The sequence below is a fragment of the Nannospalax galili genome, unplaced genomic scaffold (genome assembly GCF_000622305.1).
Source record: "Nannospalax galili isolate Female #2095 unplaced genomic scaffold, S.galili_v1.0 scaffold649, whole genome shotgun sequence".
NCBI lineage: Eukaryota > Metazoa > Chordata > Mammalia > Rodentia > Spalacidae > Nannospalax > Nannospalax galili.
Genome location: NW_008359093.1, coordinates 769,232 through 828,833, shown reverse-complemented (window position 1 = coordinate 828,833; position 59,602 = coordinate 769,232). Strand labels below are relative to the sequence as shown.

At 40.5% G+C, this 59,602-nt stretch overlaps 2 protein-coding genes, 1 non-coding gene and 1 pseudogene across 3 annotated transcripts in view; all 4 read right to left on the bottom strand.

Annotated features, from left to right (window-relative positions):
• Positions 1–13,778: 13,778 nt before the first annotated feature.
• LOC115068373 lies at positions 13,779–20,957 on the bottom strand (annotated as a pseudogene).
• Positions 20,958–21,879: 922 nt separating this feature from the next.
• LOC103725509 (vomeronasal type-1 receptor 4-like) lies at positions 21,880–22,830 on the bottom strand. Its single transcript, XM_008822812.1, has one exon. The coding sequence runs from the start codon at positions 22,828–22,830 to the stop codon at positions 21,880–21,882; it is 951 nt and encodes a 316-aa protein (XP_008821034.1).
• Positions 22,831–51,158: 28,328 nt separating this feature from the next.
• LOC103725458 (zinc finger protein 551-like) overlaps positions 51,159–59,602 on the bottom strand; it is a 10,389-nt gene continuing 1,945 nt past the window's right edge. The window contains exons 2-3 of the mRNA XM_008822762.3: positions 57,097–57,220; positions 51,159–55,742 (exon numbers count right to left, since the gene is read on the bottom strand). Coding sequence (XP_008820984.1) covers positions 53,959–55,742; positions 57,097–57,220 — 1,908 coding nt within the window. The 3' untranslated portion in view covers positions 51,159–53,958. The remainder of the gene's footprint in view (positions 55,743–57,096; positions 57,221–59,602) is intronic.
• On the bottom strand, positions 58,047–58,235 carry LOC115068377. The gene has a single exon (XR_003847730.1). It is a non-coding gene; the product is annotated as a U2 spliceosomal RNA (small nuclear RNA).

Genomic DNA, 59,602 nt, shown 5'->3' with positions numbered 1-59,602 from the left:
CAGGTTCTTGCTGACATTAATAGAGCTCAAAATAGTCCCATTACTTTTGAGATGGGATATTATATTGGTGAAGGCCAATATAGAGACACAGAACAACAGATAAACTTTAATATCACTGCATATGCTCAAACTCATGCTGCAGCAAGAAAGGCTTGGAATAAACTGCCAATGTCTGGATGGCAGACTGAGGACCTGACTAAAATTAGACAAGGTCCCAATGAGCTGTACCAGGATTTTGTGTCTCGGCTTTTAACGGCTGCAGGAAGGCTTCTTGGTGACTCTGATACAAGTTTACAGTTTGTGAGACATTTAGCTTATGAAAATGCTAATTCCGCCTGTCAAGCTGCTCTTAGACCTTATAGAAAGAAATGTAATCTGTCTGATTATATCAGACTTTGTTCTGACATTGGGCCTTCCTACATACAGGGAGTAGCTTTAGCTGCTGTCTTGCAGAACAAGTCTATGAAAGATACTGTATTTCACCAACGAAAAGGAACTAAAAGATGTTATGGTTGTGGACAAATGGGACATGTGAAAAGACACTGCCCTCGCGGCAACCCTGTCTTCAGTCAGAAGAGGGGTCCTGGAATCTGCCCTAGGTTTGAAAAAGGCAGACACTGGGCTAATGAATGTAGGTCAAAAAGAGATCTACACGCCAATCTTCTCTTGGAAAACGAGAGGAGAAGCCAGCCTTGGGCTTTGAGACAATATTCTCCAGCCCTGAGGCAATGTTACGGAGAATTTCAGGGAGACGGCAACTCATCTCAGGGCTTTTCTGAATGACCTCAGGCAGCGTCCGAACTAGTTACCATTCCTCACTTCAACATACAAATGAAAGCTTTGCCAGCGAAGATTCTTGGTCCTCTGACGATTTCTAAAGGTAAAAGTGTGGCAGATTTTCCTGTAAATATTGTAAATATCTTTTTATATACTGTGTATATAATTTATTTTTATAGGATGCTTTCTAAAAGCCTCGAAATTTAATAATTGAAATTGTGACATGCTGTTTGAGTACGCTGAGCACTAACTCTGGGGGGAAATTGTGGCATGCTGTTTGAGTACGCTGAGCACTAACTCTGGGGGGAAATTGTGATACGCTGTTTGAGTACGCTGAGCACTAACTCTGGGGGGAAATCGTGATACGCTGTTTGAGTACGCTGAGCACTAACTCTGGAGGGAAATTGTGCACTTCTCACTTTACACTTAAGCTTGTTGTTTCAAAGATTGTTCTCAAAGGCTTTCCTGGTTCAGGCTGGCCCCCTGACCTTGTGAAAAGAGAGCGAAAAACAAAAAACAGCTTAACAACATGAGGCATTATAAATTTATTGGGTTAGTTGTTAAGATATGAATTTTAATTTCACATGTTAAGTTTGTTTGAATTTCCATGGATACCTGTTCTTTCACATTTGTTGATGTTACCCGGGTAACCTTATTTCTAGAATAGGGGAGTGTTCTAAATCTAATTTCAATATCGTTATGTTACTAGGGTTACTCTAATGGCTCCTTTAAAAAACTCTTGTGAATTCACTTTTAAATTGAAACATTTTACTTAAGTCTACTTTCCATTTTCAATTCAGTGTGTACACTCACTATGTGTTGACATGTTTTGGATTAAAATTACCTCAACTACCTGTGTAGTACTGCTTAAAATATACGTTTTGTTTGTTTTATATGCCTTGTATGTCTTACTGTTTGGATCCATTTAATATTGTGCTCACTTCTCAATTTAAATCCTTTAATTAGATGTACTGGTACCAGTTGCTGTAATTCAAAACACGTTATAATTAATGCCATTTCTCTTTAAATGGGCTAAGCAAAGCTCTTTTCAAGTTGTTTACGTGATTTTCTCTTTTCAGTTTGTTTTAAGTGTCTATAGTTACCTGTTACCTGCTCTAAGTTTGTTATTTCCAGCTTTGTTTTATGTTACCTTAAGCTCCCCACACTTGTTTGTGTCACCCTTGACTACTTGTTTCTAGATGTTTCTAGAATAAGGTAGTGGTTTTGTATTAGTTTGTTGCTTGTTGCCTTGGAAACTTACTTAGTACATAGGTAACTTTTTAAATTACAGGTCATTAATGCTTTTCCCTGCCTTTTTCAAGGCTTCAAGGAGATAAAATTAGATGCCAGATTCTACAACCTTCACGGCTTTTCTTAACAATATTTTAACTTTCATTTAGAGTTTCTAAAGATCTTGGATTTTTGTTTCTTATGCATGCCTTTATTAGTAATCTTTGTTAAGTTTTGTCTCTTATTTCCTTTTACTTGTAGGTTTGCTGAACCCTACTTTGAGATTCTTTTAAAATCTAAAACTACTTCAGATCTTCTGATAAATATTAGGTTTTGGCAATTAACATACATCAATTAATATTGAGTTTAAATTCGATCTATTTCCTTTAAATACTTATTTTAAGTTCTTCTTTTCATGTTTGTGTTCCGTTACCTTAGATATCTATATTGTGTTGTTCAGGTCACTCTTTTGTTTGCAGGAACCTCTGTATTAATGATTGACATCTCCATGACTACATTATTTCCACGTTTATGTTTGTTTTATGTTGCCTAGGTTGCTTACTTTGTGTTAAATAGGGTTGCTCTTTTACTCGCAGATGTCATTTGTTGGCTTCCACTTCTATTAACAACATCTTGGAGTACCATTTGACTTTCTTTCTTCTTTTAACATTTAAAACTTTAATGTGGAGATTGCTTATCTTAAAATTGTGTTTTATTATTCTTGCGTTTTATTAATTTAGCCTGGCTATCTTAGTCGGTACAGCATCAGATTTTAACTTTTATTCTAACTTTGACTTTTTTAGGACTTCTATGAGATCTTAAAATTACTTTATAACAGTTTGTTAATCTTGTTTTTACTGACTTTTAGAACTTTATAGATCTTGTTAACTTTTCAATTTGCTCTTAGGTTGATTTACAGAGATTTTCACTTTTGCCTGTGACATTCCAGATCGGATAGTATTGTTTCAATCTATGACAATGACTTTATCAACATGGAAAAATCAGTTTTTATTCATGTGTATTCTGCTCATTTGTGTTTCTACTGCTAAAACTGAGGTTATTTATTGGGCTCTTGTACCTAATCCTCCTCTTCCTCGTCCTTATGCTTGGAAGGAACCTACTATTGTGGTTCCTACTTTTCCTATGAATGTTTTGTCACCTCCTTATGGAACAGGTCAGCCAGATTTTCCTGATGAAGAAGGAACTATTTTTAATTATACTCAATTTGTAAATTCTGATATTATTATGTGCTTTGGAGTTCCTCCTTGTTATCCTATAAGACAACAAGATTGGGTTGCTCCAGGAGGTTTATGGAGTCCTGCTTATCCACACATGATGCATTTTTCTGCCCAGTCCATAGGTTCTAATTGGTCAGAGTATGAGACTACAGCTGCTCCAGCTCTCTCAGAGTGTGGGAGTTTTTCCTATGATCAGATTTTTAAAAGACAAACTTTGATATGGCAGGATTGTAAAGGCTTGGTAGGAAAAGTTTATAGGTCCTGGAATCATACTTGGGTTGATTGGGGTCCTTTGGGAAATTGGTTAACAGATTGTAAAGATTCTAAGGAGTTTGTCTCTGAGTGTGATCTACACAATGTTGTTCCTATGAAAGATATGTTTGATACTACTAATGGTATAATTTGGGTGGATGGAGGAATAGCTAACCGTCGACCTCAGTTAAGAATAGGACATACCTTATACCCTCCTCAAATACATGTTTGGAAATTGCTAGCTGCTCTTAAGCCTGTAAACATCTTTGATGGAACTTTTGGCATCACTTCTGAGAAGGTATTTTATCCTTTTGCTAAGGTTAAGAATTACAATGTTACAGCTTGTGCGCACTTTCCTCTAGTAATCTTAATTGGACATGTGGTCATTCAGGACATGAACTTAACTTGCCAAAATTGTTGTTTGTATACTTGTCTTAACAACTCTATAGCTTTTAATCCATCTTTTGACTCAGTTATGATTTTAATGCAAAGAAATTCCTTATGGATTCCTGTGAAAATGCATCGTTCCTGGGAAAGCAGTCCTGTTCAAGGACTGATTCTGAGATTTTTCAAAAGACTGCTACAGCGTGGTAAACGCATGATTGGTCTGATTATTGCTGCTATTTTGGGACTTATTGCTTTGGCTGCTACTGCTACTACTGCTGGTGTGGCGCTTTGGAAATCTGCTCAAACGCAAACTTTTGTTGAGCATTGGCATGATGACTCTCATAAACTTTGGACACATTAAGCTCAAATTAATGCCCAATTACAAGATGAAATTGTGGCTTTACAAAGCGGATTTCATTGGTTGGGTAATAAGGTATTGGAATTGCAAAAAAACAGTACAATATGTGTGTGATTGGAATTCTACTCAGATTTGCATTACTCCTTATAAGTTTAATGCTTCTCTTTATGAGTGGCAAAATTTGGAATTGTATATTCAAGGTAAAATGGATAATGCAACATTTAATGAACTGCAATTGCAGGAAGTAATCTATGCAGCATTTTCGGAAGAACTGCCTTTTGCTACTTCTATTGATCAGATAGCTACTTCTTTAGCAAACACTCTCTCTGGTCTTGATCCTCGTGGATGGTTTAGAGTATTTTACATAGCTCTGGATTTTCTTTGCTTACCTTGATGATTGTTCTTTGCATACTGTTTGTAGGGGGTCGATGTGCTTTTCGTTGCCTAAATCAGCAGGCTCACAAACGTGCTGCTGAGACAATTCTATCTTCCCTTCATTTTCAAAATGAAAAATTGGCCTCGATTACAAATAAAAATGAAAGGGTGAAACTAGGGACATTAGGACATAACCTAATCAAGTTTTCTTTCCTCCTAATCAATTTTTAATTGATTTTTGTTTCCTCAATTTTTCACACTTTCATTATGTTCAGACTTTCATTAGGATCTGTGGTAAGGAAAGGGTTTGTGTTAAGGGTCTTGTGTATGCTCTATTCCCCATATGGAATAGGCTTGATCCCGTGCTCCTTTGGGGCGAGGATAGGTTTGTGTTTTCTTACAGAATTCTGAAAGTGCTCCTTGGCTGCTGGAACGGCTAGCTGAATCTCAGGATTCTACATTCCATGCTGACCCACACCATACTGATTGATGACATCGTCCTGTGTCTCCTCTTCCTGTTCTTCTTCGAATCGATGTCTTCCGACGCCGGCGCCCACCGTTATACTTACTTGGCCTTGTACTACAGTACATCACTGATCTCATTCAGCAATTGATTGCTCCTTTGGCTGCTATTACTCTGTATGCTGATCTTCGAGACTTCTACAAGATCTTGTTCACCATTGCTCTGCCAGCTTTCATGTACTTTTGTTCATCTTTAGTTTGTTATATGTACTTTTAAGATCTTTTATGTTCAGTCTCCAATTGTATGATCAGAATGTAATCATTTGATTCTAGGTTTCTTTCCTTTACCTCAACTCTGATTTGGTGCCCTTAAACCTGATGTCTGATCAACTCATACAGTGGCAAGAAGATTTTTAAAAGATTTTCCCATTTCTTCCCCAAGGCCATGGGCAATTGACAGGAGCTTCTTGGAGGCCGGTTAGCCAGTGATGGGTAAGATCTTTTCAGAGCAAAGCTGATTGCCGGCCGGTCATCCAAAGGTTTTCGCTCTGGTAGAGGACAACCTAAGACAGGCACGGTCATTCCATCCCAGTCTTGGCATTTTCAACATCTTTAAATATAAAAAGAAAGGGGGAAATGTTGGGAGCCATGCTTGACTTTAGCATTAAAGAAAAGAAGACTACCACTTTAAGAGCTTCTAAGCTCTCTGCTTCAGCGGTTTGAGCTGACAGGCTATGCCTCCATGAGTAATTAGGTACTTTGGAAACTTAGTTTTGTTTCTGTCTTTGGGCACCAGAGTTGGTGGCATGATGGACTACATGCCGCATCCTTAGTTACTTTCTGTTAGTAAAGTATCCTTGGTGATTCCTTGGTTATCCCAAATCTGATTCCTATATAAGATCTGTGTTCCTCACAACAACTCTGTGATTGCTTACCTGACTGTTAAGAATTAAACTTTTTATAATAAAATCAAGACCTTAGTCTTGACTCTTTTCTTGTTGAAGCTCCAAGCCTGGTGGGCTTGGGGGACGTTTGACAAACCTTGTCTTTTTCCTGTCTCTTTAATGTCTGGTTTTATCAAGTGGTACCAGAACTGAGCCTTTTTTTCAATCACAAGACTACAATTGTTATCAAAATTGCATTATTTTAAAGCAGAGTCTGATATATCCCAGGATGACCGTGGACTCCTAATCTTCTCACCTTCACTGTTCTGTGCAGATGTGCACCACCAGGCCCGCTTTATGGAATGCAGGTGAACAAACCAGAGATTATGCATAGTAGGTAAGCACTTTACCAACCTAGCTACATCCCCAACCCAACAAACTACATGTGTTAATGTTATCACAATGATAGGAAATTGAAAATAAGATAAAACATTGTCCATACAAATTTATCTTTTTAAAGTCAGGTTTTATAATTCTATTAATCTCAATTATAATTATAATTCTATTAAACTCAATTAATTTATTTTATTTGTTTGACTATTTTGTCTGCATGTATGTTAAAGTGGACCCATGGGTGCAATGCCTTCAGAGGCTAGATGAGAGCATCGGATCCCCTGGAACAGGAATGATGGACACCTGTTAGCTGTCATGTAGGTGTCGGGAACTGAACCAGGGTCCTCTGCAAGAGCAGTCAGTGCTCTTAACCACTGAGTCATCTCTCCAGTCCCAAATTTAATTAATCGAATTATAATTATAATTAATGTAAAATTTTAATCACTTCTAGACGTTTGAATAATAGCTGTAAAAATATTGCTTTCAATATTCCAGCTTTGACTTAGCTGTGTATTTCAGTAGGCACAAATAAGCAGACTGTGAAACTAGAAAAGTTACTTATAAAATAAAAATATAAATAAAGGAATGAATATAAACATGTGAATTCTTGTTATTGGTAATAAATCATAGTTTTCCTAGTTATTCTCTGTACAGATAAAATTTAATTTTCAAAGAAGATTTAAAAATTGTGATCATGAAATATACACAAGAAGTCAAAATTTAATTGGGGAGAATTTTGTGAATTATATATCTATCTATTGAGGATTCAGAATGTGTTAATTCAAACCTAATAACTGTATTAGAACATGCAGATGACATGAATACATTCCTCTACAAAAGACAAATAGCTGGTCAACAAATACATTTGGAGATATTCAAAATCAGTAGTAATTGGGGAAATGCCGGTCAAAATGGCCATGAATTATCATTGTATATTCACTAGAAGGGATACCATCCAAATCAAACATAGAACTAAAAACAGAAGGGCTGGACAGGTGGCTCGGTGGATGACGCACTTGCCACAAAAGAGTGACCTGGGCTCGGATCCCCCAAACCCATGTGAACAGAGGGTCTCAATGATGAGCCTGTGTGTCTATCTACAGGATAAAACTGAGAAAGGAAACAGTCTAAAGCGTGCTATGGAAAGTTGTTGGGTTTCAGATTCATTTAGTGGCAGCAGAGCTTACTGTGGAACTGTTAGAACTATTGAAACCCTGAACCCAGGACAATGACAGTAGACGTGGAGATAGCTCAACATATTCACAGGTATTTTTTAAAAATCTTGGGGTCAAAAGTATTCTACAGCACTGTTGGTACTTCTGTATCATGCACAAGACAAGTAATATGTTATCTATGCCAATCTCAGGGTTTGGGGTTTTGGTAGGAAAAAACACAATAGGATGAAGTCAAATATTTGTCTCATCTCAGATGAGTTCAACAATAAAGACAGAATACTATGGTTCCGCATGCTGCAGGCAACATTTTGTTGAGGTATTCAGAAGCCATGTATGTCTGGACTCAAAGTCATCAAATTTCCTTCCAATGTTTAAGTTTCTAAATTGATAACCACTGTACACTACTGATATTTGCAAAACCATTTTGCTTAGCAATGATAACAGTTAATTCAAGCTCTTCCTCTAATCTAGCCACTCAAATATAAAAATAGAATGTAAAAATTTCCCCCAAAGGCATATAAGTTTGTAGACTGGAAGGTGGAAACAGTAAGTGTATGTTTAAAAGACATAATAGGATAAATTAAAACTGCATTATGTAGGAAAATCTTGATAGGCAATATAAAATTTTTGAAGCTGATAAAAGCATATTTAATATTGATATCTAAAATAGTTATTTAAATGCTTTTTCCTTGATTTAAGAAGGGACACATTCATTTTGTTTAGCCTGAAGATATATAATGCCAAGTTTCTAGTCATGTTCTGTTCACCCAGCTAGAGAAACATCAACCCTATTCCAAAAACTATCATGAAAGTTATAGTGTCTACCTGAGTTGAGAGTTTCCCACGTATCGAGTTACTTGCATTATCTATTGCAGTGCATTATGACATCTGGGAACTGCAATGTGAACAAGAACTGAAGCATTAAGACTCTGAGACAAGGAAATGTAAGAGCCAGTCTTTATAATGACACAATAAAGATTCAGAATTAAAATTGTATTAAAGCTTCCAAATCTCCATTCTTGAGAACCCAGTGGTGGGGAGGGGTTGAATAGAGCAGGGAGAGGACATGGATAACATGATATGCCAATGTTTTACTGAACCATGGTAAGTCCATGTGAAGATGATTCTGAGATTAGGAAGTCAAGCCGTGTTCAGTGCTCCTCACTCAGTACCAGACTGTGTAGAGCTCTGCCTGGGACATTTCATTACTGGACAGTGGAAGGGCAGGTCCTTGATGTTTGGGTGAGCATCACTAGAATTCTCCCTCTGCTTTCTTGTACAATCCTGGTCTTGTGTCTTAATGCAATCCCGAGACTAAGAATTGGCCAATAACCCACTTTTTCCATTTGGATTTCAACCAGTAGCCATTCTGGGAGTTATGAGGTGCTCAGAATAGATGGTAATTGCTTTTAGCTCAATATTCCCTCAACCTAAAGTTGAGAGAATATTTATGGTCCCTAAACACTTTCCAGTAACTGACTGAAGATTATTTAAAAACTCCATTTGCACATCAACTCTTAGGTGGAATCCGAGGAAAGATGAGACCTTCACACTAATTTTGCATGGTCCGTGTTCCTAACTGCTTACTTTTCCTTTGAAACTGATCCATCCTTGAAAAATCACTTGATATATCACTTAGGCATCCTTGATATATCCTTCATATATGTTAGGCAGTTGAATGCTATAACAGCTAGGCATATAAATATTCATTTTTTGGAAAATAAGCATTTCGTTTGATGATTATTTTAAGACTAATAACATTTATTGAATAGAAGGAATGAAAATGAAATAAAAAGAAAAAGAAGAGAATTCATCTATTGCCATTTGTGAAGTTAGGGGAAACAGTTTGAAGAATGAATCCAATGAGCAGAGTGGGGTTGAGGGAGGTGTGGTGGTTTGAATAAGAATGTTCCCCATAGGCTGTGAATATTTGGACATTTTGTCCCCAGTTGCAAATACTGTTTTGGGAGGTTTTAGGAGATGTGGCCTAGCTGGAGGAAGCATGTCGTTGGGGCTGGGATTTGAGCGTTCTTAAGCCTTGCCAGATTTCCAGTTGCTCTCTGTTTGCTGTGCCTGCTTGAAGATGTGAATGCTCTGCTTTCAACTTTGGCCGCCTCCTGCCACCACGGCTCCCTGCCATGAGGGACTCTGATCCCTCTGGAACTGTAAGAAAAATAAACTCTTCCTTCTATAAGTTGCTTTGGTCAGTGTTTTTATCACAGCAACAGAAAAGCCGCTAATACAATATGGAAGACACAGTCTGTTCTGCACCTGAAGGAAGTAGGTCTGATTTCATTCTCACTCCCAGAGCCAACAACAGCGTCTTTTCCCAGTTCCATCTACTTCTCAAGTTTCTAATTATCTGAAATGTTCATTTAACTTGTTATTTGAAACAATTCCAGAGACAGCAAGTTAGTAATGACCACAACTTCTTGCTATAGGACAAGTGTGGGCATGGCTCACTGAAGGAACAGGCCAGGCACCTCAGTACAATATACACAAGTTAAAACAGTGGCTGAACTGATGACAGTTATAAAAACACAAAAGGAAGTTGAGGAACAGCAAAGTCAATAGAGAAAGAATCAGGGACCGACCTCCTTTACCAGGTATGAATAGCTTTCTGAGCACATAAAAGCAAGATAAAGAAAAGGGTGTGTAGGCAATAAGCACAGGGCCCACACCCACAGCTCCTCACCTATCTTTGTACTACAAATGCCATCCTGCATGACCCAAGACCCCACAGGCTTCACCTGGCTCTGATGGTTCAGGGAGAACAAGAGCCAGGACCCCAGTCCCAGTCCAAGCCGGAAGGTAGTATTTACCTTGGGAGCTCTGTTTACGAAACTAAAGAAATGTAGTTACAGAGGGACACTAAGTACATTGACACCACAGCTCATGCTAAGATGACAGACAGAGACAAACACATAAATCAAGGGGACGAGAGTCTGTATATAATCATTGTCTGCTCTCCACACTTAAAGAGTCTCTGCTTTTAAGGAAAGAAAGCATTTGATACTGCAGCAACAAGGGGTGGTGCTTGTGGGGTGGGGTGAGGCACATGGTTAAAAGGTACCAACAAGCAATGATCTCAGGAAGAGTGTCTGAGATCTGTGCTTTGGTATACTGTTCACTTCTTCCACACCTCTCTTACAAGACTCTTTCACATGGAAGTAGGGAAGAGGAAAGACAGAATGGGCACAGAGCAGACAGCTTGGTTCTTCCCTGGGTCAGACTAGGATCATGGATCTTCACCTACATAGATATAGGTTGGAAAACCCAAAACCAATGAAGCATAAAGAAAACAGGCTAGCTGGTTTGTGCCCATCACTGGGAACAGCCTCTGAGTACTGAAGATGGAGGCCATGTGGGTTTCAAGTGGTGCAGAATAAAGTTAAATCCAGGGATGCCTGGGGGAAGGCAGGGAATGGATTGGTAGAAAGAGGGGGTCAGGGCCCTTCAGAATGAATAGCATTGGTTCCTGGGTCACTGACCCCACAGGGCAGACACTAATGTGGAAAATATGTTTTGTAACTTCTAAGCAGCCACCAACAGTGTCATATAAAGAATTACTGAAACACAGTAGACTGATTAGGATGAAATTTTTAAAAACTAGTAATAAATAATCAAAACAATGTAGACTATAAAGAGCACAAGCCAGGAAATAAATAGGAAATTAATAAATTAACATTCCTCATCCAACCATAGCCGTCAGATGTTAATAGGCAAAGCCCTCTAATAAAAAGGCAGCGTTTTCTAGAACTGATTAAAAGAAAGACCTATAATGAAACCCACTATTTCATACAATTAATATGAACTAATAAAAAGGAGTGAGGCTGGGTGTGGTGGTGCACGCCTTTAATCCCAGCACTCAGGAGGCAGAGGCAGGTGCAACTCTGAGATTGAGGAAGATCTGTTTTACATAGTGAGTTCTAGGATAGCCAGGGCTCCATAATGAGACCCTGACTTTAAAAAAAAAGATAAAAAGAAAAACAAGGGAGGAAGAAGGAAAATAATTTTTATTAGTTTTAAAATAAATAGATAATCAAATAACACAGTACATGGTAGATTATCACTCTCCAATGTGGCATTCAGACACTGCCATACCTCTGAAGATGAGCTGGCAATCCGAATTGTAAGCTGTGAGTTATTCCTGTGAGCATCACCTGCCGCTGTGTTATTCAGTCCCATTCTGTTGGATGAATTTTAAGCACATCATATTAGAATGCTTATGTTTTTTTTAACCATGGCTGAAACATTATTACAGTTCTGGTATCCTTAACAAATTTTTGAGTCAAGACATGCCTATTTTTGAAACAGCTTTTTTAAAAATGAGAAATATGGGGATGAGGAGATGGCTCATCCATTAAGAATGCTTTCTGCTCTTGCAGAGGACCAACAGGAAATTGTAGTTCTTAGCACCTATGTTGGGCAGCTCACAACTGACTGTAACTCCAGCACAGGGGATCTGACACCTTCTGGGCTCTGTAGGCACCTGCATCCAATTGGTGCACATACAAACAGGCACACATAGACACACAATAAAAATGTAAAAATTAAATAAAAAGATATTTTACAATCATTTGAACAATGTTATATCATCATTTTATTATTTGTGTGTTGCTGATATTTATTTCTAATGATTTTAAATACCTTACAATTAATTTATGCTTTCGCTATAACTGCATCCAGAAATTAGTGCATCTTCTAAAAGATCACTATTGACAATTTTACATATGTATAGAATACATTCTGGTCACGATGATTCCCTTCCTCCTCTCTTATTCTCCAACACCCACCACCCTCCACCTCCTCCTACCAAGTTCCAATTCATCTTTCATGTTATTTCTTTGGGTTTTTTTTTGGACCCATTGAGTTTAACCAGGGCCACTGGGCTACACGTGTGTGTAAAGCTGTCCACTGGAGGGTGAAGAACTCACCAGAGGCTGTATCACTGCACACAGTGACTTCGTCTCCTCAGAGCATGCCACTGTCATTAGCTCCCCTGGGGGAGGGCTTGCAGTTCATGAGCTCCTCCCCATCTATGGCTGAATATGAATATGACAGGCTCAGTCTTGTGTAGCTCCTAAGCTGGCAATGACTTGTTTGTTCTTGCAGACCACAGCAATATCATGCCCTTCATGACTGCTTCATGCCCTTCCTACTCGTCCTCCAGATGTTTCCACCCCTCTTCTGTGGTCTTCCTTGAGCCTCAGAGGAGATCCTACAGCTGTCTCTTTTAAGGCTGACCATTCAATAGTCAATTCTTCCCATTGCATTGACTAGCCATGAGTCTCAAATCACTATTTTATCACGAATCACTCGTCAAGCTGTGTCATTGCATTAAATGATTCCTAAAACCTTTTCCTGAGCTTTCAGATGCGGATTACATTACTTGATGCATCATTCAATAGTCATCGTATTAATTACTTTTCTGTTGCTGTGACAAAACACCATGACCACGGCAACTTATAGAAGGAAGAGTTTTGTTTGGCTTATGGTTCCAGAGGCATAATGGAAGTGGGCAAGCTATACACTCTCAAAGGCCTTAGTACCATACTTCCTCTAGTATGGACACACCTTTTAAAGCATCCATGATCCTCCTCAAACAGTGTCATTAACTGCAGCCAAGTATTCAAATACTTAGAACCTCTATGGAACATTCTCATTCAAACCAGCACAGTCATATAATATAATGTCATTTACAATATTTTGAATTATGTAATTTGTAATAGGTTTTTTTAAAGTCCATGTGTTGGATACTCTGAAAAATTCTATAATATGAAGCTTAACTTCTTCCATTTGCCTCATTCAATTTAACCAAAAGGAATGGGGTCAAGCCTGTGCATGAAGTGAAATCTGCATAAAAGCTGCAGGTTGGAAGGCTTAAATAAAGCTGTTATTCAGTATATCATGCCTTTTAATTTCTGAGATTTTGAAATGAGGTTAAAATCATAGATTAGCATCATTGAAATATATTTCAGTCTCTGTATTGGCCAGAAAGAAGACTGTGTCTAACTCACTGAATTATATGCAGGCATCTGGTCAATGGGAGACTCTAAACCCTACATAATGAATAGATGAACATATGACCATATCAGAAAACAAAAAAATACCAGGATCCCAATAAATTCAGAGAAAATTATCCTCATCCTCAGCATAGAAAACACTTTCTGGAAGCAGAGTTATTATTGCTGATAACAACCAAGGGTCAAATTGTGTGGAGACATATTTCTATAAATGTAAAGAACTATATTCTTGATTTGTCAAAGTGTGTCCTATAAAGTACCAGGATGGAGGAGAGAGAGAGTAGAAGATGCAAAGGTGCACACCAGGGTCAGGACAGATTTGGTGACTCTGGCCTCAGGGGAGACTCTCAGAGTGCTGGGCATTGTGAAGGTATTGTGGTATTGTACTTGCTTCTTGTATCTGCAGAGGATGCTCACCATGGAGGCACTGGTCCAAGCTGTGAGGTCCAAACTAGCTCACTGAGCAGGAGAGACTTAGTGTCTCTGTTTAAGCATAATTTTTGCTGCTGAGGCCGATTGTGATTCCTTGGAAGCAACTCAGGAACCACATGGTGTACAGGGAAATGCCCCTGGTTATGCAATAAAGATAGACAATAAGTTTACAGCCAATGTCATTCATGAAATATTTCAACCCAAATTCTGTCGTCTGAGGATTTCCTCCAGAGATGACAGCCAATGAAGTGGCAAAAGCCAAATGCTTTATAATCTGATCTTTGTGCATCAAACTCTTTCCAGTATGTACAAAAGAGGAATAATAAGACAAAATTGAGGGATTTCCCAGGTTTTCTATTGCAATCTGTGCAACGAACCCCCACTGTAAGTTCTCAGGAATGACTGTCTTTCAAAAAATTAGAAAATATTTATGGTTCAGAACTAGAAGCAAATGTTACAAGGTGACATTAGTGTTAAGTATCCTAATCAAAATTTATCATTTCATACCCTTTGTAGATGCTTTTCTCAGTGATAAATATCTCCCTATAGCATATTCCTTATATCAATCAATATTTTTGTTCATCTCAGTCATACATATTATATTAATTTTCTGAGGTTTAATGGCTGAGACATTAAACGGTCCCAAATTATGCCAGGCATGCTGGCACAAACTTTTAATCCCAGCCCTTGGGAGGTAGAGGCAGGTGTATCTCTGTGAGATTGAAGCCAGCCTGGTCTACATAGTGACTTCCAGGCAGGCTGGAACTAGGAAGACCCTGTCAAAAAAAACCAAAAAACCAAAGAAGTTGAAATTCCTATTAATCTAATAATTCTGTCATACAGCTAGCACAGTGTTGTCTATTCCAGTCTTCTTATTTTTTAATTAAGAAAATTAAATTTTATGTGAATGAGTGTTTTGACTGCATGTATGTAAGTGCACCACAAGCATGCAGTGATGGTGGAGGCCAGAAGAGGGTGTTGGATCCCTTGGAACTGGAGTTATGGGTGGTTGTGAGCTGCCGTATTAATGCTGGGAACTGAATACAGGTCCTCTGCAAGAGTACACAGTGCTCTTAACCACTGAGTTATTTCTCTAGTATGGAGCCTTCTTTTAAAAAAAGCATCATTGTGATAATCTTCTATTAAGAATGAAGTTCCCAGAGGCCTGGAAGACTCTGTTTCCTTATGATCATGCACAAACCCTGACTGTTACAGTCTTTCTGCCCCCTCTTCTGTGATAGTTTATGAGTCATATGAACCTACAGCAATAGTATGAGCATGCACAAGACCCAGGCAAACTCAATCAAACGAAAACCCAGCATAGGACTGGGGAAATTAGCAGCAGGTCCCAACCTTAGCTGAAGAACTATTGGCAGCTGATTGCTGTTGAGTGAGGAAGAGTTGATCTTCTTCAAGGGAGAGACTCTAGATAGACTGAATAGACTCCAGGGGATGAACTTGCACCGGGGGATGTCTGGGTACACACACTTGACTCAATAGGTCTTAACATATATGACAGAATACATGAAATCTGGTGGAGGGGGGCTATGGGGACCCTGAATGAGGGAGGAAGTCTAAATATGATTGAGCTATTTTGTATGAAATGTACAAAAATTCAATAAAAATGTACATTGAAAAAAGAATGAAGATATAGCTACGATATGTGTATTAAGTACAAATTCACTGTAGAATTAAAAAGAATTATTTAGTTAGTTTATATGCACAAGGGTTTTGCATGCATGTATGTAGGTGTACCACATGTGTGAAATGCCTACAGAGGCCAGAAGGGGGCATTGGGTCCCCTGGAACTGGTGTTACAGACAGTTGTTAGCTGCCATGTGGGCGCTGGGAACAAAACTCAGGTCTTCTGCAAGAGCACCCAGTGCTCTTAATCACTAAGTCATTTCTCCAGCCCCTCACTGTAGAAGTTTGTAATGATCCTGGCTGAAGAATAATTTAAGAAGCAATAATTGCTATAAATTAACTGTTTTACTATTTCCTGTAGCTGAACTAGAGTTCTTGTCTAATTATAGTAAAAACAAAACAAAACAAACAAAACAAAAGAACCCTAAAAACTACAACAGAAATTATCCTTAGTCATAGAAGTCCTAGCATTGGTCAGATGCATCCTCTTCAGTGTCTTAAATTCTTCTATGAGTCTGTTCTTGCAGTGGCTCATCTGGGTCACCCTGACATGATGTCATTGGTGGCACAACATGGAAAAGAGTCAACATCTTGCAAATTAAAGTTAACCATTGTTATACAGATGACTGGATAACCTCTACACAATGAATATCTTGTGTTGTCTCAATTTATCAATCTCAATAGGAAAAAAATGATCAAAAGGTAGATTGAAAAACAGAATATAAAAACATAAAATGGCCAAATCATAGATAAAACAGTTATATGCATAGGGTTTGAACATAGGAGTAGCATATATTGCCTTAAATAAGTATATGCAAATTTTAGTGAATTGTTTCCTCATTCTATAAAGAATGACAAGCAACTCACCCAAATAATGGGGAAGGGGAAGGCACATACAGAGTTGCTAAGGGTCTGGAGAGAGGGCTCAAAGATTGAAAGTACTGGCTACTCTTACAGAGGACCCAGGTTTGGTTTCCAGCATCCAACCCAGACTAACAACCATCCTTAACGCTAGTTCCAGGGGATCAAGTGCCCTCTTCTGGCCTCCACAGGCATTGCACAACACGGATGCACTTAACATGCATGCAAAACAGTCACACACATAAAATAAAAATAACGAAATAAAAGAAAATTAAAAGAAATACACTAAAACCTAGACTGAAAAAAAAAATCCCAGTACTAAAACAAATGGCACAGAAGTCTTCAACACCAGAGGGAAAAAACCTGATATAAATATAGACCAGAAGAGGACTACATTGTCAGCTCTACAGTGTGAATGAGAAATGTCCTCCATAGACTCACGTGTTTGAACACTTGGTCCCCAGTTGGTAGTGTTGTTTGTGGAGCTGTATAAGGTGCAGCATTGTTGAGGAAGCATGTCACTGGGTAGGCTTGAGAGTCCATAGCCTCATCTGACTTCCTGTTCTCTATCTGCTTCCTGTTTGCAGTTGGAGATGTGACTCTCAGCATTTGGCTTCTGCGGTCATGCCTGTTGCTTGCTGCCATGCCTCTCTTTCATGAACTCTCAACTCTCTGCATCCAAAATATTCATTCAAATCCTTTTTAATTAAAAAAAATTATGTGCATTGCATGAGTGTGTCACTTGCATGTACCCGTGTTGTGCAATGCATGCAGAGGTCAGAAGAGGGCATCAGCTCTCCTGGAACTGGAGTCAGGAAGGTTGTTAGTCACTATGTGGGTGCTGAGAACCAAACCTGGGCCCTCTGCAAGAGCAGCCAGTGCTCTTAACCTCTGAGCCATCTCTCCAGCCCTGAGCTTTTTTACATTTCATACAACCATTCTTAATCAAATTTAGAACCATTTCCCCATACACAACCCTCCACTCCCACCCCTACTGGACCTCATCTATTCCGTTATACATGTTAAGTCCTATTCAGTTAAGCATCTGTACCCAGATGTCCGTTGGTGCAAATTCATCCACTAGATGAATCATCTAGAGATTGTCGGTATTGCCTACTGCCCCTCGTCCAGGCAAGGGCCCAGAGTGGTATGAGGGAAATGGGTCAGCCCTAGTCTAGGAACTATTGGAGTTAGTCTTTTTAAAGTATATTAGATATACAAAATAAGGTATTTTAACGTGACATTTTCATGCATGTACACCATGTGGTTTGAGTGATCCTATTCACCCCCATTTCCTTCTCGTATCCACTCATCCCTCTGGCATTCTTCTTCCCAAATATTCCATCTTCTATTTCTATATCCTTTTTCTCTAGATTCCACATATGAGAGAAATTATATAATATTTGTCCTTCTTACTTTCCTTATCAATATTTATTATTTTTATTTAAGTTTTATTAGCTCATTTTTGACAATTTCATGTATGCATATAGTACATTCTGGTCATATGGACATGGTCATACACTTTCTTATCTAATCCCCAACCTCCAACTCCCCCCTCCCAACAAGTCACCTCACTCATCATGTCTTTTTGTTTTATTCTTTTTTGTTTGTTTGTTTGGTGACCCACTGAGTTTAACCAGGATCGCCTTCATGGGCATGGATATGGAGCTATGAGTAGCTTACCAGTGGTTACATCAATGAGGACAATAAATCCCCCTCTGCTGGCACACATCAACTGCCAATACCTCCACTAAGAGGGTATGTCAGGCCCCATGAGCCTCTCACTCAGCCATCACTCAATGTCAATGGCCTCAGTCTTGTGCAGTCAAAAGCAGCTGCCTTGAGTTCATGGATGCAACAGCCCAGAACATGGCATTTCACAGCACTCCTCCCCATCATCAGGATCTTATAGTTTTTGTTTCCTCTTCCTCAGTGCTCCCTCAGCATTAGAAGACTGTCCCTTTGAAGGGTGAGCATTCAATAATCACTTATTGTCAGTACTAAGACTGTATTAACTGTTTTTTGTGGGTTCTTTTGCTGCAAAAAGAAGCTTTCTGATTAAGCACTAGTTTTTGAATTTAAACAAATATTTAAGAGGCAGATTAACAAAATTAGCAAAACAGAAGTGTGCAGACCGCAGAACACGGTTGGTTACCCCTAATAGTCGTGCCGTTATTGCATCAGTAGGCACATCTTGCCTGGCAGACTGGTATTAATAGCATGTAAGATCTACAGCTAGGTATGACTATTGTTGACTTTTCTCCCACAACTTCATACATAACAATTTCCATCTCTACGAAAGTTATCCAGTAGGGAGGAAGCTTCTAATTCAGTTCTGGTGTGATTTCTCTATTTCCTGCATCTAATGTGTGTGGTGTCTTTGGCAATAGGCTCTTATCATCTAATTCTAGTGAGCCACCAAGAGCAATAGGGATAACTCATACTGTATTTAAGGCTTCTGGTAACTTCCCAGCCAACAACTTTTAGTGACGCATTCCACACTTGGCACTAGGATATTTGTTTAATAACCTGTGTCCTCTAGGATCAGCATTATCCACTCACAGAAGGTATCTCCATTCAAACTTTTTAAAAAAAGTATTATCTATATATAACAATCTGCATCTTTTTATTATAGGCTGTGTCTTTAGATTTTATTTTGAAAATATTATTAATTTCCAGCAATCTTGATATCAGACAAATAATGTTTTAAATGATTTCAATAGAATCATAATACAGTAGATTAAGAATTTTTTTTTATTCTTAAGAATTTCATGGGCTGGGCATGGTGGTGCATGCCTTTAATCCCAGCACTTGGGAGGCAGAGGCAGGCAGATCTCTGTGAGTTCAAGGCCAGCCTAGTCTACATAGTGAGTTCCAGGACAGCTGGGGCTACAGGGAGACCCTGTCTCAAAAAGACCAAAAAAAAAAAAAAAGAATTTCATACATGAGGATTGTCTTTGCATTATTTCCACCCTCCAAGTCCCCCACCAACATCTCCCATGTTCCCCAACTCCCTCTCAATTTCTTGTCAGTTTCTTTGGTTATTATTGTTATATACACATATATACATTTATAAACTTATAAAGTCTCTATTTTTATTAGATTATGAACTGGTAGTTTTCAATAAAGTTTCTTTTGTCTTGTTTCATTTTTGAGAAAGAGTCTCCCTGTAGCCTCAGTGTCCTGGAACTCACTATGTAGATCAGACTGACTGCAGTCTCCCAGAGAGATCCATCTGCTTCTGCCTCCTGAGTCCTGCCTGGGATTAAAGGCATGCACCATCACACCAAGTTTTACTATGGCTTGGTTATATATCTTAACTTGGTTAATCTTCCCATCCCCATCCCTTCCTCTCCTCCAGTTCACATCCTCACCCCTCTTCAAACCTTGCCCATACCGTGTATCCCCCGCCCCCCCCACCAATACATATCACATGCATTACACCTCTCATTTCTGTGACAAAATACTTGACAGAAGAAACCTAAGGAGGGAAGGGTTTATTTTAGTTCCCAATATGATGATGCAGTTCATCATGACGACACGAGCATGAGGCAGCTGGTCCCATCACATCTGAAGTAAGGAAGCAGAGAAAGATGAAAGTCCTGGATCCCACCCTATGGAATGGGGCAACACACATTTAGGTTGAGCCTTCCCTCCTCAATGAATCCAGTCTAGAAACACCTTCACAGATACACCCAGAGGTTTGTCTGCTAGGTGCTTCTAGATCCTGTCACGTTGATAGTTGGTACTAACCATCACATTTTATAATCATGTCTGTGGTTCACAGTGAGTCAGACCTGCACAAAAGATGAAGGAATCTATGATCATATTCAAGAACAGGGACACCAGAGCTTGTCACACATTCAGAGACAAATATATTTTCATGGAAGGGGAGATAGAGCATGGTGACAGAATTGACATTACTAATGAGTACTTTGGGAAACAATGTGGGGAAACTTATTTCATAAAGTGTAAAGAAGCTTATCACCCAAAGCCTTGGAAAATGTCAGGATGGAAGAGAAGGAAAAGGAGGTGACAGGTGTGCAGATGGTCAGGATGATATGGGTGGCTTGGGATTCTGGGTGTGCTCTACTGGAGTAGTGAGCACCCTGAACCTTTAGATGCTGCTTCCCATTAGTCCAGACTGCAAGATGCAAATTCAGCACAGTAGGCTATGAGTAGATATGTATAGTCATGCAAAAGTTATAGATATTTCAAATTTCTCCTTCTTTCATTTCTCCCATTGAACTGTCTTATGAGGACTGTGGTCCAGTTTGTGCTTCCAGCAAAATCTGTATCACATACCTACTTCACACATACTCACAGCTAACTACTGCCCACAATTACTGAATTTTATCCTAGCTGGCTTTTGGTCCACTCTATGCTTCTGCCCTACCCCTTGCACTCACCAGAGGGAAGGAAGAGTCTTGCGGAGGCTGCACCTTCAGTTCCAGGGAGCCCATTGTTTCTGCAATTCTGAGAAATGTATTTCTCCTATGTGAAACTTAGAAACATTTTGTTAACTGAAAATCTCTTTGCTAACTGACTTGCCCCATGATATGGTGTAACTATGGGACCTGCCTCTGTTATGATGTAATTATGATTATTGGCTTTGCCTCTGGCATGATGTAATTGTGGTTTTTAGGTTATAGGGATATACCTGGCACTGGGATTTTTCTTTTACAGCCCATGTCTTCTAGGATCAGCATTATTCCCTCCCACAAAGTATCTCCATTCCAAACTTGCAGTTTTAAAAAATTTTCTATTGCTGAGCCTGGTGGTGCACGCCTTTGATCCCAGCACTTGGGAGGCAGAGGCAGGCGGATCTCTATGAGTTCAAGGCCAGCCTGGTCTACATAGTGAGTTTCAGGACAGCTGGGGCTACAGGGAGACCCTTTCTTAAAAAGACCAAAAACACCTTTTTTTTCTATTTATTTAATTCTTTTCAGACAGGGTCTCCTGTAGCCCCAGTTGGCCTGAGACTCACCATGTAGACCACACTGGCCTCAATCTCACAGAGCTCTGCCTGCCTCTGCAACCCAAGTGCTGGGATTAAAGGCGTGCACCACCACGCCCAGTGTTCCATTTAAAAATTTTTGAACATTTTAAATTAGCTTTTAAAGCAAGAGGTTTCACCACTGAATATAAGGTATTTTTCAGTATTAGAGGACTCCTAATTTCAGAGCTTTTGGACTGAAAAGAGATATCATGGAACTATGTCACTGTTTGTTGGCTGAGACAATTCCTGGTACCTAATTGGCAAAGTCATTGAATTGCCTCACAGCGTTTGGTTATTAGTGGGGCCAGCCTTCTATAATGGACGAAAGGACATTTGAATATATCCTAAAACACAAACCTCTAGACTTGCAACAAATTTAGAGAAAATTATTTGTTTCTGCAGGACGGAAAGTAGATCCTGGAAATGTAACCATTACTACTGATGAACAAAAAGGGGCAAGAAGTGGGAAAACATGTGTCTAAAAATGAAAGTATGCTTATGAGCCACAGCTTTGGATTATCACAGAGCGTGATGTAGAGAAGCTGGAGGAAGGACATTGAGTTGAAGAAGACAAAGATGCACAGCAGGATCAGGACGGCTTGGGTGGCTCTGGCTTCAGGGGACACTCGGGGGCAGTGCTGGGCACTGTGAATATACTGCATCTGCTTCTTGTGTCTGTAGAGGATGCTCAGCATGGAGATACTAGCCCAGGCCATGAGACTCAAATACAGAAAATCAGTGAAACAGATCAAGAACAAATAGAATTTACCTGCAATGTTGTCTAAACCAAACCCTGAGCAGTGCCCGAAGTTGAATTTCTTAGTAAAATTTCTGTTGTTACCAAGGCTGGTTACTCTCATAGTAACTTTGCTATTTAGAAATAAATGCACAAGCCAACTAACAGAACAAGAGGGATTGATGTACTTGGTCATTCTGTGCTTAAGCTTCATCCACTTAGGGCTGCTGGAGCTGATGGTGATTGCTTGGAAGCAACTCAGGATGCACATGGTGTAGAGGGAAATGCCCCGGGACACTCTATTACTGTAGATAATAAGTTTGCATACAAAGTCATCCAGGAAATATTTCAACCCAAACTCTGCCATTGTCTGAGGAATTCCTCTTGAGATAACAGACAGGAAGTTGGCAAATGTCACATGCTTTAAAATCTGATCTTTGGGCATCAAACTCTTCTCAGTGAATACAGACATGAAATAATGAAGCAGAAGTGAACAGTTACCCAGGATTCCCACGAGTGTCTGGGAGAAGAAGACAATCCCCATTGCAACGTTTGCAGCAACCATTTCCTTTCCATCTAAAAAGGATAAATTTATTAACATCAACAGATACAGAAAATAAAATTTTAATATGCATTCATTTTGTTTTTGTTTATACATGTGTGTATGTGCTTATGTGTGTGCACATATATGTGTGAACCTGTAGTACGTTTCCATCAGGGCTGTAGCCTCCAGTAGATAGTCCTGTACCCATGTCCATGTCCATCCTGGCTTCACTAAGCAAACTCAGTGGGCTTTTGAGAGAGAGAGAGAGAGAGAGAGAGAGAGAGGAGAACAGAGGTTGATGATGAGTGTCTTCCTCAGTCACACCCTAACTTTAATCCTACTCTATATTTGAGACCCAGTCTCTCATTGAACTTGGAGTTTAACAGCTCAGCTTGAGTGCCTTGCCAGCAGGTCGCAGGGACCCTCCTCTCTTAAAACTCAGCTCTGGGATTACAGTTATGTGTCACTGGGAATAGAACTCAGATTCTCATGGTTGCATGTAAGCACCTCACCAATTCAGACATTCACCCAACTCCTACTTTTTGAGTAAATGAAATCATCTCATCAACATGTGTATAACTTTTCCCACTGTTGGTATTTGAAGAGTTTTTTGACTTGATAGATTTTTATGGTGAGATCAGTAAGACTTCTTATGAAAGTTAATGGATTTTAATGATTAAAGCACTGAAGTTTAAATTTTCTGCTCATTCCTTAAATGTTTCTCTTACATAAATGCTGTTCATTATTATGATCACCTCATAGCCTTCATCTTTAAAAGAAGAATATTCTTAATAATAAAGACATAGACATATATTTTATATCATGTGAATAGACTGCAGAATTTGGCAATGCTTGTGTAAAACTATTTTGCTATGATGCAAGAATTGTTATACCTGAAGATGCTAAAGCAAGGCCCTCATATTCATTAAAATAAAAAAACAAGACTTCAATAACCATCAAAATTAAAATAAAAAGTGGTACCATGTAGTCATAGGACAAGAAATCTAAAATAAAGCAAAATACTTGGAAATCCAAGTAACCCTGATTTTAAATCTGTTTTTACAATTTCCTCATTAAATTAAAAATTTCAATTCTAATTATATTAAAATTTAATATTCTTTCTACATATGATTAATAGGCACAAAAATACCACACTTCGCAGGGAAGACAGCTCAGTAGGTAAAGGCATTTGCCACCGAGTCCGATGATCTGAGTTCAGTCCTCAGAATTCACATGGTGGAGGAAGAAAACTGACCCCCACATGTTGTCCTCCGATCTTCATACATGCACACTCTCCTCCAACACACCTAGATACACACACACACTGAGCCAATCTGAGATCCATTGAGCTAGGAGAGTACCAAGGATAAATTCAAACACTCAGGTGACACAGCTGAGCTAGAAAGACCTAACCAATAAACTAACTCCAGGACAAATTCCAGTGCAGTAATACAAGCAACATGAAAGACTAAGACAAAAATGTCTCTTATGAAATTTACCATGGTAATACTCATCAATGAAAGTGACTTCAGTGGGATTAAAGATAAAGAAGTCAAAGGAATGATTATATATTCACAGTATCCAAAAAGGGCATGCGTACATTTTTCTGACCTTCATGGTCATTGCACGGCATGGATGCACTTACACACATGCAGGCAATACACTCATACACATAAAATAAAAATAAAAAAGAGCACATCATATTGGAGTCAATGGGTTATTAAACTTTTTCAAAAAGAGGATAGGAATATGTGGGAGTAGGATGGGAGGGTGGATCTGGGAGAAGTTAGGGTGAATATGATCAAACTCCATTACATGGAATTCTAAAATAACTAATGAAAATATTTATTTTTAAAAAGAACACATCAAAAATATTATTCCAGAGTGTCATAGCACCCCTTCCCCATTTCAACTTTTTATGCAGCCTCTAGGACTTGGTGTCTATACCAAGCCAGGTCTCTGAGAACCTAAAGCCCACAGTTTCAAGACAGAATTCAGGTTTCCATGGTCCGGCAATAACAAGATGAATCTATCAACACACACACACACACACACACACACACACACCCCCTTATGAGCCAATGAGATCATTAGTCCGTTAGTTCTAATAGAACTTGCTTGCTCAAAAATTATGAATACAGATTAACTTATGACCACGTGTGACAAAGTTGCATAATTATTACGTGGAAAGGGAAATTTTGGCATGTTCTATCCTCAGGGAAGCAGTTTAAGTAGAATGATCATTTATCATGTGTATGGAATTACATACTTTTTAAAATACGACTCATGAGATAAAGGAAACTGTAGTCAGGTTCCTCAAGGCAGGATCTACATGGATGATTGACAGAGGCTGAGAAGACTGGAGAGCACAGAGTTGTTAATGGATAAAGTTTGTGATGAGAACATGGAGATTAGTTGCACAAAAACATGGATTTTCTTCATATTGTTGAACTACACCCATAAAATTATTAATATGATAAAGATTTGTAATGTATGCTTACAACAATTTGAAGAGATAACTGCTTATTAGTTAATAATGAAGGACGCTTGCCCCACTGTGTCACTGGAGACCTACAGTGGATTCACAACTGAAAACACAAAGGTTCCGGGCAGATTCCTAGCAAAGAACCGAGGGTCAAAGTGATCAGCTTGTTTTCTATCTGCAAGTGAACAACCACAGAAATATTGGTAAGTTTACTATGGTAAGTTTTTATGATTTGAAGTACTTTTAGTGACAGCAGTCCCTGATACGAGATTATCTTTTTTTAATTAACATTTTTTGATTATTTTTTATGTGTCTGAATGTATTGCCTGCATGTACGTAAGTGCACCTGTATAGTTTGTTGGTGCTTAGATCCCCTCCCCTCTCCCCACCTCCCTCCACTGGCCCCTGCCCAATTTAATGTACTCTCTTAAATATATAATATCGCCTATAGAGTTCTATTTGTGTCCCAAATGGCCCTCAGTGTGGGTCCATACAGCGGGCCCACCAAGAGTCCCACCCCTGGAAGACACTGTCTTTCCCTCTCCCAGCAGCCATCAATTGCCAAAAGTTCCTTAGGCTGGGTTGGGATTTCTTACCTATTTCCTCATGTCTCTGCTGGGAGTTTGTCTGGTTGGAGCTTGCATAGGACTTGTGCATGCTGTCAGCATTGGGAGCTGTTGTGCAACCATGGGCCGTGACAATAACAATAGAAACAGAGAAAGTTAAACAGTTATATGTATTTTTTCAAGAGCCAAGGTTACAACTCCTCATCCATAGTTAATACTGGTGTATCTCACACATGATGAGCAAACCCAGATATCTGCACAAACCTAAGTGAGAACATTTTAACAAAGAAAACAGTAAGATGAGGCCAAATATCTGTCGTATCTCAAACACTTGAACCATCAGCGTACAATATCATGGTCTAACATGCAGATTACTGTCTGTGGGAGTGCCTTGACTCTGAGTCTTCATGTTTCCTTTTAATTCTTTAATTTCTGAATTGGTAACCACTACATATGACTACCATTTGTGAACCGATTGAAAGTACTAACATGAGGATCTATTTAACTCTTTTATCTGGTGCAGCTGATTAATCCAAATGTCTCCTCAAAAGACAAGGAAACTTGTAACCATGAGGAATGGAAAAGGTCAGCTTTGACTGGAAAAAACTGAAGTAAACTAAAGTTTTGCAAAGTAGAATAACGATAAGAAACACTTAAACTTTGAAATTTACAAAAATGCTTATTACCAGTGAGATCTAAAATAATTAGCCTTTCTTCAAACAAAATTTTCTTTTTCCCTTCCTAGAGCTCACCGATTTTAAGAAGTTAGTGAGGAAACGCAAAGTGCAAAGCAGGAGAGACGAACTCAGAGTGACTGAGCTGGAAGAAAAGCCTGAGGAAATAGGACCCGTGTTGGTTCACAGATGAAAAACTGTCAGGTCCTGACACGATGCTGGAAAATTACACGCCATCTAAGGTTCTAGACCTAGTGTTCATGGATGGAAACAAAAGTCAGATTTCGGGAAAAATGACACCTGAAGTCAATTATTTCCCTCAATCCTTTATGACTGACGAGCAGGTCCTGACACGATGCTGGAAAATTACACGCCATCTAAGGTTCTAGACCTAGTGTTCATGGATGGAAACAAAAGTCAGATTTCGGGAAAAATGACACCTGAAGTCAATTATTTCCTCAATCCTTTATGACTGACGAGCAAATTATCTAAAGGAATGGAAGAGAGGAGTCCTAAAGACAGAAAGAAAAATCTAGATATGAAGGACTAGAGTTTCAGACAGCAGGCTCTGTTTGGCATGAACAATCTTCAAAACTAAGGAAAAAAGGACAAGAGCCCAGACAAGAAGTTGAACAGGAGGCCTGTGTCTGATAGAATTGAAAGATGGAGCTGTTACAAGTTCTCATAAGGGGTCATTTCTCAAAGCTAGAAAAGCGTATCTTCGCCCTGATAGCACGAGAGATGAAGTCACAGTCGGAAGATGAATGGATTCATGCGGGGTGGGAAACGGCAGTTGCAGGAACACCTGTGGTAGTGCTCCAAGCACAGTGCTCCTCACTCAGTCCCAGGCTGCGTGGGGCTTTGAATCTTCTTTCTTGCTCATGTTTCTTGCCTTCAGGGAACACAGTTCTTGCTGAAAGGAACGGAAGCCTGAGCTATTTCTGTGAGTCTGAAGGTGACAGAACCATCTCTCCACTTTTGGAAACACTGTGTGCACACCCTAAAAGTCTACTTAATTTCAGAGAGCACAAGGAATGCTCATTAATCAAGAACTCTTTTTCTGAATTTCAATCAAACTTTGTTTGGGTGTGTGCATTTTTCAGTGGGACTTTGACATTTCCCTTTGGACTACAAGGACACAGCCTTCCAGACAGCTGGTCATTCACACAAATGAGCAATGGGGACAGCATGCGCAAGTCCTATGCAAGCTCAAGTCAGACAAAAATCCCAGGATAGACATGGGGAGGTGGCTCAGAAACCCCAATTCAACCTAAGGAACTTTTGTCAATTGATGGCTGTGGAGAGGGAGAATGACAGTGTCTTACAGGGATGGGACTCTAAGTGGGCTCAGTGGATGGACCCACACTGAAGGATATTTGGTACACAAATCAATCTCTTTAGGACACATTATACATATGAGAGTATATTACATTGGACAGGGGCCAGTATATGGAGGTGCAGATAGTGGATAGGAGCTAAATGCCATCAAACTATATTGTACAAAAATTACAAAAATTTAATTAGAGAAAGATTTCTTTTTTATTTCTCACTGTGAGGTTCTAAGAAAAACAGTAACTGTGCTTCCCTCCCAATAGTTCCCAGATGTTCAAAGAGAAAATAGATACGGGGAGAAAAAAAGGATAATTCACCCCTTAGAATGACTGATATCAAGGTTAACTCTGGAAGTTTGGAAGGAATTAGGTTTGTACCCAGTTGGGAAGGTTGGAGATGGTCCATCCTATGTCTAGATGCAAATGTGAAATGTGAAAAATGCAAACGCGAAAACCTTTTCATAGTCTCACTTCCAAAATCACAAGCAAAGTCATTTTCCCCTGTCTCCATCTATGTGTCTTGGTTTAAAAGGAGAATTTGCTCACCTGTGTGCTCTGCAAAAATCACACTGGAAGAACGTTGCAGCGAGAGGTGGACTCTGCCCCGTGGCTGGGATGAGACTCTGCTCCCTGACTTACAGGTTTATTATCCCCTGCCTACTGCCCCACTGGACCACTGATTTTCAACTCATCTTCAGATCCATGGCAGCATCTACACAGGGAATTGAGAATGACTTGTAAACACTTTGCCCCAATTACCTCTCAGCAAAAATAAGTACCAATTACATGAACAAATCCAAAGAATGAGGAGGAATTGTGAGAAAAACTTTTAAGTGATCCCTTAGAGTGCAAGGATATCACAGGGAAGGTCACAGGTGCACAGAAATCCAGAGCTAAGAAGGCAGAAGATAGTTGCAGAATGTTTTCTAGATTTAGGCCAAACCACGCATCTTTCCCTGCCACCTAACATCCTGAAAGAAACCGAAAGATGCTGTAGCTCCTTTGTGCTTCCCTTCACTCCAATAATACTTTGATCCATTCGTGTTTTGTGTGTAGCTGAAGGTCATTCTTTGTCATGTGCTGCAGGACTTTATGCAAGGATAGATAGTTGATAGGTGCCCACTTGTTTAGACCTGTGAGGAATGAGGGAGCTCTGAACTTTCTTATAAATGGAGCTGGAGATAGAGAAACAGCATGGTAGGTAGATGAAAGCCAGCTTCACAGAGCTGTGGTGGCAGCTTTATACAAAATAAGAGGTGTTGTTATGGCATTTCCATATGTGTATACTATGTGCTCTGACCGACTGTGAATTCCAGGGATGGGACGCAGGTCCTCAGGCTTGTTCAGCAAACACCTGCTGAGCCATCTCACTGCCTCTATCTTCTACAAATGTGAATTTGTCTTTCCTTTTAAAGTAAATTTTTATTATTTTGTTTCTATTAATTTGTTCTTTGACAATTTCATACGTGAATGTAATACATGCTGGCCATGTCTCAATCCATCCTCACAAACACCCCATTCCTCCTAACTGGTCCCTCTCCCACTATCAGGCCTTCTTGTTTGGTGTTGTGGCCTGCTGAGTTTAACCAGGACTGCCAGCAATGTGTGTGAGGTGGCGTTATCCACCACAGCATGGGCAACTCAGCACTGAAACACAGTGACTCCCTCTCCCCATCAACTGCCATTAGCTACCCTGAGGAAAGGTCAAGCTCCATGCCTGAGAGTTGACTGGCCCAGTCTTTTGAAGAGCCTGTACAGCCAACCACAGATTCCATAAGCCCCTGTTTTGACCATGTCATGCCCCTCACATAGTATCTTGTGGGCCTACTTTTCATCACCCGGTTCTTACATTCTTTCTTGAGCCTTGGATGGGATGATGTGGTTGTCCCCTTAAAGGCTGAGCACCCAACAGTCATTTATCCTCAGCTCCCATCAGCTACCAGCCACGAGTCTCTGAATTAACCTCTTTTTACTGCAAAAAGAAGCTTTTCTGACAAAGGCTGAAACTTACCCCCACAGAAGCCATGCCACCACTGAGTTGGTGGGCACAGGTTGCGCAGCAGCTTGGTATTACAGCATGGGAGGCCCATGGTCAGGCATGACAGTCGATGACTTTTCTCCCACAGCTACAAGTATACCAGCTGCAGGCACTACGAAAGCTAGCCAGAAGGACAGAGGTTTCCCGTTCATTTCCAGCATGGTTTCTCTGTGTCCTGCATTCGAACAGTGTGGTGTCTTCCGCAACAAGTTCTTGCCCTCTAGCTGTGGTGGGCAACCAAAAGCGATGGCAATAACTTGTTGTTTGGGGGACTTTAGAGACCTCCTAGCCAACTACTCATAGGAAGGTATCTCCCACTTGGCCTGAGGGTTTTTGTTTAATAACCCATAGTTTCTAGGATCAGCATTATCCACTTATGCCAGCAATAACATTCAAACGTTTACAATTACATTTTAATTACCTTACAAACTAGTAGGTTTCCATATACCTTCTTCACACATTCTTAGCTTTATTATTTTATTTTATGTGTATGAGTGAACTGCCTGCATGTATGTAAGTGCACCCATGTCATACAATGTTGGCAGAAGACAGAAGAGGGTGTCGGATTCCCTAGGGCTTGTTAGCCATCATATTGGTGCTGAAAATTGAACTCAGGTGCTTTGAAAGAGTATCCAGTGCTCTTAACTGCTGAATCATCTCTTCAGCCCCCTCTCCAAATTCTTATTTTTAGTTAGCACTCCCCTACACCCTTCGTCTCCATCTCCTCAGTCCTTCACCCACCCCTTCTTTTTCTTTTTTTCTTTTTTGTCTTTTTAAGATAGGGTCTCGCTCTAGCCCCAGTTGGCCTGGTACTCACTGTGTAGACCAGGCTGGCCTTGAACTCACAGAGATCCGCCTGCCTCTGTCTCCTGAGTGCTGGGATTAAAGGTGTGCACCACCACACCGGGCTACCCCACCCCCTTCTTAAACCGTGCAACACCCAGGATTCCTTCCCTCTATATACATATCACATGTGTTACGTTTCTCATTGCTGTGACAAAATAAACTTAGGAAAGTAAAGGTTTATTTTAGTTCGCAGTTTGAGGGTACAGTCAGTTGATCTTGGTGATAAGAGTATAGGTGCTTGGCCTCATTGGGTCTACAGTCAAAATGCAAAGAAACACAAACTAGTTTCTGAGCTTGCTTTCTCCTTTTTATCCAGACCAGGACTCCCCATAGACTGGTGCTGCACACATTTGGGGTGGGCATTTCCACCTCAGTGAACCCAATATAGATACACTGTCACAGGCTTGTGCAGAGGTTTTTCTCCAGGTGATTCTAAACCCTGTCAAACAGGTAGTGAGCATTAACCATGGCATTCTCTAATATTGTTTGATCCACAGTGAGGGTTAGACTTTTAGAACAAATGAGGGGATTTATCATCAGAGAACAGGACCCATCAGAACTTGTGACACATTCAGAGAAAAATGTATTTTATTTTATTTAACTTTCTTTTGTGTATGAGTATATTGCCTGCATGTAGGTAGGTGCACCCATGTCAGGCATGCAGTGCCAGTAGAGGTCAGAAGACGGTGGAGTCCCTGGAACTGGAGTTACAGATGGTTGTTAGCTGCCACTGGGTACTGGGAACTGAACCCAGGTCCTCTGTAAGAGCAGCCAGTGCTCTTAGCCACTGAGCCATTTCTCCAGCCCCCCCCCCAATTCTTTTTCATGACAGGGAAAATAGAGTGTGGAGACAGAGTTGGCGTTACTGAGAAGGACAACAGGATGAATGATAGGAAAACAAGTTGCCAAGGCCTTGGATTATCACAGACAGCTATGTAAAACGTCAGGATGAGAGAGACTGAGAAGGTGACAGAGGTACACAGATGACCTGATGGCTTGGACAGCTTTGGCTTCCAGCCAGCATCTAATGGAATAGTTAAGTGTCATGAACATGCTTTATTTGCCTCTCTGGTTGGTAGAAGAAGCACAGGATGGAGAGAGAAGCCCCAACTGTGAGATAAACACAGAACATCAGGATGTGGAGAGATGGCTCAGTGGTTAAGTGCACTGACCCGGGTTCAGTTCCCAGCTCACACATGGTGGCTCACAACCCCTGTAGCTCCAGTTCCATGGGGATCTGATGCTCTCTTCTGACCTCTGGGGGTACCAGGCACACCCATAGTGCGCTTACATACATATATGCAAACACTCATAAGCATATATAAAAATACATAAATATTTTTTAAAATACAGAATATCATGGGGCAGGAGAGATGGCTCAGTGGTTAAGAGCACTTGCTGTTCTTCCAGACACTCTTTAGTGTATGATGACTCTCAATCTCAGGGGCTTTTGTAATAAAAACAAAGAGATACCATTGTATGATGTATGATGGCTGAGATCATCAGTGCACAATTTACAGAGCCATAGAACTGTCTCACACTGTCTGGTCATTATTGAACTAATCTATAACAGAAGAAAGAATATTTGAATATAACAGGAAACGATCACCAGAACTCGTAACAAATTCAGAAATAATTTCTTATTTCTACATTAGGGACTATAGGTCCTGAAAATAGAGTTGTTATTACTGATTACTATGAAGGGGCGAAGGGTTGGGAAAGATGTGTCTAAAAATTCCAGTATGTTTATTAGCCACTGCCTTGGATTATCACAGAGGGCTTTGTAAAGGACAAGGGTGAACGGTATTGAGTTGAAGGTGACAGAGATGCACATTAGGATCAGGACGGCTTGGGTGGCTCTGGCTTCAGGGGATACTTGGGAGCAGTGCTGGGCACTGTGACTATACTGCATCTACTTCTTGTGTCTGTAGGGGATGCTGGCCCAGGGCCACTGGCCCAGGGAGTAAAACTCAAGTACAGAACATCAGTGAAGCAGAGCAGGAATAAGCAGAGTTGAGTCACAGTGTTGTCTGATCCAAACCCCAAGCAGTGGCCCAAACTGGGTGCCTTAGTCAAATTTCTGTTGATACCAAGGTCAGCCATTGGGCAGCGATTCTACTGTTTAGAAGCAGATACAAAAAGCCAGCTAAGTGAACAGAACCAATGTACTTGGTGACTCTGTGTTTAAGCTTCATCCACCTGGAGCTCCTGAGACTGACTGTGAGTGCTCAGAAGCAACTCAGGAAACAAGCGGTATGCAGGGAAACACACTGGGCTACACAATAGAGGCAGACAAATTTACATCCCTGGTAATCCCGGAAATATTTCAGCTCAAACTCTGCCATTGTCTGAGGAATTCCTCTTAAGGTAATAGAAAAGAAATTGGCAAAATTCACATGCTTTAAAATCTGGTCTTTGGGCATCAAACTCTTCCCAGTGAGTACAGACATGAAATCATAAAGCAGAGGACCAGTTGCCCAAGAGTCCCACGGCTGTCTGGGAGAAGAAGAAAATCACCACTGGCAAATTTTCAGGAACTACCCTATTTTCATCTAAAAAAGATAAATCTATTCATCACGACAGACATGGGAAATAAAACTATTCAGTACAGGTTAATTTTGTGTTTGTGTGTATGTGTGTATCTGTTCATGTGTGTGCACATGTGTGTGTGCATAAGAAGATGAGAGGCTTATGTCAACTGTCTTCCTCCATCACTGTCTACCCCCCTATTTTTTGAGACAAGGTTTCTAACTGAACCTGGAGCTGGACAATTCAGCTAGACTGGCCAGCCAGCAAGCCCCAGGAATCCTCTGTCTCTGCCTCCTGAGCACTGGGATAGGAGTCTGACACTGCCACACTGGACTTTTTCATGTGGGTGCTAGGAACAAACTCAGACCCTCCTGTTTACATATACTTCACTGACAGCCTTCTCCTAAGTCAGGAATATACATTAATATTTGATTAATTTAAATTACTCAAATCATTAGGTCATTATCACCTTTATAAAGCATTCCCACAAATATATCCTCAATTTTTTTTACATTATAAATATATTCCCACAAATATACCCTAAAGTTTTTTTTACATTGATAGATTTTTTAATATTTTATTTATTATTTTTATTTTATGTGTAGAGTATATTGCCTGCATGTACATGAGCGCACCCGTGTCGTGTAATGCTGCGGAGGTCAGAAGAGGGCTTCGGATTCCCCTGGAACTGGAGTTAAGGACAGTTCGTAGCTGCCATGTGGGTGCTGGGAATCGAACCCAGGTGGGTGGGGGGCGGTGTAGGCTTGGCTGTGGTTGTCATCTTGTCTGTCTATTTATGCAATTTGGTTACTCTTTTTTTTTTTAACTTCAAATATTATTGGCTTAGCCTTCATTCCTGGCATTTTAAAAGGCTATTTCTCTTCATAATTGGTTATTCTTCCATACTACTACTGAGAACTCTGTACACTGATGGTTAGGACATCGTGTCTTAACTTCTGTCTTACTACAATAGATCTGCATGACTGTCAGTCACTTTTCTACATCTATAAAATAATCTCTCCCTGTATCCGGGTGTGGTGATGCACGCCTTTAATCCCAGCACTCCGGAGGCAAAGGCAGGTGGATTTTTGTGAGTTCGAGGCTAGCCTATAGAGAGTTCCAGGCCAGTTGGGGCTACAGGGAGACCCTGTCTCAAAAAGACCAAAATAATAAATAAATAAATAAATAAGAAAAAAGGAATTTCCCTTTTCATTTCTACCACCATCCTAACACTTATCACCAGTTGTACTGTTTTTTACTGCTCAAATCCACAATAGGTAACATAAGAACAAAACCCACTACCAGCACCCATACCCTCTCTAAACATACTGGCACTTAAGGGAGTGATTACTGTGTATATGACTCTTACTCTGTTTTTCACAGTGTGTTGACTCCTGAATAGTGACTGTTATTGCAAACAGTGGCTGACTCTCAGCAGAAGACTAGAGATATATATAGCCCATGGCTCCAAACACTAGTCCCACAGATGAACACAACACCTCGACCCTACTACAATTTGATCCTCCCTTTAACATGGCAAAACCCTCAACTGAAAGAAGCAAAAGTGACTTGGATTTTAAAAAGAAAGAGAAACGAGAACTGGGGAAATGGGTAAGAAGCCCCAACTTTAGCTGAGGGACTACTGGCAGCTGATCACTGCTGGGTGAGGGAGAGGTGGTCATCTTTAAGGGAGTGACACTAGACAGGCTGACCATGCTCAAGTGGATGAACTCACACTGAGGGACATCTGGGAACACAAACTTGACTCAATAGGCCTTGACATATATGACAGAATGTATGAACTCCAGTGTGGGGATGGGGGAGGTGTTATAGGCGGTGCTGATAGGGGAAGGGGTCTAAATATGATTAAGATGTATTATATGAAATTCATAAAAGTTCAATAAAAATATATATTGAAAAAAGGAAAGAAAAACTCAACCAACAAACTACTGTAGAACTCTAAGTGCCAGAACAGAAGAACAAACAAACACCACCACCAAAAACCAAGACAGCATGTCTCCTCCAAAAATTACCAATCCTAGGTAAGGGCCTCCAGTGAGGATCAACATCAGTGAAATTCAGAAAACGACGTCAAAAGAACAATCATAAATATGTTCAGAGAATTCTTGTATTCTAAGAAAACAAAATGAAACAGCTGAATGAAATTTAAAAAATTCAGTAGAGGGTATGAAACTAAATCCAATAGAAAGATAAATACTGAAGAAAAGCTAAAATGAAATGATGCTAGAATGAAAAACCAACAAGTCAAATGAAAAGCTTTGTGGAAAGTCTCACGAATAAAATGGAACACATAGGAAATAGAGTAAAACAACTTGAAGACAAAGTGGAGGACTGGATCATTCAGTCAATTTCAATGAGAAAAGTCCATGAATGGACCACGGGAGAGCTTGTGACACCATGAAAAGACCAAACTGTGGACGTGAAGGAGAATTCATTCCAAGGGCATAGAAAATATTTCCAGTAAAATGATAGAAGAAAAAACTTCCAAATCTAGAGAGACATGCCGATCCAGGTAGAAGAGGCTGTACAAAACCACAAATAGGACCAGAAAAGAAATTCCCCATGTCATATTATAGCAAAAACACAGAGTAAAGAGGAAGCATTGAAAGCTGCAAGAGTGAAGGTTTAACTCACATAAAAGCAGACCAATCAGATAATTCCTGATTGCTCAATAGAAGTTTTTAAAGCCTTAAGGGGTTGGAAAGATGTCTTCCAAATTCTGAAGGATCACAACTACCAGCACTGACTATTATATCAGCAAGACTATCTGTCAGAATTGGAGAACTAACTTTCCACAATAAAAACAGATCAAAGGAATTTATGACCACTAAACCAGCTCTACAGAAGATACTGGAAAGAATACGTCTGACAGAAGAGGCTAAACACACCATAGAGACCAGAGAGAAAAATCAACAAAGGCAGGACAGTGAATTCAAAGAAGCCTAAGAAGACACCACAAGATCAACACAATGATTAAAAACTAGTACACATCATTCAGTGATCTTTTTCAGTAGATATGCAATGTGAGATGTATGAGCATATCACAGTTAGAGAAACATTACCCACAATCCACATAATGTCATCAAGTACCTGCCTGAATGCAGAGCCTCCAACATAGAGTTATTTACCATGAACATCTGGAGTGCATTGTAATGTGTCTCTTCAGTGTGAAGAAACACGAAATGTTAAGGACAGATCTGACAGCCAATTCAAGAGAGATATGATTAGTGATTGCACACAAAATTTAGGTTTCCAAACTATGTCAAAACTCTACACTTTAGAAGCCATATATAACATGACTTGGAGAAAGAGGAAGACAGAGAAGATTAGTGGAAGAGAGAAAACATGAGAATACATCTGTGTTATGTTAATGTCTTTGAAGAGAGGACTATCCAAGACCTTCTTTTGAACCAACAGACTATCTCTTCATCTTGCCATGAAAACGTTCACATAAAGAAGATTCAGTATAGAAAATCACTCCCAATGGTTAAAGTACAGGAAGACACATTCTACTATTCCACTTGAACTTGATTACAAGATCACATACTCATTTAATAAGCATTCTGTGGTTAAATAGCTCAACAAATTAGGAAGATAGTGAACAAATACATATTGTAAAGCAGAACTAACATAGCACACGAGTATGCAGTGAGACGGAGAAGGAAACAAGACCAACTGTGAACCATGTTGGATCACAGCAAAAGATCTCAGGCCATGGCAAAACGTTGCAACATTACATGACTAAGGTCATAGACATGGTATTCAAACAGAAAGAACAAATCTAATTTCATTATAAAAATCATGCTTGAAGGGGCTGGAGAGATGGCTCAGTGGTTAAGAGCACTGGCTGCTCTTGTAGAGGACCTGGGTTCAATTCGCAGCACCCACATGGCGGATAACAACTGTCCATAACTCCAGTTCCAGGGGATCTGACGCCCTCTTCTGACTTCCACGGGCATTACATGACATGAGTGCACCTACATACATACAGGCAGTACACTCATAAAGTAAATAAATATTTTAAATAAATATTTTAAAAAATCATGCTTGAAGTCAATGATTTCCTCAATCTATAAAAATTGAAAAGCAGTTCATCTAAAAACCTGGGAGAGGAACTGGAAAGATGGATCAGCAGTTAAGAGTCCTGGTTGCTCTTGCAGAGGACCTGGGTTTGGTTGCTAGTACCCACATGGCAGCTTATAACTGTCTGTAATCCCAGGGGATCTGACACCCTCTTTTGACCTCTGTAGGCATTGCATGACATGGGTGTACTTACATACATGCAGGAAACACTAATACACACAAAAAATTTTTTTTAATTAAAAAAAAGAATATTGTATATATGCCTGTCAGATTTGATATGAAATTTCTATGTTGAATTTTTGTCTATGTGATATATCTGTTGATGAGAGTTGGGTATTTAAGTCACACACTATTATACCTGGATCCATGTATTTCCTTATGTCCTGCATTATTTGTTTTATAAGATTGTTCCTGCCAAATTTTATCACATGCATCTCTATAATCACATCTTCTGGATGATTGTTTTATTAATGTGGAATGACATTCATCCCAATTTACTAATTTTGGCTTCAAGTATACGTTCTCAGATATGAGCATAGTTACCTCTGCTTGTTAATTTGCTTGGAATATAATTGCAGTAATTTCATTTTCAGTCCATGAATGTGTTTGTCAGTGCAGTGTGTTTCCTGCAGGCAGCAAATGCTCTTGGTTTGTAAGCCGTTCAGTCACTCTGTATTTTTCCTTTTTTATTTTCCAGAGTTGGGAATCAAAACCAGGACTTTGTACATGCTAGGCCGATGAACTTCCCCGATAATACCCCAATCCCCACATGTAGAGGTATTTGTTTTTCAGTACTGGGTATCAACTCTAGGGCCTTGCCCATGCAAACTGTGGTGGTTTGAATGAGACTGTCCCCCATAGGCTCCAAGTATTTGGACATTTTGTCTCCAGTTGGTGGGGCTGTTTCGGGCGGTTTTAGGAGGCGTGGCCTCGCTGGAAGAAGCACGTTACTGGGGCGGGCTCTGGGAGTTCTTAATCTCGCTCTGCTTCTTGTGTCTGTTTGAAGATGTGATCGCTAGGCTTTCTGCTCCGGTCATCTCCGCTGCCATGCTTCCCCTGCCATTATGGACTCTAACCCTCTGAACTGTAAGTTCAAATAAATTCTTCCTTCTCTAAGTGCCCTTGGTTATGGTGTCTTATCAGAACAACAGAAAAGTGACTAACACACCAACCAAACATTCTGTCACTGTGCTACATCCCTAACCTTTCTAATACGCATTATTATTTGGAAAATTAAGACTTAATCCATTTAGAATGATAATAGAAATATATGTATCAGTTTCCCCCTTCTTTGTATTATATATGTGGTTTGTCAAGTTAATAGCGATGGCTTCTTTCCTTTTTAATTTATTTATCATGTCTTCAGGTGAGATTTATTCTTTAGGCCCTTGTACTTTTATATACCTCTCTTTTTCGTCCATGTGCAGTCCTTAAGTTTCTTTTTCAATGATGGCTTAGTCATTTATGCTTACCACGGAAGGTTTTAATTTCTCCTTGATACCTTTTCTAGGTAGAATAAACTTGCTTGAAGTTGTTTTCTTTCAGGTCTTGAAATACCTTTGTTCTTGCTCTCCTTATCTTCACAGCTTCTTCTGAGAGGTCTGCAGTTACTTGATAGGTTTTCCTTTGCAACTATGTAGCTACCACTTTCTTGCATATTTTATTCTTTCTCTGTTTTATGCTATGAGGGTATTTGTCTATAATACGATGTGGTTAGGTTCTTTTCTAGTCATACCTATTTGGGGATCTAAATGGCTTCAGTACTTCTGAGATGGAAGATCACTGTGCCTTATTGGCTTTTGGCCAAACAAGGGCACAGGTGAATGCTGAATATGAAAACAACCCACTGAGGTGGGAAAATGGAGGAAGGGGGACTCATGAATTTGGGGGTAAGATTATGTCTAGTGATGCATGTCACATCAAGACCAGGAGATGGGAGTTTGAGATGATGTGATGGATCACTGATTAAAATGTTACACAAGAAACAAGGCCAGACAGGAGACACCTTCCTTTGAGTTGTTGGCCAGGGTGACCCAAGAGACTCCCAGACAGTAGCCCAGCTTAGAACTGTGAAAATGAACAGCAGACCCCAATCTTATCTAAAGGAGTATTGGCAACTGATTGCTGCTAGATGAAGAAGAGCTGATCTTCCTAAAACAAGGATCTCTAGATAGGCTGACTAGATTCAGCAGATGGACAAGCACTGGAGAACGGCTGGGGGTGCTGACAACACAGTGCAGTAACAGGCATGACAGAATATATGGGCTCCAGTGGCGGGGAGCTATGGGAGGGTGCCACTTGAGATGTGGGTATATAGATGAATAAGATTGTTTGGGATGTTCTGTATGAAATTCACAAAAAAAGAGTCAACAATTTTAAAAAATGAGTTATATTTGAGGAAGAAGCATTAAAAATTGCCTCATGTTAATTACCCCTGGCATGATGTTGTAATTGTGGTTTTAAGCTTTATGAATCCTGCCCTGCTTCTCCTTGGGGCATTAGCTGTTCTGGGCATCTCTGATTGCTGGTTATTAATAAAGGACTCCTAATTCGACCATCACTATGTGGTGTTCCTCTGTACATCTCTCTTGGTAACATATTTAACTTTAATAAATTTTAAACTCCTAGTATATCCTATCTCCTTTCTGTTCTAAACTTGAAGGGCTATACTTGATGTACCCAAATGCTTTTGACTAAATTTAAATACCTTGTTTGCAACCAAAGCATGGCATTTGTCACTCTTGTCTGTTTTCTCCCCTCTAAGTGGTAGTGGGTCTCATAAGCTCATGACAACACTGCCCACTAAGATGACGTTCACAAAATAAGACAGTGGGAAAAAGAAAAAAGACAGACATATAAATTCCCCAAATAAACAAAGCATAACTTTAAATACAGTATGAAAAAATGATATGAAAAAAAAACCAACAAAAATGGCCCCTGTAAAAATACGTATGTCCTCAAAAACTGAATAAAATGATACTGAAATGGTTGAAATTTCAGGCAACGGATTGAAACGTCTAGTTTTTAAAATAACTGATGACATCAAAGAAAACTCAAGCAAGTAGATAAATAAAGAAAAGTCAGAATCTGAACAAGAAATGCAGCAACATGGATAAGAAATGCAGCCAGTAAACTGAGATCCTGAAGAATAAGAAAGAAAAAATAGAAATGTTGGACATATAAAAACTCACTAAATCAAATACAAAACAGAGCAGAAAGCATCAGAAGAAAGGATAGGAATCGAAGACAACATTGAGAAGATACTGTATTCAGCTAACAAGAATACAAATAACCAAACAGAATCAGAACTTTCAAGAACAGTGAGACATAATCAAGACACATCTAGTCATGAAGGGAGAAGGATCTGTTGTACAAACCAAAGGCACTGAAACACCTAATCAAGAAACTGTATCAAAACAATTGCAAATCCTGGGAAAGGTGAGTGAACGAGCACAGGGGCATTTCGACGCCCAAATAGACATGATCAGAAAAGAATATTTCCACATCACATTGTACTTAAAATTCTAAAACTACAGAACAAAGAAACAATATAAAAAGCCATAGAAAATGCCAACTTATATACGGAGGCAAACTCTTCAGAATAGCATCAAACCTCTCCACAGAAACCCTAGGAGCCAGGGAAGCATGGAATGCTACATTTCAATCTCTAAGAGCAACAGCTGTCAACCAAGGTTATTGCTCTAGTTTGCATCTCTGTTACTGTGATAAAAGAGAACAAAAGCAGCCTGGGGAAGAGAAGGGTTTATTTGGCTGACAAGGTCCAGTCTATCATCAAAGGAAGCCAGGGAGGGAGCCCGAACAGGAACCTGGAGGCAGGAACTGAAGCAGAGATCCTGAAGGAATGCCGCTCAGCTGGTTTGCTTTCTGGCTCGTGTACATCTACCTTTCTTATACAGCCCAGGCTCACCTACCTAAAGATGGTACAACCCACAGTGGGCCGGGCTTTCTACATTAGTTAGTAATTAAAAATATGCGCTATAGACATGCCCACGGGCCAATCTGTTGGAGGAAATTTCTCAGGTGTGTCGAGTTGAGAGCTGAAGCTAACTACGACAGTTGTTACATCCAGTCAACTTATTTTTCAAAACTGATGGAGAAGTAGAGCTTTCAAGACAGACACAAACTGAAGTAACCCACGCCACTAATGTAGCACTGAAGAGGATACAGGAATCCTATACACAGAGGAAGGACAAAGTCATGAATTGAATATGAGCTCTAAGGAGACTCATTTGGATCGTAGAAATAAACAAGCAAATGAGAACTAGGAGAAAGAACAAATATGATCAACTCAGCAAACCAGCAAGCTTTTAAGATCAATAGGGATGCAAAATCAACTTTTTTTATTTGGACAAATCAGGAAAATATGCAAAAACTAAGAATCTGGGAATATCTCTGTGTAACAATTCTCAGTCAGATGTGGTGATGCACACTCATAGTCTCAGCACTTGGGAGGTAGAAGAAGACGGATGAGGCGTTCAAGGCCAGCAATAATAGTCACACTTAATAATATTCACACTTAATTTCAGTGGTCTTATCTCTCCAAATAAAAGTCATAGACTAAATGATTGAATTAAACAATAAATCTAATTAATTCTTACCTGAAGGAGACTCACGTCACTGGTAAAGACACAAACAGGAAGAATAAGAAAAGATGAAAAACATATGCCAATCACGTTGAAGGCAAAAACAAGCAGGATTACCAACTCTATTTTTTAATATTTTATTTTTATTATTTGTATGAGTGTATTGCCTGCATGTGTGTAAGTGCACCTGTGTCATGCAGGATTACCAATTCCTATACTGGAAAAGTAGACTTCAAGTCAAAATTAGAATAATCAGGTAAGATTTCTGTATATTAAATAAGATAGATACATATCTATATCTGTCTCTCTATATCTATCAAGATGATACAACTAACTTCAAAACAAAAAGTACTACAAGACTGCGATGGTTAATCCTGTCAACTTAACAGGATTTAAATACATATCTCTTCAGCTGGGTGTGGTAGCGGTGCATGCCTCTAATCCCAGCACTTGGGAGGCAGAGGCAACTGGATCTTTGTAAATTCAGAACTAGTCAGTCTACATATATGTCTTCAAGGTGTTTCTGGAGATCTTTGACTGAGGAGGGAAGGCCTGTCCTGAATGTGAGACGCACACTTCTTTGGACTGGGGTCCTGGACAGAACGAAAAAGAGGAAGTGAGCTGAGTGTCAGCCCTCCTCTCATTCAGCTTCCTGAGCCTGGATGCAACGTGACTGATTGATCACCCTCCTGCTTCATACATTCCCTGCCAGGATGGACCGCACTCTCAAAACAGGAGCAAAAATAGACCCTTCCCTCCTGAAGTTGCTGGAATCTAACTGGCTTGACCCAGTGCAGTCTCTTCAACAACGGGTGCTGGAGAAACTGGATATTCATGTGTGGAAAAATCAGACCCCGTCTCTTGGCACACGCCTTTAATCCCAGCACTCGGGAGGCAGAGACAGGCGGATCTCTGTGAGTTCAAGGCCAGCGTGGTCTACATAGTGAGTTCCAGGACAGCTGGGGCTACAGATAGATCCTATCTCAAAAAGATTAAAAAAAAAAAAAAAAAAAAAAAAAAAAAAAGTATTACATTAATATTAGTTTCTTGGTTTTGACTGAAATATCCTGTTTGTCTAAGATGTTAATCTAAGGGAGGGCTGAATGAAAGGAACACAGGACCTCTCAATATTGTATTTGCAACTCTTCTGTTAATTCAGTGCCATTTCAAACTGAAAAATAATTTTAATAAAACATTTATATCTATCAAAAGTATATTTTATGATACAAAAAGAAAGAAAAGGCATACCGTATTATTGGATGAGAAAACACATTAATGTCAATAGTCAATGTTTTCCTAATTATTCTCTACATTACATGAAATGTTTGCTAATTCCTAAGGATTTAAAAGGTTTTATGATTTATTTACTTTTATTATATGTGCATGAGTGTTTTGCTTATATGTATGTAAGTGCACCCATGTATATAGTGCCCAGAGGCCAGAAAAGGGGATACCCTGGAACTGGAGTTAGCCACCATGTGGGTGCTGGGACCTGAACCCTGGTCCTTCAAAGAGCAGCCAGTGCTGCTCTTTGAAGCCCCACTAAAGAATTTTTTTAAAGTCTGGTGTCCCACGTTTGTAATCCCAGTAACTGGGAGGCTTTTACCAAAGAATCATGAGTTCTAAGCCAGCCTGGGCTACATAGCATGCTCCAGATGTGCCTGGGCAATATAACAGATACAGTTTCAAAGATTAAAAACAAAAACAAAAACCCCAACAAACCTTTAAATAAGCAAATAAATCAATAAATAGCCTGATGGGTGGAAGGATGAAAAGTAGCACACTAGAGATATCCAGCATGTCCTTGCCTCTCCAGGAATCTGAACCAAAACCCCATGGTGTATGCTGCAGGGAGAGATAGGTATCGTGAAAAGGCAAGGGAACAGAAAACAGGCAATTAGAAATATTGAACTTTACATTTATAAAATGAACAAAGGATCCTCACTAGAGCACTAAGCAAAACAGTAGACACAGGGGAAGATGCCTCATCCCTAGGGGGACTCTGAGCCAAAGGCAAAAGGAAGACCTGAGGAAGTCCTTCACCCATTCCACTAACACTCTGCAAAAATAAATCCCAATGCCGGGAATGGAATTCCTCTCAAGAAGCTGTTGACCAAGCATCCCATAGACCCTCAAACAATAGTGGCCATTGCCCCTGCTCTTGGTTACCCACCAGAATATCACTGTAAGACCCTATTGCTGAGAACACAACATATATGAGCTGTAGAACAAACAAGGAGAAATCAAGCTGGTACTGACTTCAGAACCTCATCTCTACTGGCTAGTGTCCACAGTGCTGGAAGGTGCTATGTATGCTACTGGAAGGAAAAAAAAATCATCAACCTTACCCAGCTGGTGTGTGAGCTACAACAATGGGCCTAGCAAGATATGCCCACTGGTGCAATAGTGGCACAAATATTATGGGAGTAACCAACCACTTTTTACATGAATTTAAGGTCTTCAAAACAAGGAGTCCACACCTGACAAGATTAGGCCTAGGAACCTGAGGCTAAACAGATCACAGGGCATAGAGGAGAGCCTAATATTAGCTTTCTACTAAATTGCTATAGTATTAAAGTGATTCTTAATGATTTTACTATATCCATAAATGAATGCATCTCTCAACTCTCACCAGAGAAGCTTCCTTATGCAGAAGATGATTTAACACAGAAACCCACAACTTGCCAATCTGCAGAGAACAAGAGGCTGCAGAGTGCTCATCCCTGAATAGGAGACTATATCAAACTTCTGCCTCCCACAGCTCAGGGATCACTGCAGAGGAGGGGGTGGAAAGAATGTAAGAGTCAGAGGTGATGGATGACCACTGGGAAATAAATTTTTCATACAGCTGGTCAGCGACTCACATGAACTCACAGCAATGGTGACAGCATGCAAGCTCGGAGCAGACAAAATCCCAGCACAGACATGGAAAACTGGGAAAGAAACCCCAACCCTATCTAAGAAACCATTCAGCCAATGGCTTCTGGGAGGAGGGTCAGTCTCTTTCAAGGATGGGACTCTTGGTAAGTTAACCAGGCTCCAACGAATGGACCTACACTGAAGGACATTTGGGGACACAAATTATAAACTCTGTAGGCTTTATTTTATATATAATCAAATACATTAATTTGAGTGGAGATCAGTAGGGGGAGGGATCTAAATATCCTTAAATTATATTGTATGAAAATCTCAAAAATTCAGTAATTTTTAAATGCAAAAAATTATAAAAATAAAAATAAATAAAGTTTAAGCTGGGCATGGTGGTGTATGCCTGCAATCTCAGTATTCAGGGCAAGGCAGGAGGGCTGCCATGTTATCAAAAGACAGCCTGAAGTATGCAATGAGTTCCAGCCCAGGCTGGTCAAAAAATAAATATATAAATAAAAATAAAATTGAAGGCATCAAAACAATGTGTAAATCACATTTATTTATTCATTGTGCATGCACACACACTATGCTGTGAGACAGTTTGCAGGAGTCAATTCTCTCCCTTCCACCATGTGGGAGCTGGGGACTGAACTCTGGTTGTCTGGCTTGCTTGCAAGTTCTTGGTTGCAAAATACCATGAAAAACATGGTAGCCCATGCACTGGGAGGATGAGTCAGGAGGACCGTGATTGGAAAACAGTCTGAGCTATATAATCAGTTCCAGGCCAGCCTGGGCTACATAGTGAGACCTTGTCATGTTTCCCCAACACACACAAAAAAGAAAACAATGGCTAGCATGGTAGCATTTAACTTTAATCTTAGCATTTGGGAGACAGAGGCAGAAAGAGCTCTGTGAGCTCAAGGCCAGCCTGGTCTACACAGTGAGTGCCATCCAGCAAGGGCTACACAGTGAGGCTGTCTTGGAAAATAATAATGGTAATAACGATGAAGAAAGAACACACAACACTTGAATCAACTGAGAATATAAAACCAGCACTAAAGGAATCATCAAATGATAAGACCTCAATAATCTTAAATTTTACTGGTCTCAGCTCTCCAGTTAGAAGCTGCAGACTAGTTGATTGGATTATTGAATCCAGTAAATAAAGCATCCATACAAAAAAATCAACAAAGAGGACTGGAGAGATGGCTCAATGGTTAAAAGCACTAGCTGCTCTTGCAGGGAACCTGGGTTCGATTCCCAGCACTCACATGGCAGCTAACAACCGTCCAGTTCCAGGGGATCCAATGCCCGCTTCTGACCTCAGCAGCATTGCAGACACGGGTATACTTACACAAATGCAGGCAATATACTCATACACATAAAATATTTTTTAAAAATCAACAAAGAAACCAGAGTTAAAGTGCATCACGGATCAAATGGACTTAATAGACATAGGCAGAATATTGCATCCAAGAGATATGAGAAACATATTCTTATCAGTCCATAGAATGTTGTCTAAAATATATCAGATTTGGGTGTCGAGATGGGTCAGTGAGTAAAAACGTTTGAAATCAAGCCTGACGATCTAAGATCAATGCCTGGGACCTCATGGTGGAAGGAGAGATCAACTGTTGCAAGTCATCCTCTGACCTCCACATGCATGTGCATACATACACACATAAATAAATATAAAATATATAGATGAGTAAATGTAATTTAAAAAATTTAAAATACCTCAGGCTGGAGAGATGGCTCAGAGATTAAGAGCAATGTATACTCTTGCAGAGGACCCGGGTTCAATTCCAGCACCCACCTGGTGGCTAACAACCGTCAGTACCTCCTGTTACAGGGGATCCAAAGTCCTCTTCTGACCTCTGTGGGCATTGCATGACATGGGTGCACCTACCTACATGTAGGCAATACACTAGTACACATAAAATTTTTTTAAAAATGAAAATACCTCACATTTTAGACCATATAATAAGTCTTAAGAATGCACAAACAAGGAAATAATTTCCTGCATCATGTCAGGTCATAATGGAATAAAACAAGAAACTACACAAACTATACACATGCATGGATATTGAACACTAGTCTTCACTGAGATCCAGAGCATCTTTAGGAAATACTCTGAAAACTTATATTACAATAAATTTAAAAATCATGATAAAATGGAAACATCAGCAAACATATGACATATGAAGATTAAACCAACAGGTTATACGAAATTTAAACTATGCTGGTAACATGGTGCTAATGGGTGAAAACACTTGTTTAGTTCATTCCCAAGAACCTAGATGACTGAAGATGAGAACTAACTCCCAGTTGTCCGCTCAACGCCATAGGTGTTCTGTGCCATTAATGAATGAATGAATGAATATTTAATTTAAACAAATTTATAACAAGCAATGAAACTGAAACAGTAATAAAGGACTTCCCAGTAAGGAAAGGCCCATGACCAGAAATAGCCACGGCTAATTCTACTAGGCCTTTAAAGGTGAATTAACAGGGAAAGAAAGCTTCCAAATGCATTTTATGAAGATAGTATTACTCTGATACCTAGAGATAAGCACATACCAAAATATAGGATCGATATATCTCAATACAACAAAGGCTGTAAGGGAAAAACATAGCTAACATGGCACAAAGCAGGGAAATCCTGAAATCATTTACTCTAAAATCTAGAACACCAGAGTGACCACAATATTCTCTAATTCACTGCCTCTGCCTCTCCAGTGCTGGGATTAAATGCGTATACCACCACGCTGGACATTCTTTTCTTTTTTGTGTGTCGGGAGGGAACATAACAGGGTCTCATTTGTGTAGCCCAGGCTGGCCTGGAACTGATTATATCGCTCAGACTGAGCATAGAACAAACGGAAAGGAGAGAGGAAGCAGGAAGGAGTATGAGCCACTTAGATGAGATTTTCAAACTGCCAAGAAGTGACAGTTTCAGAAATCTGATTGGTCATGTATTGGCTCTGGGTTTTGAACATGTCAATCAAAACCAGCTCATAGTTTATAATAAAAATCATATTTAAGGGGCTAGAGAGATGGCTCAGCAGTTAAGAGCACTGAGGGCTCTTGCACAGGACCCAGGTTCAATTCCCAGCACCCACATGGTGGTTAACCACTCTGTAGTTCCAGTTCCAGGGGATCTGAGGCCTTCTTCTGACTTCCATGGGCATTGCTTGATATGGTGCACTTATACACATGCAGGCAATACACTCATACACGTAAGATAAAAAATAATAAAAAAGTCATATTTAACTTGGTTATTTCCTGAACTTTAGAGAGAAGCAAAGGGTCAAAAAGAATGTCAAATAAGAAGCTATGGACAGAGATGCGGAAATCAAGGCTCAAGAAAATTTGGACTTGTATACAACAGACACATAACGAGGAATCTTCAGCAATGAGAGAGAAAATTGTTCATTCCAGAAACTGAATACTAGTACTTTAAATATAATTAAAATGAGATGGGCTGCAGTGGAGAATAATCACAACAGAATTCTAATGATGGTTTATTTTGCTAAGTCAAACATATCCTGAGATGTGATGTAAAAACTGATAGTGTTAGTGATAGGAAACAATGGATTCACAGAGGAAGTTACCTTCAGAAACAGCAGTTCCAGAAACACCCTGCTGCAGTGCTCCATGACAGTGCTCCTCAGTTGGAGGCCTCCTCCAGCTCTGAGCCTCACCCATCTCCTATGTTACCTGCCTTCAGGGCAACTTGAGAATTTCTATTTCTGGAAAGAACTGGCACAGAGACAAACATTTTGGGGTCTTGATGTATAGCACTGGGACTCTCTCATTTTACTACCTGAATCCTGGGCTGTGCCCTAAAACTCCCTTCAGATCAGAGTACAGCAGGAATGGCAATTAGTCAGTGATGGCCTGTCTCCATTCGGATTTGTATTGACAATTATTCTCAGGGTTTTAATTGTGAGATTCCCCCCAAACAGTAGCTATGTCTTCCCCTGACACCTTACCCAAAGGAGGGGCAGCTACTACAGGTAAAACAACTTTTGTAAAATCTAACTGAAGGAATTCTTCATTATAAATGTATAATTTTTAGTCAGGATCTTGCTATGTAGTCCAGGCTGACCTCAAACTCATGATTCTCCCGCCTCAGTCTCCTGAATGCTGGGATTAAGGGTGTGTGCCAGCACACCAGGCACAAACCTATCTTTTACATCAGCACTGACGCACAATTCAAAGGGCAGGAAGGCACACAAATTATATATGTTCCATCTATCCAAGCATGTATTGTTTTTTCCAATTTTGTAATTTTAATACAAGCATGAAAAATTCTTATTATAGAAGGTTTTGTACCATTTAATGAATCATGAAAAGTTGGCAACAACTTTTCATCAAAAAGAGAAAAGGACCTGCAGTTAAGAGCACATACTTAATCTTGCAGCGGACCCAAGTTGGGTTCCTAGCAGCCAAATTGGGGGAGGGGGCTCACAACCACTTGTGACTCTAGCTCCAGGGCATCCGATGCCATTTCCTGGCCTCTGTGGGCTTGCATGCATGTGGCACACTTACATACGTGCAGGCAAAATACTCATACACATAAAATATTTAAAAATAAAGCAAGTATTCTTCAAAACAGAAAACAGAAACAAAAGGGAAATGAACAAAGAAGGAAGACAAGCAAGAGTCACCTCCTGTCCCAGCTACATCTCAGACTTCTGGCTTGGTGCATCGTGTGTAAAAGGAAGAGACACTCACCTGTGGCCCCTGTGCTACATGAAGCTGAGCGCGGCTGTGGGACATCACCAGTGTGACTGGGGTAAGACTCTGCTCCCCGACACATAGGTTTATTATTCCCTGGTTCCCTCCCCACAAGACTTGGGATTTTCCTGTCAAGTCTAGATCTATGACAGTATCTACGTGGGGGATTGCGAAAAACTTTTAACCATCTTTGCCCCACTTACCTGCCAGTAAAAACAAGTACAAATGACAGGAGCAAATCCAAGGAACCAATTAGGAGGAATTGGGAAGCAAACTTTCTGTGATCCCTTGGGTCAGACAGAATATCGCAAGGCTGGGTGCAGAAGGCCCAAAGTTCCCCTTTACCCTCAAGGTTCTCTGTATGTTCTTCCCTCCTCTCTTCCCAGTTGAATGCCCCCATTTTCTCCATTTCCCCTTCAGTAACACGTTTCCTACTCTTCCCCTCTCTCAGGCTCTTTCTCTCCTTTTATCTCTGTAGTTCCTTTCCATAGTGGCTGCACGAGTTTCCATTCTCATCAGCAGTGAATGAGCACTCCCCTTTCTCAGCATCCTCACTGGCGTTTGTTGTTATCTGTTCTCTTGATCTTAGCCAGTCTGACTGGGGTAAGATGGAATCTTAAAGTGGTTTTGATCTTCATTTCTCTAATTACTGAGGAGGTTGAGCACTTTTTAAGGTGCTTCTTAGCACAGAAAATGTGACTGAGAGATGCCCAGCCCCAAGTGACACATCTACAGTGGAACCTCTATACCGCAGGCTCAGAGAACATGGTGGAACAGGAGGTAGACGGAATACTAATACACCCCTCATCTCTTGTTCTCTAAAACTTAGCCAATTGTGGCCTTCTGTGTGCATCGCACTTTTTTTTGTATGAGGAAGCAGGCCACAATTGGCTAAGTTTTAGAGAACAAGAGACTCTGAGTGCTTATCCCTGGATAGGACTCCTATATTAATCCTCACCCACCCATGGCTCAGGGACCCCTGCAAAAGATGGGGCAGAAAGTTAGTAAGAGCCAGGGTTGGTGCATGAACGTAAGGAAAGAGAGGTTCTCTTGCCGTGGGGAACTTGAAACAATGATGACAGCATGCACAAGACCCATGCCGACTCAGACAAAAACCCAGCACAGAGGGAGGAAGTGGGCAGCAGGTTTAGCCCTAGCCGAAGAAATATCAGCAACAGATGACTGCTGGGTGTGGGTGATTAGATCTTTTTTAAGGGAGTGATTCTAGATAGGCTGACTAGACTCAAGTGGATGAACCTTCACTGAGGGACATCTGGGTATAAAAGCTTGATGGGACAGGACTTAACATATATGTCAGAATGCATGAAATCTATTGGAGGGGCTATAGGGAACAGAGATAGGGAGGGGAGGGTCTAAATTTGATTAAGATCTATTATATGAAAGGCACAAAAACTCAATAAATATATTTTTAAACATGATGGATAATATGTTTAAAATATATATTAAACTTAGAAGTGTACGGTCTATATGGGTATTTTCACACCAAACAAAAAGCTGAAGAAAAACATTTTCCTCCAGTATTTAAAAGCAGTTGTTCTGTATGATACATAAAAGCAGTCCTTACAATGCTGAAGAGTGAAATTCCTGTACATATCTTTATTGTCATATCTCCTTATCTGTTAAAATAATAAATTCATTGAAGGAAAATCAGGGAAAAAGATAGGAACATTTTATTACAGATGTACAGGTGGCCAATAAGCACATGAAAACGTGTTCAATATTAGTATTCTTAGGGAGATGCCATTAATCCACAGTGAAATGTCACTATTCATTTACTAAATAGGCTAACGTTTAAAAGCATTAGCCATATGGTGTACAGGTCAGGATGGTAAGGAACTGCAGCCTTCACACACTGCTGGAGAGGACGCAATGGGAAGCAAAGAGATCAGAATCAATCATTTCCTAAATTACTCTTAAAATATTCACCTATGGGGTTGGAGAGATGCCTCAGCGGTTAAGAGCACTGGCTGCTCTTGCAGAGGACCTGAGTTCAATTCTCAGCAACCACACGGCAGCTAACAACCATCCATAACTCCGGTTCCAGGAGATCTGATACCCTCCTTCTGACCTCCACGGGCTTTGCAAGACAGGGGTGCACTTACATATGCAGGCAATACACTCATACACATAAAATAAATAAAAATAATAAACAAAATATAAAAAAATCCACCCCAACATTATATTTTAGCTATTAACACCTTTTAACATCTAACATTTTATTAACAAGGTAAATAAGATGCATATCCATATAAAAACTGAAATAGTCACAGCATCTTTATCTGTAATATGTAAAGTGTATAAATAATAGGAAGTACTGAAATAAATTAATGGACAAACAGCAGTTTATCCATACAACAAAATGCTACTCCACAACTTTTCAATAAGCATTATCACTGAATGTCAAAAAAATTATAACATATACACACACACACACACACATGCAAACATGATGACGATAATTTAAAATTCTAGAAAGTATGAGTTAATTTATTGTAAAGAAAATCAGTGGTTTTCAGGGGGACTGGGAAATAGAAGATAAAAAAGGGCACAAGATAAATACACAAGTGACAGGTAAGTTCATTTTCATAAAGATAATGATAATTTCAAGACTATCAAATTGGTTTTCTAAAACAATTTATTATTTGTGTTTTTGAGCTAGGATCCTGCTATGTTGCCCAGGCTGGTCTTCTGGGCTCAAGAGATGCTCCTTCCTCAGCCTCCCTAGCGACTGGAGGAACAGGCACATGCCACAGTGCCATGCCATTGTTCTTTGTCAAAGTCAATTAAACAAATAGTTAAATGAAACTATGAAGAGCTCAAAATAATACACATGGATGACACACTTTTCTTGAAAATGTAGGTTCCCAGCCTGATATGAATTCCATCATCTCTTTCCTTTGACCCTGAGAGGAGCAACCTTGCTTCATTGGCAACAAATATTTTAGGTTCTAAAAGTTACTGCTCCTTAAATCACAGCTAGTTCAGAATCCTATCACTGGACTACAGACTCATCCTCCTCTTGTTTTACTGCCTGCAGAGCTGTGGCCCACAACAGAACACCCCAGAGAGGGTACAAGAATCCCCCCAAACTTACCACTATTTTTCTTTTCCAAAAACTACAGTCAGGAAATAGTGGTGCTTATCTCGAGAATTTGTTTATTCACACAAAATCTCTAGAACATGCGTGATGGACTTTTAAAAGAAGCATATTCCCAAGCAAATGAGCAGATAGCACAGGTAAAGGGACAGGCATGACGGAAGGAGAGAACTGACTCCACGAGTTGTCCAACCTCCACATGCAATCCTGACCTTGACATGAGCTATACTGCACATACACCTATACACATAGACAAACACACAATATAAAAAATCATTTTTAAAAAGATGTAGGTTCCATCTAACCTGCTATCTCTTATTAACTCAGTTCCCGTTCCAATTACAACCATGCTAGCCTACACAGTTCTGTACATCTGACTCCAGTGCCAGACCTGCAGAAGAGTTAATCTTCAACACTGGTAGAGCTTATGTGACATCCCAATGGCAAAGTGAATAAAATTAGTCATGTGTTTTAAAGAAGCACTTGGGATTGTCACAATTCTCCTTTACACCATGCTCTCCAACCTCACAATTAGCAACTGTCCACAAGTCTGGAACACAAAGTCCTACTGTCTTACCTTTGAGGGTGTGGTCAGCAATGAAAATCAGACCAATGCTGCAGAGAGCTGCTCTGTCACTGTACCTTGCCTTCTGAAGCACAGTTAGGATGTCCATAAAACTGATTCACCGCTTCATGCTGACATCATTAATCAGCTCATAAGTCATCCCACAAAACAAACAGAACCTTCAAGCCTAAACATGCATAAACAAAATTACCTTTACAAAAACATAAACTGGAGTAATGGGCAGCATGCATTTTCCAAGCTGGTAAATTCAAATCTGGAAATATTTAAGCATAAAGATAAAATTCCCCCGTGAACAAGATAATCTTTCTTAGCAGGTTGGAAGCACAAGTCAGACCAGGTCTTCTAGACCCAAACTAAGTAAGATTCATGCCCTAAAGGAAAATACAAAGAAATAAGGTGTTTCCAAAGGCTGAGACCCAAGCAGACAGTGCAGGCATTTGGACCTCTAAGCATGCTGCAGTGCTAACTTATCCACATAAACGTGAACTTTCCAGGCGGTAATGGTGACATAGTTTGTACCACAGACACTGTCAGGAACATAAATCAGAATATAGCCCTAGGCATACTAGAATCTGTAATGAATCTCAACAAAGCTTCCCACATAAATTAAACATAGAGAAGGCCGCTAATTTCCTACAGTGTTAATACGCTAATTTATGAAACAGCACATTTCTTAAACGACGAAGACCTTTCTTAAATGTGAACTCTCTGGTGTCGAACAAGATTAGATTTGCGGCTAAAGGATTTCTCACAGCCATTGCATTCATAAGGTCTTTCCCCAGTGTGAACCCTTTGGTGTTGAATGAGGTCAGACTTGTGGGTAAAGGGCTTCCCACATTCACTACATTCATAAGGCCTTTCTCCAGTGTGGCCTCTCTGGTGTTGAATCAGGCTAGAGCTTTGGCTGAAGGATTTTCCACATTCACTACACTCATAAGGTCTCTCTCCAGTGTGAACTCTCTGGTGTTGAATAAGGCTAGCACTCTGGCTAAATGCTTTTCCACACTCACTACACTCATAAGGCCTCTCTCCAGTGTGAACTCTCCGGTGCTGAATGAGTCCAGAGCGTTGCCTAAATGATTTCCCACACTCATCACACTCATAAGGTCTTGTGCCAGTATGAATTCTCCGGTGTTGGATGAGGTCAGATTTCCGAGTGAAGGATTTCCCACATTCCCCACATTTATAAGGCCTTTCTCCAGTGTGAACTCTTTGGTGTTGAATGAGGATAAATTTGCGACTAAAGGATTTCTCACACTCACTGCATTCATAAGGCCTATCACCGGTATGAACACTCTTGTGTCGGATGAGGTTGGAGAACTGCCTAAACAATTTCCCACATTCACTACACTCATACGGCCTTTCTCCACTGTGAATTCTCTCATGTTGAATGAGTTCGGATTTGCAGCTAAAAGATTTATCACAATCGCTGCACTGATACGGCATTTCTCCAGTGTGAACTCTTCTGTGTCGAATGAGATTGAAGATTTGTCTAAAGGCTTTCCCACATTCATAACACTCATAAGGCCTTTCTCCAGTGTGAACTCTCTGATGTCTAAAGAGGCTAGAGCTCTGTCTGAAGGATTTCCCACATTCATCACACTGATAAGGCCTTTCTCCAGTGTGAATTCGCTGGTGTTCAGTGAGGTTGGATTTGTAGGTAAAGGATTTCCTACATTCCCCACACTCATAATGTACTCTTCTACTATGACGTCTTTGATGGTAAACGAGTTCGGATTTGTAGATAAAGGCTTTTCTACATTCACTGCACTTATAGGGTCTTTCTCGAGCATGAGTTCTATCATGGGCAGGGAGGTGACCTTTTTTGTTAAAGGATTTCTCTTGCTGACTACGCTCATATGTCCTTTGTCCAATGTGACCGTCTTGGTGCTGAACAAGTGTGCGCTTGCGGGGGACGGCTTTCTCAAACTTGTTGTGTTCATAAAGCCCTTTTCCAGAGGAGGCAGCCTGATGAAGAACAAGTGTGTGTTTGTGGCTCGAAACTTTTTGGCATTCACTGCCCTTCTGTTTTTCTCCACTCAAAAATGCTTCCCCACACTTGCTGGGGCTAGTGTGAGGTTGCTCACCATTGCAAGCAGCCAGCTGCTGAAGACAGCCTACGGTGGCTGGGAAGTCCTCCCCATCCTTCCCAAAGGATGGCTTTATCAACACATGGAGTCTGCAGCTTGACCTACATGAGGCACCGTCAGCATCGAGATCGCAGGGCTTTTCTCCATTGTAATTATCCCACTGCTGGTTAAGGTCCTCATTCAAGCAGAGGCTTTTCACACTGGTTTTGCTCAAGTACAGTTTTTGCACAGGATGTGTGTTTTCGATCTCAGCTGAGTGTAAAGCTGGAATGCTCATCTCAAAGAGTTGAGTTTCCTGGGTAGATGGACTTGCCATAGACGTCACCCCTTCTATAGGCACGTCATGCTCAGAAGTTATTTCTTCACTCCCCATCACATGACAGGAACCTGAAATCAGAGAAATGCAGGTTGAAATGCTGATGAAATGATGCTGACATCAATGAGGAAAGAAAAGCCCATCGTAAAGGTATATTAGGCAATGAGCAGTAAGATGGCTAGATGTGATGAAACACACCTGTAAAGCCAGTACTCGGGAAGCTAAGGAAGAAGGTTCCTATGCTACACAGCAAGAACCTGTCCCAAAGAAAGAAGAATGCACAATGGACTAAGAACAAAAGAGGTAGGACAGATTGAAGGAGCTTCTTTCAAATATTAGGTCTTTGAAAACCAGAACGGGGAGATCCTACTCAAGGATGCAAGGATGGGGCACAGCAAAGGAGAGCTGGGTCTCTGATCAATACCAACAATTTTCAGCAGGACTTTGTCCATTAGCGATATGGCTATACTGTGCAGAAGTCACCAAAAGAAACTTAAGTAGTTGGTGACCAAGGGCTATTTAAGGATATGTGCATGCCTTATAGCACTGAGTCAAAACTAAGAGTGTAGCAGAGCATCAAGGTAGCCAAGAAGCCAGAAGTCATAGATGAAATTACAAGTTACCAAAGAATGAAGCACTGGAAAATAAAGGCAGAAATAGGGCGTGACAGGTGGCGCTTGCACCAACTGTTGGACACTCTGCTGATTCCTGATATAATGTGAACAGAACCCTAATGTCACACCCTTCCCCGGGTGCCTCTCCCTAGGCCAGGTCTTCTCTAAGACAATCTTGCAATGTCCACTCTATGAGGCAACCAAGACTCTCCCTGCAGCCCTAACCACATGGGACATAAAAAACACCAATATTAAAAGAAAAAAGACAAGGGGCTGGAGAGATGGCTCAGTGGTTAAGAGCACCAGCTGCTCTTGCAGAGGACCCAGCACCTACATGGTGGCTAGCAACTATCCATAACTCCAGTTCCAGGGGATCTGAAGTCTTCTTCTGACCACCGCCGGCACTGCATGACACGGGTGCACTTGTATACATGGAGGCAATACGCTCATATGTATAAAATAAAAATAATAAATAAAATATTAAAAAAAAAAGACAGGCGAGTGACTAGCACTAGCTCACAGCAATAAGAAAACATTACAAAAAACATCCCATGGTTCACTTAAGAGTAACCATGAAAATGCTGGCCATTCCTCACATAGGTGGCCATGGGGAAATGGCAGTTACAGGAATCATGCAGGAACTGGGGTACAGAACACCACAGTTCTGAACAGTCACCCCAACAGGGGGGAGGCAATCAAAATGAGACCATTAGGCTGACAGCCTGAGGTAACAGTCACCCCGGGCAAAGGAAGGGCAGCAACCACTCAGAACACTGGGGGCGGGGGGTGGGGGGTGGCTAAAGGACCTTACCCAAGGATGCCACAAGCACAAAGTTTTCCAGCATCACACTGCAGTACAGGAGCCTCTGAGCCTCATCAAGGAGCACCCACTCTTCCTGGGAGAAGTGAATGGCCACATCCTCAAAAGTCATACCCTGTCACAACAGAAAAAAGTTCAATCTAGGATCAGCTCTCTTCTAGGAACCTAAGTTCATTCTGTTGCCCAGTATCCACCCCCTGCTTACTGTATTTCTCATCTACTATCAGACAAGATACTCAGCCTAATGCCACTTGTGCCCACTCTCTGCCCACCGACACTGGAAACAAAGGGAGATGGACTCAAACCTCCAGACCTAGCGTGAAGCCAACTATCCTTTCTCGTCAATTCTGTGGCTGCCACAAATACTGATTAGGGAGGGAAGTGGCCACACAGAGGTAGGTTAACTTGACTTCTGTTCTGTCAGACAGTATCCCTGAGGACCAGACCCTGGAAACATGAACTCACCCCTTATTCTTATGATTCTTTCTTATTCCTGGGCAATTAGTTCGCTCTCTCTATGCACAAAACACTTGTCTGTGTGCAAGTGTGTATGCATTTCTACCTATAGATGCACATGCATATGTGGAGACCAGAAGTCACTATCAGGTGTTTTCTTCAAGCAATCTCCACCATATTTTTTTCTCCCACTGAAGTTGGATCTCGTCACTTGGATAAGATGGATGGTCAACGGGCTCCACAGATCCAGATACACCGTCTCTGCCCTTGCCCTCAGCTCTGGGGTTACAGATGCTTGTCAATGCCCTCGGCTTTTATGTGGGTGCTGAGACAATGGACTCAGGTCCTCACGCTTGAATAGCAAGCCCTTTATCCACTTAACTATCTCCCAGTCCTGCACACAGTACTCAACTGTATTTTCCTCACATGACTGTATTCATTTGTTTTTTTTTTTTTTTTTTTTTTTTAAAGTCCTCTGAGAGGGTGCACAGTTCCTCGTTCCTGGAGATAATAATACCAGGTCAATGCGTGGAGTGGACAAAGCAAGCTCCTATTCCATGTCCCGCCTCCAAATACCCATTTCATATACTATCCGTGAATAGAGGACGTATCAAATAGTAAACTGATGAGAACAGATACTATATTTGATCTTAGCCAACAGGCCCAGAAGACACAGCCCTGCACGACAGGAAAAGCTTGTTTTATTATCCACTTCCCTCTGAGGACTCCAAGGTCACATACACCTAATCCTAGCCTATCTACCTCAGAGAAAATACCTGGACTTGGCACCACATCCATTCTCTCCTCAGGCTCACTGATCACTAACTGCCAGTGTAATTTCTGGCCTTGACATGCAAGGCTGCATGATCTAGCACCAAAAAATCAGCCTTCAGTTCTGCAGATCCTCCCTCCCCTACACAATAAAACAAGGATTCACACACTTTAATCCTATGTCCTAAATGTGAGGGCCCTGAGACCGGAAGTTCACATTCTCTCTCCATGGGCCCTGGTCTCTTTTTCCACACATCTCTCTAGCCTTGCTCGTATACCACCGTGGCCCCACTGAGAGTCATTCCTTGGTCTACCCACTGGTTACACAGCATATAGGATCCAGAGAGTGGAGGTTTAACTCCAGACTTCTCATGGACCATACTACAAGGCAGCTCTAACCCTGTTATATGATGGCCTTCTACTGTTCCTTGTTTCAACCCCACTCAGCAGTCATTTGTGGAAGCCAGTCATCTCGGCTCATGCCTGTAATTCCTGCATTTGGGAGGATGAGGCAGGAGGTCTGACACAAGTTCAAGGCCAGTCTGGGTTACACAGTGAATTCTGGGCCTGACTGGGTTACAATGAGACCCTGTCTCAAAAATTATAACAACAGTAAATTGGAAGGCTGGACATGGTGGCGCACGCCTTTAATCTCAGCACTCAGAATGTGGAGGCAGGAAGATCTCTCTGAGTTCAAGGCCAGTCTGGTCTACATAGTTGAGTTCCAAGACAGCTGGGACTACAGGGAGACCTTGTCTCAAAATACTACCTCTACTACTACTACTAATAATAAAGAACAACTTGTGAACCTCAGCTGGCCATGGGCTTCTTCCATGGCTGGATTGGACTTGCATCCCACAAACCAACCACCGCTTTCCTCTGTCCAACTAATTCTCATTCAAACTCTGGCCAGTCTGGTCTACATAGTTGAGTTCCAAGCCAATGGGGAAGACAGGGCTTTTTAGCCCTATAACCAGGGAGTCAATTATCCCTCTAAGCTATCTGTCAGCCTGACTCCAACAATCCCAGTCCCATCAAGGGTTACAAGAAAACCCTGATGCATCTGCAAAGCAATGCACGAGCACCAACCCTAGTTCTAGTACTTGTAGACCAAGTCTACACCAGGTCCAGTCATTCCTGAGAAGCCCGGCCCACATGCCAGACCATCCTCTTTCCTACACCACTGAGGCTTCAGCTTCTCCCACAACCAAGGATCCATATAGGAGATCTAGCCCTCAGCTCAGCCCCCTGCCCCCTGCCCCCCTCCCCC

What these genes read in the sequence shown, in the direction of transcription:
- LOC103725509 (XM_008822812.1), bottom strand. Translation starts at nt 22,830, where the DNA reads ATGTTAATAAATTTATCCTTTTTAGATGGAAAGGAAATGGTTGCTGCA.